At 38.1% G+C, this 72089-nt stretch overlaps 7 protein-coding genes across 7 annotated transcripts in view; 1 reads left to right on the top strand and 6 right to left on the bottom strand.

Moving 5' to 3' along the window:
• Nucleotides 1–15103: 15103 nt before the first annotated feature.
• On the bottom strand, nt 15104–16709 carry LOC131934572 (uncharacterized). Its single transcript, XM_059290631.1, has 2 exons — nt 16591–16709; nt 15104–16086 (listed from the first exon to the last, which is right to left on the bottom strand). The coding sequence occupies exons 1-2, from the start codon at nt 16640–16642 to the stop codon at nt 15104–15106; spliced, it is 1035 nt and encodes a 344-aa protein (XP_059146614.1). The 5' UTR covers nt 16643–16709.
• Nucleotides 16710–17755: 1046 nt separating this feature from the next.
• On the bottom strand, nt 17756–20087 carry LOC131934566 (uncharacterized). The gene is made up of 2 exons (XM_059290625.1): nt 19942–20087; nt 17756–18954 (listed from the first exon to the last, which is right to left on the bottom strand). The coding sequence occupies exons 1-2, from the start codon at nt 19991–19993 to the stop codon at nt 18032–18034; spliced, it is 975 nt and encodes a 324-aa protein (XP_059146608.1). The 5' UTR covers nt 19994–20087; the 3' UTR covers nt 17756–18031.
• A 6853-nt stretch (nt 20088–26940) lies between these two features.
• LOC131934582 (uncharacterized) lies at nt 26941–28059 on the bottom strand. Its single transcript, XM_059290642.1, has one exon. It carries the CDS (start codon nt 27960–27962, stop codon nt 27114–27116), a length of 849 nt encoding a protein of 282 aa, XP_059146625.1. The 5' UTR covers nt 27963–28059; the 3' UTR covers nt 26941–27113.
• A 1606-nt stretch (nt 28060–29665) lies between these two features.
• Nucleotides 29666–32771, bottom strand: LOC131934578 (uncharacterized). The gene is made up of 2 exons (XM_059290637.1): nt 32640–32771; nt 29666–31595 (listed from the first exon to the last, which is right to left on the bottom strand). Exons 1-2 carry the CDS (start codon nt 32689–32691, stop codon nt 30652–30654), a joined length of 996 nt encoding a protein of 331 aa, XP_059146620.1. The 5' UTR covers nt 32692–32771; the 3' UTR covers nt 29666–30651.
• Nucleotides 32772–45384: 12613 nt separating this feature from the next.
• Nucleotides 45385–46988, top strand: LOC131934580 (uncharacterized). Its single transcript, XM_059290640.1, has 2 exons — nt 45385–45503; nt 45623–46988. The coding sequence occupies exon 2, from the start codon at nt 45639–45641 to the stop codon at nt 46338–46340; it is 702 nt and encodes a 233-aa protein (XP_059146623.1). The 5' UTR covers nt 45385–45503; nt 45623–45638; the 3' UTR covers nt 46341–46988.
• Nucleotides 46989–47943: 955 nt separating this feature from the next.
• Nucleotides 47944–49667, bottom strand: LOC131934589 (uncharacterized). The gene is made up of 2 exons (XM_059290649.1): nt 49562–49667; nt 47944–48900 (listed from the first exon to the last, which is right to left on the bottom strand). Exons 1-2 carry the CDS (start codon nt 49608–49610, stop codon nt 47957–47959), a joined length of 993 nt encoding a protein of 330 aa, XP_059146632.1. The 5' UTR covers nt 49611–49667; the 3' UTR covers nt 47944–47956.
• A 22205-nt stretch (nt 49668–71872) lies between these two features.
• Nucleotides 71873–72089, bottom strand: part of LOC131934585 (uncharacterized) — a 4159-nt gene continuing 3942 nt past the window's right edge. Inside the window, exon 5 of the mRNA XM_059290645.1 lies at nt 71873–72089. This exon is cut by the window's right edge and continues 5 nt beyond it. Coding sequence (XP_059146628.1) covers nt 71967–72089 — 123 coding nt within the window. The 3' untranslated portion in view covers nt 71873–71966.

Below are 72089 nucleotides of genomic sequence, written 5' to 3'. Positions count from 1 at the left end.
CTAAACAGATTGACGACTGTCGACTGACGAGGAAGTGAGTTAAATTAAAGCTTGTAAAAAATGGCCTATTTTTGTTTAAATATTTGAAATTGTTCAAGTGAATAAAAGCAAATGAAGAAGCATTAAAAATAGTTTAATACGCTTTTAAAATTAAGTAAACAAATAACATCTGTTATAACTGGGTTCTATATGAGTACCACAGCTATGCAGTGAGGGTACAATACTATATTTCAATACCACTACCATTTCATATGTTCAGCTATTCAGTAATTCATCTTGAAGCACGGCGACACTAACGCACACAAATGATTCGACAGAAGGACACCGTTTGCTAACTCAATTTATTGTACTATAGAAATAAACATTGGACAGCCTGAACACACGATACCAAGACTGGACAACCTAACCCTAACATCACATGAACAAGACTAACTTCGATCTTCTTCCCCGGCAACAACGGAACTCCCCCTAAAACGTCACTTTCTTGCGTACAGCGTCACACACTCACTCGTTCAATATACGGCCGCACCATCAATCATGCGCACCCATTGCCCTAGTCAAACATGCATCATAACATTACCCCCCGCTCCCTTTAAGCTAATCACATTAGCTTTATTAATTACATCAATAATACAACATTCTTTTTTACCTAACAATAGCAACTATGGTAGCTTTCACACATAGACCTTAAAGGCTAAACAATTTTAACTAATTCTTGAAGTTCTAGTTCAGTTCATGTCTCCGCGCGCACAACCATATTTTGACGATTCTGCCAAGTAAACATCTCAGATCACCAGTTGGGTATACATCATACAATCACACTTCACGTAAAGGCCAGGATTCCATACAATGTCGACCCAAACATCACATCAGTTCTACTGAAAAGAAATTATTTCTAACGGAAAACAACATGTCACTACTAATCGGTTATCATTATCTAACATAGTCTCTCTAACCTAATGTATTAGGCTTAATCTAATGTAGTACCTCTTCTGTTAATTACGCTACATTCTTTATACAATAAATCACATCTCACGTGCTAAGTAATCAATAAGTAACCACATCAACCATAAATCACTTTATCACCTGCATATATTCATCTCATGTTACAATGACATGTACCAATAATAATCCCCGGACACTTAAATACATATCGAATTACTCGGCACACCATCGAGATACCTAAAAAATCAGGCCGTAGCATCATTATCCTCAACATCACTTAGTAGTAACCTAGTTAACATATGGTACTCGGCAAAACATCGAGATACCTAAAAAAATTCAGACTACAGCATCATAATCTTTAACATCACTTAGTAGTAACCAAGGTAAGATATGGTACTCGGCACACCATCGAGATACCAAAGAAAAACATCATACTGCATCATCAGTCTCGATAACACCTATAAAAATATCATGGTACTCACTCATCTTCGAGATACCCGTACAAAAAAATCTCATTATCCCCACAATATGTCTCACATGTATACCAGGTTTATCATCAACTTAAAGAAGAAAAACATCCATTTACAATAACTTATTGTATCATACTATACTCGAAACCCATAGAATCTCCACGTATGCTATCCCATATCAAAGCAGCTTCAACATCGTAACTTTAGTATAATTATCTCGTCATTACTTATCCGATCATAGTGTGACCCTCAAAATTTATTTCATTTTACCTCACATTGTATCATTTCATGTTTAATCATCAAAGTACCCTTCGTAAATACCTATCACTCAGATACAATAATCATATGCTTAGAAATCATTGCAACTGTGTTACCTAGAACCCCATTATATCACCGGGTATCCTAGTACATTATGCTAAGTCTTAGCGAAATCAATAATTAATTTCCAAAAAAAATTTTTTTTTACAATGACACAATTTCGAACATTTACACATTATTGTTCCAACATAAATCTCATTATGTTCTCTCCTGAGCGATTTGCCATCGGTGAACCACGAATCTGTATCAGTACACAGTTCAATAAATAGTGTAAGGCTCAATTCTTGGTAGAAGTTTCCGTAGTTATAGTTGAATCTTGAAGTCAAAATGTTCCCTTGAGCTTTATCATCACACGAACCTTGCTCCTTTTCAACGTCCGTAACTATACAGCTATTATTTAGGAAAATTACTTGATCAACTTGCCGTTACGACTAGGTCGAAAAACAATTGACCGCGACCATGCGTAAGGCTTCATTCCTCTGGTTAAGATGACAATTCAATTCGACGCGCTTCCTCTCGATGTGTTTCTGCTGACGTGACATTAACGACGTTCTTGATATGCGTTCCCAGGTCCCTGTAGATGTGTTATCACTCATTCTTAACATATTTGGAACCGTGGCTTCCCTTTGCAGATGAATTGAACGTTTTGCCGCTGGGTTCATTTCCGCTGGGCATCAGGGTGTGTAGCATTCACAAAGACAGCGTCGGATTCTGGGAAAACATGAACGAGCATGTCTCATTAGACATATGCCTGTTAAGCGTTTTTGTGTTCGTCTGACAAATAACCTTCCTCTTTGAAAAGAAACCCCCCAAATTTTGATATGCTGGTTATTTGTCCACGACACATTACATATCAACAATAATGGAATCTACATTATAATCATTTACAACTACATTACTATAACCATTTGTTACACAACTAACATTTAAAAGGATGAGATAAGATACAATAAAGAAAAGACATGTGTGTTATGTTGTGTCACATATCTGTAATTGCAGGAGCAGCTCTCTGCCTGTGACTGTAGACTGTACCTAATCATAATTTCTCAACCTTCTATGTCACTGTAATACTTTCTTCACTGTATGGCTATAATCGAGCAGCTCTCATTATACCACATGATGGCATAAACTTCCCTCTTTAACACCAGACTTGACCAATCGTTTCACGCCGATATTTCACGACGGCTTAAATTCACAACATTATATTTGGCTGTTCTATAATTTGACTTTCATCTCACTTCATCCTTGTGTAGTCATTGTTCAAAACCGTTCGTCAGGGAGTGGTCAGGGTGGAATTTCTACCTATTAAGGGATCAATGAACCGCAGAATGATTGTTTGGGTTTGGATAGTCAACTTGCGGTCTTTGTTTATGCCGGCGGTTACTACCTGATACAACTCCAGCGAGTTCTGACTTTCTGACGGGTGATATATATGCATCAGTACTATGTACCTCCTGTACTTGTTTTAGAGTTGTTTCCTTAGGCTCTGTGGTTTCCTGAACTTGTGGTATTAACTGACCAGGTGCTGACCAGGGATAACATTGTGCTTTCTCGCCGATTAAATTTTTCTGAACGTAATCTTCACCTTTATTGTTTACTTCTTTCTCTAACCTAGGTAATCTGTCACTAAGAACATCCTTTTGTTTTCTCAAATTGGGAACAATTGCGCCGGTTTCTGTATTATTATAACTATTTTCTTTAACTGAGCTCACATCTAATATTAATTTTTCTATCTTCTTCTTTGAGTCACACCTGTTTCTGTCCACTGTTTCGCTATATGAATGTGTTCTGGCCTGCTCGCTTTTTACTTGTGCTGTATGATTCATGACATTCTCAACTTGATATTGTTTGACGCCTCTGATGTTGCCCAGGATGAGGTCGTATGGACCATGTCTGAATACCGCAGCTTCTACCGTTCTTGTTGCTGCTGGCGCACTGACCCGGATCATAGCTGTTGGCCAAACATATGTCATGCCTCTTGAACTATGGACACGCTGTGTTCTACCCGTATATTGGTATCGACTAACAAAGGAGCTTCTAACCGCTATTGTTGAGCATCCAGTGTCTCTTATGGATCTCGCGAATCTGTTATTAATCTTTGAAATGAATGAGTCTTTCCTGCTGCTGGCTTCACTAAAGGATGTAATGTATGCGGTTCTATAGCTTGGACCACTGTATCGACGTCTACTATATTGTATGTTCTGCTGGAATCTATCAAAATTAAATTTCCTACAATTAACTTTTATGTGCCCTATTTTACTGCAGTAGTAGCACCTAACATTGAATTTTTTTTCTTTTTCGACAATAGTTCATCGGGGTTTTGTGTTCTGTTGTAATCTCTTCTTTAACTGTATGTGACGTATCACTGTTTGATGTCTGCCTGTTCTCTGTTTCACTAGATGATTCCTCGGGGTCATTAGAACATGCATAGGTACATACAAATATCTCTGCCTTATGTTGTAGCGTTGACTTATGTTGTTTTACTTGTGGTTCTTTCTCTAACTTTACCATGTTTTGAAGTAGTTTCTCCACTATGTCTGCTTTTTCACGTCCGAATTCTACTACTTTTTCTTTTCGCTCTATTTCAGTCAGTAGTGTCATTTTACTTATTTCATGATCAGATTTTTCCTTCACTTCAGCTATACGAGGTTCAGATTCTTTTTCTATCTCTTTACTACTCTCGACTATACAAAGTTCAGTTTCATTTTTTCTTTTTCCAATACCGTCGACTACACTAAGTTCAGTTCCTTTTTCTCTTTCTTTACTTTCTTCAACTATGCAAAGTTCAGTTTCTTTTTCATTTCTAGATACAGCTTTGAGAAGTCCCGAATATTCTAACCAAGCTCTACATAGAGCGGTTGTTTTTCGTTTTGCTTCTGCTTTAATTCTGCTTTCTTCTAAGGACATCTGGTAACGTATGTCCTGTACTGCATCATCTAAAAGCCTTTTCTGACATAACTCAAAAGCTCTATCTGCCTCAATAACCTTAGTTTTCTTTGCACTTGTTCTAGTTAACATTTCGTTTAATGTAGACATGTTCAATGTGGGTGATATTGAAAGAACCAGTTATAATAGTCTTATACCACCAAGGGATAACAGCACTGATAAACTGAAACCAAACACCTACAACAAACTGGTATAATACCCAGCACAGGGCCAAAAAAATCCCTAATATTTATAGATAATTAGAGGAAGGTACTTATCTGTTGTAACGAATAACACACACAGGTCCCGACACACAGTTCCGCCTTGCTTGTCCAATACGTCCAGACACACAAGTTCCCTTGTAATCTAGTTCTTGACAAAGTTTCGACGGTATCTCACGACGATGCAGGATTAAACGTTATGGGGCAATTTGACGAATCGACGAGTTTTAAACTTCTACTTGCCGGCGTCATGTTTTAAACTGTTCACGGTATGGTGACGACGATATCACATATACAATAGACTGGAGGTCATCAGAATATTCAGCTGCGATTCTTCATAGGACGGTCGTTGCACTATCTATCGTAGTTTAGCTAGCTCCACCATGTTATAACTGCTGAGTTCTGTATGTGTACCACAGCTATGCAGTGAGGGTACAATACTATATTTCAACACCACTATCATCCGATTATGTTCAGCTATTCAGTAATTCATCTTGAAGCACGGCGACACTAACGCACACAAATGATTCGACAGAAGGACACCGTTTGCTAACTCAATTTATTGTACTATAGAAATAAACATTGGACAGCCTGAACACACGATACCAAGACTGGACAACCTAACCCTAACATCACATGAACAAGACTAACTTCGATCTTCTTCCCCGGCAACAACGGAACTCCCCCTAAAACGTCACTTTCTTGCGTACAGCGTCACACACTCACTCGTTCAATATACGGCCGCACCATCAATCATGCGCACCCATTGCCCTAGTCAAACATGCATCATAACAACATCCACAAAGTAATTCTATTGATATTGCTTTGGTCACATAAATATAAATAGCTTGCTAGAATTATTTTCTGATCGCCGTAGGTAACTGTTCCGGCACTTTGTTCGGACCTACTGCGGCACCGTGTAGGGACCTACTCCGGCACTGTGTAGTTACCTACTTCAGCACCGTGTTGGGGCCTACTTCAGCACCGTGTACGGGACCTACTCTGGTACTGTGTAGTGATCTACTGCGGCACCTTGTATTGACCTATTATGGTACCGTGTAGTTACTTACTGCGGCACGGTGTAGGGACCTACTCCGGCACCGTGTAGTGACCTACTGCAGCACCGTGTAGTGACCTACTGTGGTACCGTGTAGTGACCTACTCTGGCACCGTATAGTGACCTACTGCGGTACCGTGTAGTGACCTACTTCGGCACCTTGTAGTGACCTACTATGGCACCGTGTAGTGACATACAGCGCCACCTTGTCGGGACCTACTCCGGCACAGTGTAGTGACCTACTGCAGCACCGTGTAGTGAACTACTGCAGCAGCGTGTAGTGACCTACTGCGGCACCGTGTAGTGACCTACTGCGGTACCTTAAGATAATTATTCATTATAAATCAATGAACAAAAAACGTTAGCTTTTTAAAGCCTTTATTTATCAAAGTAAGCTAGTTTCCATTTGCAATTTTAATTTTCAAAATTATACTTGAACACTTTTAACTCACAATTCCTTTAACGAGAAATAAGTCAAAATCGTCCTTTTAGAAACAAAGGTAGTGTATTAGTAAAGCATTTAGAAATGTTTTTAGATTTATGACTGAAGCATTAGTTAAAATTGTTTTTTTTCTACCCGAAATTTAAAAAAATGGACTAAATATAACGAATATATAAGCACTACACAATTAGTTACAACATTTTTATGGTTTGATTTTTGTTATCAGTAAAGTTGTATGTAATGTTTGTTAAACTGGCTTTTGGTCTGGCACCTCGCAAAGGTAAGTCAGCTTAAAAGAAAAATCACTATATGTATAAGAGCACGGACCCCTCGTCCGTTGCCCCGGTCAAAACCCAATAATATTCGGGATTGGAAAATGAAAAATCAGCAACAAAATCGAATTCTGAACTGGAATCGATTTCTACCAAGTAACCGTTGAAAAGTTCGCACATTGCCTGGGCATGTTTGTCTATGATGTCGTTGAGAAGGGGCGATAATAAGTAACGTCTGCCGTTGTATTTTTCAGAAACGTTAAAAATTGTGGTTTTTATCAGTTCAAATTTATCCTGCCTTAACTTGTCTTTACTGACAATGCCCTCCACTACCTTTGACAATTGCTCAAATTTTGTGGTCAAATTCTGGACTTGACCAATCGTCGCCTGGTCAACAGGAGCAGACGTTGACACTGACGTCATAGTGTTGATGATGACCGAATGCCCAGTGACGTCAACCCCGTTGCCCTCACTCATGTAATCACCGGATTTAGACGCGTCCGGGTTTTCCCACACCAGGCTTAAATACGACTCGTTGTGGGAGTTGATTTGACCGGAAACGGTGATGTTCTCCTTTGAGATGTCGTAGGGTTGACCGCTGTGGCTGAAGACGTTGATGGTGGCCAGTTCCTTGGGTGACGTGGCGTTGTCCAGTCTAGAGACGATCAGTGAGATCAGGCTGTGCATGCTGGAGTTACTGTCGATCAAGGTCGAACATTTGACCTCGAATTTCGTGGTTTGACCAATCACGATGGTCGCCGGATTGGGCTCTAGTTTTATGCCAAAAGCTGGAAGGTACATCGTAAAATTGAATATAAGCCTGATAAAGACATGATTGTACGTATGTGTCTTGGGACAAGACCTTACGCAGAAGTAATAAACACAAAACCACCAAAGGGGTTGTACATAAATGACGTCACACTCGTAGGGGGGAGGGGTGGGGTCGTCATTTTGTGTCGGTGTGTGATAATGAGGAGGGGGGGTGTTCAGATGGTGTGACGTCACTTTTTTGCATTATAAAAAGGCAATGTTAGAAAACGAGTTTTAGCCATTAATTCGCGTTTAAGAAAACGGTTTTAATAAATTGTGATAGGAATTTATCAAAATACTCTATTTTGACAAAGTTGTGACAAGATTTTGGAAAAATATCCATGTTTTAAGAAAAATTCAACAGCAGTTTTGAGAGGTCGTAGGCTGGGGTGTGACGTCATTTTAGGGGGGTCTGGCTTTTTGTGGCGACGTGTGACGGAAAGGAGGTAAAAATCGTCAAAAAAGCGTAACGTCATTTATGGAGACCCCAAAGGGTCAATCAAATAACTACCGAATTTTATTTTCAATTATTTTAATAAGTTAAATTATCTTTTGTACTTTTACATAATAACCAAGTTTTAAACATCCGTTTTCAAAATGTCATTTTTAGCGTTTGAATCCGAATTTAAAGGCTTCTATGTACTAAATTATTTTAGTGAGTATTTGTCTATGAATGAAATATTAAATGTATAATTTTTAAATCTATATTCTACAACCAATTTTTAAAAAATTCACTTGGACATTAATTATATACTATGATTTTTTTGCGGTTTGAAACTGTGAAAATAATAAATGAATAAATTTATTTCATTGTAAAAATAAATACAAACCAAAGCCCAATATAGATAGAGAAATGCACATAAAGGCAAACTGGGAAATCGCCATTTTGGTGTAGAGTTGAGACACGATACTTGCTTGATTGGGGAAGTCCTACACTGAGTTATCTCCTTTAACTAGAGTTGTGTTGGTTATCTCCCTGTTATGTGAGACTTATATTACTTCATAAAATACGTGACTTAATCAGGTCATGTTGAGAGAGACGAAACTGGTGACCATGTCCCGTCAAGGTCGATTGTGAACTTAAACTTTTGAATATCTATCTCTTTATACACGTAACATGTTAACATAACCTTTATTGTTGGTTGTTAACGGTAATGTTGGAATAGATTTCCTCCAACACAGTTAAGTATTTCATGTCAACATGTTACGCGTCATTTAATAATATGCTGTTAACTTCGATTTCAGTCTGCTTTTCTTTTCCTATTTGTCAGTCCAAGAACAAAGTTGTTTTATTTTATAGTCTGTCACCACCTCAGTAAACTGTAACACTATCTCATTAAACTAAATACCCCTAAGCTAACCTATCAGACACAATTAATGTTTGTTTTGTTATACCAATTTGATCTTAACTTAAGTGCTTGAAATGCATTTTCCTGTTTACGACTATAGTTTCCTGATGTGTGCTTGAAATTAAAACTTAGTTTTAGGGGTCTAGTTTAATAGTTTGTTGTAATGTGTCAACGATGTTTTTTGTGGTACAATTTAGAGACCCAGATACTGAATAACCTGTCCAAAATACAAGACCAAAATGTCATAATATTATTTTGTCCTACCTATCAGTGTATTTTGTAGCTTTCTCATCTAGATGGGTTGATGTCCCTTGCTATCGTTTTATTTTGAAGCTTCCTCTTCTAGATGGGTTGCTGTCCCTTGCTATCGTTTTATTTTGAAGCATTCTCTTCTAGATGGGTTGCCGTCCCTAGCTATCGAGAATCATTTGCTCGGGGGATCGAACTCGAGACTTTTCATAACCCTTTAATATTAATTTTTTAATTGTGTTTTCTCATATTGTAATATTTAACTTATTACGTGTATTTGTTTTCAGACATTCCTACTAGCTCGAACAGCAAATATAGTGAAATACCATTGGATGGTTGCGGTTTGAAAATTCAAGCTCAAACTCCGGAAAGCAATATGAGAAGTTACTGATCAGTAAACATTAATTAGAAACACTATAAAAAACCATTGTTACTTTTAATGATGTTTGTACTATGTCACATAAATAATTAAGATCAAGTGATTGAATAATTTTAACTATTATTGAGTAGCATTAACAAAAATTAGATTTTTTTTAGCTTTTATTTTAAATTGAAATGATAAAATATCTCTTTAACCCTGCAAACTTCTTTAAAATTCAGTTTGAACTGTCATCATAAGGATTTTAATATTATTCTTAATGTTTTTATTTTTTGTTTAAACGCTAAAATATTGATATTTGAAATACAAAGGAATCGAAATAATTGTTTTTTTTTTCTAAAATGAGGGTCATTAAAACATATTCGTAAATTTAAAAAAATGTTTTAAATTTAAATTCGCATTCATTTTAGTTGTAGTTTTAATTTTAAAGGAAGTTCTAGAATTTTATTTAAAAATTATTGAAAACAGAAACAGATAATCTCTACTTATTTTGTTCTAACAGTTGCCGTTGAACTTCTCTTTCATTCTGGCACTTCACAAAGGTAACCCAACAAAAAACTCGAGTCGGACGTGACGTTTGCGCATGCGCCTTTGTAGCTACTCAATCCGTTAAATGACATCCAGTCACACTTGTCATCTCCAAATGCCACCTTATTGAACAAAACATCCGGTACTAAAGTATTCCCAGACAGAAAGTTCCGGATGAACAATTCTTCTCCGTACGTATCCAGTGTAGCCAGATCTCCGCCTATAAGCTGACACATAGCGACAGCCTCCACGGCAATCAGGGAGTGGTGCGGTGCGGAAAGGTAGTACCGTCGGCCCTCAAAACTCTCCGAGACGTTAAAAAGTGTGTTTTTTATTTGATCCCGCTGTTTCCGGTAACCCTGGGTTTCGTTCACTAGACTGTTGAGTATAGTGTAGATGTGCTCAATGTGGTAGTTCAACTCTTTCATATGATCTAACACGTCATCGCTATTAGGGATGGCGTAGGTCACTCTCGACGTAACGTTCATCCCCACCGGATGTCCAACGCTGTTGACCTCGTTCGCCTCGCAGTTATAAACCCCAGATTTATCCGAATCGGGAAAATCCCAAACTATTTTTAGATACGACTCCCCCGCGTTGTCGATTTGACCGGAAACGGTGGGGTTCTCCATGGAGATGTCCTTGACCTGACTGTCGGTGTGGAAGACGTTGATGGAGGCGAGTTCCTTGTAGCTGGTCTGGTTGTTGGCGCGTGAGATGATGAGGGAGATGAGGCTCTCCATGCCGGACTCGCTGATGTTGGTCAGCCAGCACTTGACCTCCAGGTAACGCTGGAAGCCGATCTTGATGACCGTGGGGCTGGAATCTAGATGGATGCCGGATACTGGAGAGTAAAATGTTGAACAGATTTGTATACATTTCTTACAGGTGTGTTGTAAACATACCTGATGTAGGACAACTAATACGGGAATGTCTTTAATAGCACAGAAGTTAATAAAAAGATTCGTAATTTATTTTTTCTCAACTACAACATAACACACTAATATTGAGTTGAGGTTGTAAAATTAAGAGTATCTATATATATAATTCTCTTCTGGGAGACATTAGAAAACAAGCTGCAAGCGCGCCTTGAAGTCCCCTCTCTTTCTCTCTATCAATATCACTACCACCCCCACCCCACCCCCACATGGTCTGGTGAGCTGTGGTTACGCTAAATGTTTACAAATCGTAGAGCCGCGTTTAGTGACGGCTATTAGGGGCAGATAATTTAGTTTGAAACTATTTTAAACTTACAGGAGGTAACTAAGAGGAGGCTTCTTTCACGGGGGGGGGGGGGGGGGTAAGGTCGGGGTTAGGGGAAAGGGGGGGGTTAGTGTTTTAAAGCAAATATTTTACTGTCGAATTCACAAATTAGGAATTACTGAAAAGTAGAAAATAAAACAACTAAATAGCGGCGTATGGCGGCGTATGATACGGCGCGGGTCGGCTCGTTAATTTAAAATACCATCAGTATACTTGATAAACTTAACACTCTAAGAAATGTATCATGACGTCATAAACAATAGGAATACATTTAAACGACATAAAGCGTAATGTGTTTTTCTTACAACACAGTTTGATGATCTATGCCTTTTAATTCTAATGAACACAGCGCAAGTAGAACTGTATCGTCCAAGGTGTTTACTTAATTAATGTAAGATGAACGGGAAAAAGACAAATCGTATTAAAATTAATATTACCTTTTTAATCATGAGTTTACTCCCTATAGAATTAACTTAAGTATAATATTGACTTAAAAGGTTTGTACTCAAATAAATAGTAATTTGAGATAACGTAACATAACTTACCCACTGTAACAACTCCTAGTAAAGAGAGAAACTGTCGCCACATTTCTTGTGGTGATGAACGTGAACAATTAGTAGATGTTACAAGTTTCTAATTTCATATAACAAGTTGATATGTCTTCTCTTATTCTTCCATCTGCTAAATAGTTTTGTCTACAGTAGGAAAATTTGATAATGATAATCGGTTAAAAGATACAGATGTTAATCTTTTTTTAAAGATAACACTTATAATTTAATCATTTTTACTTATTCTTGTAACTACGATACTTTAAATGCTTTAAACAGTATATTTAGTCCTAGCTGTTTCACATTCATACTTTATTCAATACCTATTAGATATATAGCAATATAGAAACTGAAACAATGATTTGCCTGAAAGATAATCAAACTGGTTCAATAGATTACAGTTCGTTCTCTATCTGTGACTTAAAAGCGATTCAGGTCATAGATTACGTTAAATGAAACATATCGTGTGCAAATAGAAACTGATGTATGACATTAGAAACAACTTGGACGGCATAACATTGCCAAAACTGTATGTTATATCCAAATGTATATGCTTTTATTTTGTTATCGAAAATAAAAAAATGAACTACTAGTAAAATAACAGTTAATGTTTTAAAACACATTTTAAAATGTCATTTCAACGATATTATATATACATATCTTACATATAGAGCCCTAGCTCTAGATGTAAGAGGTTAAGTCTATGAGACCTTAATTAAGCAAGTCAGGCAAAGATATTGAAAAAATGTTTATAAAAATTGCTGATGATTATTTAGCTGCGAAGGCGTCCACTCTAAATCAAGATACCAATGATGCTGTACATGTCAGAAAAACACCCAAGAAACTTATGTGCTTCTTGTAGTAGTTGATAGCTGGTTTGATTTGTTGTTTTTAAAAATGTAAATTACTTAAGTACAGAGCTAACATGATGACTAAAGAGAAAGTCCCAAATACTGACAAGTTAAATCACCGGAACACTAGACTATGCAATGTGCAACTATGATCTACGGGTAGTGAAGTAGTTAAATGAAACTATTGACTTGCTTTAACAAATGATTAAATATTTAATTAGGAAAGCTTTGTTAACCAGCAAACAGATAAAGAACAGTACATAATAAAACACTTGTCTCACATTAAATTTCTGTAAAGGCTTCTGGACATAGAAATTGTGTAATAATAATTGTACAATTATAACTCTGTCACTTTAAAAGTGTAGTTCGATCACGCATTCAAAATAATATTAAATTAAAAAAAAATGCTTCATTTACAGATCCTAATGTACATGTTCCGTAAAAGTTCCCTGAATATTAGTATTATAATATAAAATGTATGTGTGAATTTATAATATAGGCTTTATATATATATATATATATATATATATATATATATATATATATATATATATATATATATATATATATATATATATATATATATATATATATATTATTTTAAGTATAATTAGATGTTCCAGCCACAGCTTTAGCTATTTCCAAGAGTTGTTTATTTTTTCTGTTTACCCAGTGGTTCTCCTGCTTTTTGTCTATGATGCCAATCAATGTTAAATTAATGCAGGGGTTGGGTGGATACAAATTGGCTAATTAATGTATTATAATTGTGTATGAATAGCACGATTAACAACCTTATTCACTTGGGTATTCGTCATTTTTACAAACTAAAATGAAATTTAATAATTCCTTACAATGAAAGTTTGTCACGTTTAAGCAATAATAAGGAATACTATTTCCAAAAAGAAATCCTCGATTTACTTGATAATAAAACAATTTTCTATCATTTTTTTTAAAATTACAATTAGTATCAAAATATATGTTATTTTTTACTTTGAATAAAGTAAATGTACAGTTAAAAAAAATAAGATAAGTCAATAAACAATTTATTTTATCTTTCCTTGTTTGCTCTAGTTAACTTTTAGTATGTCAAGCTAACAGTGCTAGTCCTGGTGTCTATTTAGGTTATGTTGATTGCATACGTTTAAATAAACAAATAACTCTAACGTTTGTTTGGCTCCACTTCAAAATAGCTGACAACAAAAACTTTAGACTTAAAGTTACGGAGATATAATTTGGCTACCCGTACCCCTGCACAAGTAACGCGTCCAGCTCCGTCAATGTCTCTCGCCGTTTCGACTTATTCATGTCGGCACCAGTTTAATAGTTCAGATTCAATTTCCGCACAAAATTAAAATTAAGCAAATCAGGATACCAAAAATGGCGTGATTCTTTACATATTTTATCTCAATTCACTAACAAGATTAATATTATAATGATTGTTATTAAGTTAGTATAACTAATAAAACAAATATAACAAAATTTATAACAGCAAGCTTTTAAACGAAATTTTAAAGAATAAAAAAAAATAATTTACTTTCTTTCATAAATGCTTTGAGCGCTCATGAGATATTTTACATAGTTTAGCGACCAAATCTAGATCTAAATAGGCTTCGACTAAAAATATGTGTCTTAAAACCCGATTACTACTCTAAAAGACAGTTGTCTGCCCCTTCTTCGTAGGCAACCGTGACAACAGTTGACCCTCTATGGGAGGTGATCTCGCGATCTCTAGCATTTAATCTTGTTATCTCCCCTTTTATTATTGACCAGTAGATTCCCCTTAAATACACTGTCCGCCTATTCCGATTGATCAACACTTGGGCAACTAACCGTTCCCAACCATATGAAGAGGTGGTTGACATTTTTTTTTTAAATTAAATTACTTGTTATTTGGAACTCATGATGATTTTTTAAATCTTGAAGCGAGGCCCAGAAACAAGCAGCCGCCATGCTGTTTGATCAACGAAATCGCTGCATTAGAAATTGGTCAAAATTAAGATTTGCAAAAAAAAACCACATACAACAAACAAACAAACAAACAATAAAAAATAAATAAACAAATGGACATTGCGAACTAAATAAAAGTTTGTAAAACAGTACACTGAAAGTTTCAAGATAATTATTCATTATAAATCAATGGGGAAAAAAACCTTGCATTTAAAACACTTTTTTAATCAAAGTACACTAATTTCCATTTGCAATTTTAATTTTCAAAATTATACTTGAACACTTTTAACTGAAAATTCCTTTAACGAGAAGTAAGTCAAAATCGTCCTTTTAGAAACAAATGTAGTGTATTAGTAAAGCATTTAGAAATGTTTTTAGATTTATGACTGAAGCATTAGTTAAAATTATTTTTTTTTCTACCCGAAATTTAAAAAATGGACTAAATATAACGAATATAAGCACTACACAATTAGTTACAACATTTTTATGGTTTAATTTTTATTAACAGTAAAGTTGTATGTAATGTTTGTTAAACTGGCTTTTGGTCTGGCACCTCGCAAAGGTAAGTCAGCTTAAAAGAATTATCGCTCATGGTAGCAGCGCACGGATCATCAATCATAAGCATTGTTGTGGAATATAATACAACACAATTTTGACTTTGCCCGCCGCTCGGTTCACCCGAATACCAATGTGTGTAATTAGCCACGGTCTTGCTGTGTCGATTTACCCAAACATTCTCCTGTAGCTCATCTGATAACCCGGTCATTGCAGCATTGAAAACAAGCTTGTTGTTTTCGTTTGTCAAAAAATTTATCAAAAATTGATGCTCGTCTCTAGAGTTGATCTCGACCAGGTAACCACCAAACAACTCACACAAAGCTTCTCCTGATTTTACATCGTATGTGTGAAGCCTGTTGGACAGTAAGTAATGATGACCATTATACGGAGGAGAAATTGAGAACATATTAGTTTTTATCAAATCCAAATTTGCTTTGAAAGTTTCAAACTCTAGCGACATGTTCTTAAATTCAAAGAGCACCTCACTCAAATCCAGATATTTTGTTTCACATGTATCTAGCTCTAGCGTCAGATTGTGAATTTCATTGACCAGTTGACCCGTTGCGGGGTTAGAAGAGTTAACTGAAATAGTTGAGGTCAGGGTCACCGGATGTCCAGTGTGACTCACACCGTGAGCTACACACGCGTAAATACCGCGCTTGTTAACATCGGGAAATCTCCACGCCAGATGGAGGTAGGACTCACCCATGTTGTCGATCTTACCGGAACCTGTCAGAGTTTCATTAGATACGTCAACCACGTGACCGCCTGGACTGAAGACGTTAATGGAGGCCAACTCCTTACTAGGGCCATGGCCTGACCGTGTAATGATCAAGGAAATCAGGCTCTCCATCTGTGTGCTGCTGTTGATAAAAGTGTGACATGTCACCTCCAAAGTTGTTGTTAGTCCAATAACCAATGTAGTAGGCGTTGCTTCGATCTGTAAACCGTAACCTGTTACATAATATAGATATATATAAATATATATATATATATATATATATATATATATATATATATATATATATATATATATATATATATATATATATATATATACATACAAAATGTTAATTGTGGAAGCGACAAAAAGGTTTATTTAAAATGTAAAATTAGACATTTTATAATTCGAAGCAGCCCGTAATTTGCACGAATAATTTAAATTTGATATAAAATATAAAAATGTTGTGTAAAAGGACAACTATTTAGTTAAAACCTTTTTTATTGTAATTGTAATAATACATTGTGTTGGTATAATTGTATTTCTATTTTTAATAGAGCGCTCGAGTAAAATATTGGTAAGGTAGAAATGGAATCTGCATTAATAATTTTGTGTAGGCTCTAAGGTGTCAGCATTATGCTTAGCCGCCCTTGTTTGCCTAAAACGGGCAAAGTACACATCGGAACTATATATGTGTAGTTTTAAAATATTTTTTCATAGATTACATATGTACTAACCTGTACCAACAGCGCATAGAAAACACAGCAGAAAAGTATATAAATACTTCATGTTCGTATACTGTTTATGCTTCAACACACACAAACCCGACAGTTGTCTCGTCCTAGGATAGCTTCTCACGAACTGATACAGCAACACTCGTGCAACTATTATCGACGTTTTATCATTATTGACGTCATCAGTGATAAGAGTTGTTGATTGTATAAAAAGCCTACCAATTGTTAAAGCTGATGATAAAATGATAAAATGATAGCATGATAACAGCAAACAATGAAAAACAAAATATAACGGACACGAGCTTATCTAAGGTTTATTAAAGTCAATGGTGAGTGGGGGAGGGGTATTGAAGTGCCATGTCACGACTGTACTTTGTAGACCCTCTCCCACACTGAACAGGACTCTGGTCCCTAATTCATTGGAAGCCGCGGCGCGATTGCCCAGGGGAGAGCTCCTACAGGATCACACCCCGAAGAGTCTTGTCCCTACAATCCATGACGGGCCCACACTTTTCATCACAGAGGGCCCTAGCTGGAAAAATTAGAATCAGCCCTGCGCCCCAAGTTTTTAACCTGTGATTTCCCTGTTTGTTTCCCCTATTCCAATCTCTCATCGTCAATATCTGGATAACGGAGACCTCCGCTAGTCAAACAGTAATGGCATTCAGAGATTCTGGAATCAGCTATAAGATGGGGATGACATTCGGCACACTTTACAAAAACCACAAAGCAAGCAAAGGAAATGACGTCAGAATAACCTCGGAAATTTAACTTGTGTGAGACACTTTGAAGTTGAGTTGCAGCCCAAATAATAACTTTAGACATATAACTACGGAGACGTGATGCGGCCCGTACTCATTCAGAAGTAACACGTTAAGTTCCTTCAACTAATCTTCATCTTTCTCATATAGGCACAAATTTAGCACCGATCCCATTTCTGCCGACCATTAGGCAAATCAGGATATATAAAATAGCGGATTTAAATTGTTAAAGATTTTAAAATGGTATCTCTTAATTCAGAAATAAGTTTATTGTGTTAAAAACAGATGTACTATTCTATGTCAATAAAAAAGACTATACAAATTACAAAGAAAGTATGAAGACAATGTTGCATTATAAAACAATGAAGTAAATATCTAGTTGTTAAAAATACTATTTTTTATTTTTATCAAAGTCAATTAAAATTATATTTTTAAATTTTACTTCAACACTTTCAACTCATTGTACATTAAATGCGCTGAAAGGCAGAACCCAACTTGGACGAAACAATGTAATGTATTAAAGAAAAAAATTTACATTTAATACCTATCATTTTCGTAACTAAATTAATCTTTTTCCACAGAAACAGAAATTAGATAATATATAAACTTGAATAATGTTTAAGATATATTTTTGTATCAACCAATCTGTGTGTATTGTTTATTTTATTGTTTTAGATTAGCTTTTAGTTCGGCACCTCGCATAGGTAAGTCAGCTTTAAAGCGAAATCGCTTCTTGTGATAGAACACGGTTCATCAACCATCAACCAAGATGGTTGGAACAACACCACACAGTTCTCACTTCTTCCACCGTCGGGGTTATTTGCAAGCCAATTTGTATACCTAGCCACGGTCTTGCTGTGTTTATGTACCCAAACATTCTCGTGTTGTTCGTCTGATAACCCCGTTAATGCAGTTATGATATCAACATTTGTTGATTCGGTAGTTAAAAAGTTTATCAGGAAAAGATGTTCGTCAGTGGAGTCGATCTCAACCAGGTAACCTCCAAACAACTCACACATGGTTTCAGCTGTTTCTACCTGGTACGTGTACAGCCTATTGGATAGTAAGTAATGATGACCGTTATACGGTTGAGAAACTGTAAACATGAACGTTTTAATCAAATCCAGCTTTGTTTTCAAGTTCGATGCACACTGTTCTTTTTCAAATTCAATTTCTAACGTCAGGTTCTGAATTTCATTGAGCAGGTCATCGGTTTCAGGATAAGTGTAGTTGACTGAAATTGTTGAGGTCAAGGTCACCGGATGTCCAGTGTGGCTAACGCCGAGAGCCTGACACACGTAAAGACCGCGGCTGTTGACGTCAGGGTTCCTCCAAGTCAGACGGAGGTAGGACTCTCCCAGGTTGTCGACCTTACCGGAAGCTGTCAGCGTTTCATTGGACGTGTCCACCACGTGACCTTCTGGGCTGAAAGCGTTAATGGAGGCCAACTCTTTATCTGGACCGTCACCTGACCTTGTAATGATCAGGGAAATCAGACTCTCCATCTGGGAGCTGATGTTGATAAACGTGTGACATTTGACCTCAAGCGTTGTTGTTAGCCCAATCACTACTGAGGTGGGCATTGCTTCAATCTGTAAACTGTAACCTGTAAGAATATATATATATATATATATATATATATATATATATATATATATATATATATATATATATATATATATATATATATATAAATGTATATATATGTATATATATATATATATATATATATATATATATATATATATATATATATATATATATATAAATGTATATATATATATATATATATATATATATATATATATATATATATATATATATATATAATAAAGTGAATTATTTAAACAATTGAAAGGTTTATTTATAAAAAAAAATTAAATATAATAAATCGAAGCAGGGAAAACTTCATACAAGTATTAATAAATCGTATTTAACGTTTAACACAAAAAAATAAAATGTTGAGTGAATGAAATAGTAATGAATTAAAATCCTTTTTTATGTAAACGAAACAATGATTTGGGACATTTGGTGCTATTCTTTGTAAGAGTGTGTTGAAAAAAAGGATAAAATATGTTGCTGGGGTACTGATCGGATCAGCATTCACACAAATGTGTAACCTCTAAAGTGTCGGCGCTTTCACAAGTCGACTTTACTTTCCCTAACATTCCGGTCACAACTTATGGCTTATGAAATGAAACTAACTCGTAGACTTCATCTTCACTAGAGCACATAAAAGGTATGTGCTAATACAAACCATACATTTCTTACATGTGAATCATTATCTTTTTTTCCGGTTCTTGCGAAAGATACATGGGGTAGATGAAGTAGAGTCCATCTGTTTGATTTAACTCAGTAGGTATATATGGGTGTAATATGATCAGCACTTTCCGCAGCCGCTTCAAACGAAATCAGGAACATATCGGAGCTTGGTTGACTCGGTGATGTCCTGTAGTCTTAAGGACGAGCTCAAAACTCAAGACTTTCGGGTCAGCAGTCGTGAGCTCAACCATACGACCACTCCGGCTTCTATTTTTTGCATTTTATTGCATTGCAACTATTTAAAGATTATAAAAATGCAATGTGAACTAACCTGCATCAACAGCGATCAGTAAACACAGCAGAAAAGTATGTAAATATTTCATGTTTATGTACTGTTATGCTTTTAACACACAATCTCGACAGTTCACTCAACCTAGAATATATTTAGACGAATAAAAGTTACACTACTTGTGTAGACAGTGATACGAGTTTATGATAAGATATAAAGCCTACCAATAGATAGTTCTAATGAAAACATCATAAAAATAGTGATAACTGGAAACTTAGTACGAGAATATTGTAGGCGATAGATCGATATAACCATGAAGATTTCAATAGAGACTATCTTAGCCCATAGTGGACCTTGGCTCAACTAGGACCTAGTTCTACAGTGGGGGTGGGGGCAGGGTGTCTTATTCCATGGGGGCCATTAACCCATCTCATGGGGTCCCTCATTCCATGGTTGTGAAGGTCCCTAATTACATGGGTCCCATTAATCGATCTTCCATATGGTCCCTCACTCCATGGTTGTGAAGGTCCCTAAATACATGGGCCCCATTAATCCATCTTCCATGGGGTCCCTCATTCCATCGGCCCCATTAATCGATCTTCCATAGGGTCCCTCATTAGATGGTTGTGAAGGTTCCTAATTACATGGGCCCCATTAATCGATCTTCCATAGGGTCCCTCATTCCATCGGCCCCATTAATCGATCTTCCATAGGGTCCCTCATTAGATGGTTGTGAAGGTTCCTAATTACATGGGCCCCATTAATCCATCTTCCATAGGGTCCCTCGTTCCATGATTGTGAAGGTCCCTAATTACATGGGCCCCATTAACCCATCTTAAATGGGGTCCCTAATTCAATGGTGTGAAGGCCCCTTAATATATGGATGCCCTGGTCCCTTATTCTATTAGATCGTCGTATCATCCCATAATCAGAAATATGTAATCATTTTAAGAAACGTCGATGTTCAAAAGTCTTCCATAACATAATGTAAGATATATGATATGGAAATAGGTCAGAAATCTCACAAAGATAATTCAGTGCAAATTTATTATTGCTTTATGTATATCAACACAGAAAATTATGCACAAATAAACTACAGACAGTTTATGTACCGTAATACATTTGAGAAATTACAAGGGTATCACCAGTTCATTTATTCTAGATAGCCACAGCTTGACTGAGCCTGTTTTCAAATCGACAATCCTATCAAGACTTCACTGATCTGATTGTAAATTGATTAGTTCTTTAAGAAACTGATCGAACATTGATGTTCGACTGAGGAACTGGTCTTGACGAGGATGTCAAAAGACAAACCAAACATTGTCGACTTCTGTATGGTGAAGTCTGTGGATAATAAGCCCCTTTAAAATCCCTTGATCTTTCGACCTACTCACAAAAGCTATAATTTACTAGTAAGGATAGTTGCGGAATTATAATATCCGATTATAATTAGACGAATCCTAATACATAAAATAGCGAATTTTTACTTTCAAAGATTTTAACATAATTATGTTAACTTAATTTGAGAAACCAGGTTAGTAAGTTTAACATAATTTGTTATGTTTTTAGTAAACATAGAAATGACTTTAAACAGTACACAGAAATTTTAAAGATGATTTTACTTTATAGTAATGAATAGGCCTACATCTTTTCTGAAAAAAAGGTTTTACTTAAAAAGCTATTTTAACTTTACGACTTAATTCAACTTGCATGTTTTTAAATTGTACATCAATATTTTAAACTCATTATTAATTCAGTGCATATAAATGAACAATAAAGTATTAACGAAAAAATTATTGGTATGGGGAAAAAAATAAAATGAAGTATTTTTATTTGTCAAGACTGAAGCATTCGCTTAAATAAATTTTGTTCTACCAGAAATAAAAATGTGATTAAAAATAACGTAGACTATATGAGAACTACACAATTATTTTTTAAGAATCTTAAGGTTTGATTATTGCAATTGTTAAAGTTGCTGCTGAAATTTGTTTTTTTTTAGATTGACAACTAGTACGGCACCTCGCAAAGATACGTCATCTTAAAAGCAAAATCACTTCTTGGCGAATAACAATAATCATCAATCATTAGCCAATCTGGGAAGTACAATACAATACAATTTTGACTTTGCCCGCCGTTCGGATCGGATTCGAGCCACTTTAAAAAAGTAGCAAGAGTATGGCTGTGTCTGTTCACCCACACATTCTCTTGCTGTTCGTCTGATATTCCGGTCAAAACAAAATAGATATCAATCTTTTTTGCTTCGTCAGTTAAAAAATTAGCTAAAAATTGATACTCGTCAGCCGTGTCGATCTCGACCAGGTAACCACCAAACTGCTCACAAGCTGATTCAGCTGAATCTACATTGTACGTGTAGAGCCTGTTTGACAGTAAGTAATGATGACCGTTATAAGGAGGAGAAACTGTAAACATGAACGTTTTGATTAAATCAAGTTTTGTTTTCAAGTTTGATGCACACTGTTCTTGTTCTATTTCGATCTCTAACGTGAGGTTGTTAATTTGATTGACAAGTTCATCCGAATTAGCATAGAATGGGAAACTGAAACTGTTGAAGTCAAGTTGACAGGATGTCCGGTGTGACTAATGCCGTGAGCCTCGCAGACGTAAATACCGCGGTTATTTATATCTGGGAACTTCCAAATCAGGCGGAGGAAGGATTCCCCGAGGTTGTCGATCTTGCCAGAAGCTGTGATAATTTCATTGGATACATCAACCACGTGACTATCTGGACTAAACACGTTAATGGAGGCCAACTCTTTATCTGGACCGTGGCCTGACTTTATAACGATCAGGGAAATCAGGCTCTCCATCTGGCTGCTGCTGTTGATAAAAGTGTGACACTTTATCTCTAGTGTTTGTGTTAGTCCAGTAATTACCGTGGTGGGCGTTGCATCGATCTGTAGATGTAGACCATCACCTGTCGAGATTATATAAATATGCATGTATATATATATATATATATATATATATATATATATATATATATATATATATATATATATATATATATATATATATATACAGTGGCGTAGCGAGGTCGGGTGTATTAATTTATCATTAATTTTTCTAATTACAATGTGTGTGCCTTGGTGTCGCCCCCTTAAATTGTGTCACCCGGTGCAATCCGCACACCCTGGCGACGCCTCTGCCATTCATAAGTTTAGTTATCAGAGCCCAAATGATCCAATACCAACATGCGTTTAAGTTAAATTATGTATTCAGTCTTTGCTAATTTAACATAGCACTACAAGGAAAAAGTTGAAATTTCTCAATCTTTGACTTTTTTTTTACTGTTCTACAAGTGTGAAGTCTAACATTTTTAACATTTGCAAATAATACTATTAATACTAATAGTTTCGCTGTCTGTTTATGTATCTATCTATCTAGAGAAAACACAAGCAATTTAAAAACATGGATAGTTAAACGATAACGAAACATGACGTCACATTGAAGCATATCTATCTATATATATATATATAATCCTCTTCTGGGAGACGCTAGAAAACAAGCTGTAAACGCGCTCCCTACCACCACCACCCCTACATGGTCTGGTGAGCTGTGGTTCACTCTAAATGTTTACAAACAGAGCCGGGTTTCGTGACGACTATTAGGGGCAGATAATTTAGTTTGAAACGATTTTAAACGTAGGGGGGGTAACTAAGTGGAGTTTACTTTAACGGAGGGGGGGAGGAGGGGGGGGGGTTATCGTCCTTAACGAGCTACTTATAATGTTTTAAAGAAATATTTTCAGTGGCAGCGTTGGTAGTGTCGAATTCACAAATTATGAATAACTGAAAAGTAGAAAAAACAACAACTAAATATCGGCGTATGATATGCCGCGGGTCGGCTCGTTCTATATAATAGTTTCGCTGTCTGTCTATGTATCTATATATCTATCTATCTATGTATATATCTATCTGTCTGACAAGAACGCTCTAGAGAAAAGACAAGCAATTTAAAAACATGCATAGTAATTCGAAAAACGAAATATGACGTTACATTTAGCATAGAGTAAAAAATAATCTCAAGCCGGAGAGTGCACACAGTAATATGACGTCATTGATTCTCGAGTAAGCATTGAATAAAAAGGCCATTTGTCTAATCTAAATGGTTTGCGTGAAGAGTTTCTTTCATACAATTCTTCGGGTAGGGGCGAAGAGGGATGGGGGTACTTGAAATTTTCGGGGGCGGGGGTAGAATTTTCTGGGAGGGGGCGGACACTGGAAAAAGTATATAATTATATTTCGTTGATATGTTTTGGAGTGTGTGTGTGGGGGGGGGGGGGGTGGGGGGGGGCTAAGCTCCCTCTTCTTAAGTAGAGTTGCCTGAAAGAAACTCTAAATGCGACTTTTGTCATGAATGAGATTAGGTGCATGGTTTAGGGATATGCCTATGACTATATTTTGTATAAATTAAAGTACCGAGAAAATAGACAGCACTATCAACCTAGCGCCCGTTGTATCCTTCCTCAACGGGCCATTTTTCTCGTTGTTCTAGATTTACACATGCATAGCTCTTTATTCTTTTCACAAACAAAAAACTTACCACTTCCTTGGGTCCATTTCGGTTATCGCAGTTTCCGTTGCCTAGCAACTGGGTTGAGACGGTGACGTTAAAGTCACGTGACTGGTATTGTGTCAGCGGTGTCCACTTGACAGCCAGGCTCGTGCTGTCAAGTGGGGTCACGGTGACATTACTCAACAGCTGGGCATCTATGAACAAAATGTCGTTCTGTTCCTTGGGACTTTTAATACTTATGCCGTGAGATTTTAGGCAAGTTTTTCCTCAACCCTCGCTATTATGACTTCACTGCGTTCCTCCCAATCCTTATAATTCTAATATAGATTCAATTAGTTTTTTTTTTACTCTTTTCGTTCTTAAAAAATAAAACGTATTTAACATCACATGACCTGACCCCCATCCCGTATCCATCGTTACAATTTGCAGCACTTCGTCGGAAAAGTAGCCTGTCCCGCCAAGTGTTTCTTTCAGACATTCTACTTAGTGTTAATTGAACCTTTCGTCTCACACCCCTTTTCGTATAACATCCTTGCAATAAATACCCATGACCAATATATATATATATATATATATATATATATATATATATATATATATATATATATATATATATATATGTAAATATATATATATATATATATATATATATATATATATATATATATATATATATATATATATATATATATATATATATATATATATATATATATATATATATATATATATATATATATATATATATATATATATATGTGTGTGTGTGTGTGTGTGTGTGTGTATGTGTATGTGTGTGTGTGTGTGTGTGTGTCGTTTTGTCATCGTTCACCAGTTTATCACATACCAGTTAAAAATACACTGTAAAGAGTGCGTTATTAAAATATAGTGAACAACAAACCCCGATCATGAGTTCTTTGATTGTTTAACTACAATATTAGTATACTCAAAAATATATTACAGACCAACCTGAAAACACAGTCGTTAAGAAAATAACACAGTATGATAGAAAGCTACACATCTTGTATAGATGTTCGCCTGACTGTAGTCATTAATGTAATGATTATGTATTTATCAATACGACTACATAACCAATAAACTTGGTACTGTATTTTATTGTATGATAAATAATTCAACTGTGCTAAAAACGTTGTTTTTATATGTGTAGTATCTGTAATCTAGCTATCAAGTCGCGTTTGGGTATCTCACCCAGTCTCAATTTTTTATCCTATCGTCACAGGTTTTTTTTTAAATTAATTAATTTATTTATTCTTGTTTTTTTGTTGTTGTTTTTTTTTTGCTTTTTTTTTGTTTTAATTAATTAATTAATTTATTGTTGTTGTTTTTGTTTTCTTTTTTGCGTTTCTCAAATTCTTTGAGTTGATGTTTATATAAAGAAATATTTATATACAGTTTTGTTGACTTCGTGACGTACGAGAACCTTTCTTTTTTTTCATCCACTGAACTTTTATCGGCATCCATTATGGAATAGATGCTATGCCATGATAAAATAAATATCTACAATACTGTTTTATTAAAACCCGATTCATTCTATACAAACATATTCAATACATATCAACATGAAATTAAACAATGCAATTTTAGTTGAATCATAGATCCACCTCCCAAATGTATGTCTCTATAAGATATCGTTTATCTTGCAGTCTCGTAGAGACAAAAATGGATATCACATCAAGCAAAATACAGTAGTACTGCAAAGAAATAGAAAGCTCAGAATGCTTAGCAAACAATGAAACAAATATAAAAACAGTTACAATAATACGTTTTTAAAGGCACTAAAATAAGAAAATTAATTTATGTTTTCATAAAAGCTTTGGTTCTTAGAATGTGTAAGGGATCTCATGAGCGACCAAAGCTCTTCTTTAAAAAAAGCACGTTTGTTTTGTTTTCTTTTTTTCATTGCATCGACGCGCAGACGAGAAACCAATCAGCCGACCGTGACAGTTATCGCTTAAGATTTGTTGCACATTTTAGAATTTTTAAAAATTAAAATGTCATAAATAATTGCCTATTTAATTAGATACAACACTTGATATTGATGAACTGTCATCGAAGAAGGAGATATCTAGACAGTTTGAACAAAATCGGTGGATTAGATGTTGGACAAAATGAAGTTACAGGATTTCCCACAAATCCACAAACAAAACGATGGACATTGTGACTAACTAAACCTAGTAAAAAAGGACTTTTTGTGAAAGCGTAATATATGTCAAGCTGTAGTGGGTTTTTTAAAACGAAAAACGTTTAAAAACACATGTGAAAAACTGTAAGCCGAGACAAGAATACTGATAAGTTGACATGTGTTTTAAAAATCTTCAGTAAATGTGACAAATACATACAACAAAGAAGCTTATACAGTAACCATCAGAACGAAAGTTACATTTTAAAGACTAAGACTTAACTAAAAGAGGAAGACTTAAATAAAAAAGACATTCTTCAGGAGTTACATTTTTAGATAAATAATAAGAACGTAGGAAATAAAAATAATGCGATATTAATTTTATTAAAAAAACTTTTTTTGGAAATTTTAGTTCAAATAACAATATCAAAGTATGTTTCAAGCTCGATTAGCATATTATGTTTCAGTCTTGATCATCAAAGTATGTTTTAAACTTGATAATTAAATTATACTTCAAACTTGATCATCAAAGTATGTTTCAAACTTGATCATCAAGCACCTCACACAAATACGCGCCGAGGAAATCATTCATTGCCATGTCGCACATCGCGTTATACATTTCCCAGTCAGAATGCCACAAGTAGACACAATTCGCTTTATCGCCCAACTTGGGGTAACCGTTAAACCAATGTAGATGCTGGGCCGTCGTGTTGCTGTGTCTGTTCATCCAAACATGGGATGTTCCTTCACTCATGATGCCCGTTAACACACGGTCAAAGGTAGCATTAGCAGTCAAAAACTGTGTAATGAATACATGTTCGTCGGCAGTATCAATCTCCACTAAATATCCCCCAAACAGCGCGCACATCGCTTCAGCGCTTTCTACTTGAAGTATTTTAAGATTGTAGGATAAGTAATATCGACGGCCTTCAAATGGAGTTGAAATCGTGAACAGCGATTTTTTTATAATCTCCAACCTCGACTTCAAGGTAATTCGAAATTCTTCTTCCTTTTTCTCATAGTTAACCAGCGCAGTTTTAAAGACCTCTGCCTCAAGTGTTAAGTTTCGTAGATGTCTAGCGAAAAGTTTCATCTCTGTATACGACAAAATGACTGAGGTAGACGAGTTAAGATAAACTGGATGCCCTGTATGACCGACACCGTGCGCCTCACAAATATACACACCGCCTAGGTAGTCTTCCGGGAATTCCCACACAAGCCGGATGAAAGATTCCCCAAAGTTGTCGATTTTCCCGAAAGCTGCGACACTTTCATTAGAGGAATCCACAACTTGACTATCTGGGCTAAAAGCGTTGATGGAGGCAAGTTCTTTAGTGTGGTCAGAGCCTTGTCTGACGATAATCAGGGAAATGAGACTCTCCATCATGGAGTTACTGACTCTAGAGGAGAGACACTCGATTTGGAGAGACCTGGAGACTCCTGTCACTAAAGTAGATGGGGTCGCGGTGATCTGAAGGCCATAGGCTGTAATAGTATGTAGTATATGTATGTAAATAAGTATACGTGAACTTAATATAAAATATAAGCATGGTACGTGTATATATATATATATATATATATATATATATATATATATATATATATATATATATATATATATATATATATACCATCCTAAAAAATACCCAAATATATTATGTACAAACCTGTGCACACCATTGTAGAGAAAACAACACAGTATGATAGAAAGCTACACATCGTGTATGGATGTTGATCTGACTGCAGTCATTGATGATGTAGTTATATTTTCATCAATAATGACTGTTTGACCAGATAACCTATAAAACCCGGCACTGTATTTTTCCATCGGATAGCCTGATATCTGCGTTCTAATGTAAGATATTTTAATAGATATCTAACATTGTATTTTTTATCTAACTGTCACTTTGTCAAGTAGACCTTATAATAATACCGTTTTTATTGACTTATTCTCGTCTTCAAATATTGAAAAAAATCGTATTACTTTACGTATTAGTATAATTAAATACGAAGTGCTAAAATAACCTAAGTCACTGTTTCAAAATTGAGATAGTTATCCGTAAAAGCTGACTTTAATCAGATTATAAACTCAAGGATCACGTATTCGCTCTATCCTGGGACCACACATGATTTTATAACAGTAATATAGAGTATACATTTGGAGCGCCAGACTGCTATCCCAAAAGTCTCGAGTTCGAATCCGGGTTCAAGATAGTTGAACCTACATGAGTCTACCCAGCTCTGATGGTTACCCTAACTCATGTTGGAGAAAGTAAAGGCGGCTGGGCAAAGTGCTGACCACACCTTTCCTTTATTGCAGAGATCAAGAAACATATGAACTCTACTTCTGCCCGATGGAGTGCTAGGTCTAGATAGGATTCTTACTTACATTTACAATTAGTGATGACGTTAGTAATATTTATTCTCTGCTACACTTACATGTTTTCCTGTTCGTTTCCCGACACCGATTTTAATGACAAGATTAAAACATAGGCAGTCGGGAGACGGGGTGGCCTTACGGAAAATTACGCACTGGCTAGCCCGAAATTTTCAAGACGTTGGTCTAAGACGACTGGACAAAGAAATCACTGTGGTAGGCTGCGCAATTGCTTGCCAGAAAGGCTCAAGACGATGGCCAAACTAATGACCATAAGATTGGGCAGCAAAGACAGTATGCAAAAGAGACAGCAAGACAGTAATAGGTTCTGTTTTTAGAATGACTACTGTTTACACTTTGTAGAAACTTTAAATGTTTTCTTTAAAAATATAGTTGGTAAGAGTTTCAAGTTAGAATTCATTTTATGGAAGTTTAGTTTTTAACTTTTTTTTTCTTTTTTTCAGAAGTAGGGGAGTGTTTTAAATATTTTTTCTTTCATTTTTTAGTCTGCTAAATAGGCATTCACTGTCCAGAAAAGTTATTATTTATATATTTAATTATGGTGTGATATTCGCTTTTTATTATGCAATAGCCTACAGTATTAAACAAAGTATCCGGTCAGGGGCTTCACAACACTTCACACTCATGTTTCGATGCACATGATTTATATATATCAAAACATTAACTACCAACAAAACACATTACATACAAAACAACAGTATTTATTAATTACACTGCTCAAGGTGATTTCTTAAACAAAGTACCGAGTTTTTATTTGTAATGTTTATATATATGTAATTAAACAAAAGACACAAGTAATTTAATATTTCAACTAAAATTAGTATCGACAAATAGAAGCTAATTTAAGGGAAGATCTATTGAACATGTATATTCATCCTGAAATTACACGTATACATGTAAATGTGTGTACAATTTTAGATTATTTTAGTTAGGCCTACTTCCCATCCTGTTATTAAATGTTTTCAGGGGACACAACAAAAACTACCCTAGATATAAAAATACAGTCAATTCAGCCTGAAACCAGTAACAATTAAAGGATTGTTTATTTATTGATAAAACAAAACTTTAATTAGTTAGATATGCAATAAGTTTAATCTTTAAAAATATATAAAATCTAATTATAACTTGACTCTAATTAAAAATCAAAACCATGAACTACATTAGATTTTTAATTAAAATAAATATAAGAAATTCTCTTATAATTCACTAGTTAGCATAATTGCAACAATTTATATATTTAAAAATAAATGAAATTAAAAATCCAGAACGCCGAGAAAAAAAATCCCTTGAATTATCATTTAATTACACATTTGCATTTACAGTTTCAGGTTGGTTTTTAATTTTTATTTTTTCTTTATATTTAGACGTTTTGTAATAGATCTATGTATAAGTAAACCATCTTAAATGAATGAAAGCAGGCTACAAGTAAGAAAGAAATATTACTATTGTAAATCTGTATCAGTCCTCACAAGCCGATGATGAAAACTGTAATACTAAAGCGAACACAAGAAGATAAAAAAAAAAGAAAAAAATTTAAAAACTCCAGAGTTATTAAATTTGTGTGTAGTAAAGGCCGACGAAAAAGATCTACTCGAGGATCACATTAGCACATTTAAATTACCAAACTGTGCAGAAAAAAGCAAGTCAAATTACCAATGTGGCAACTCGCATGTGTAGGTCACCGTGTATCTGGCAACTCGCACAGGTAGTTGAGCTGAAAGTCGTCGTTCCTAGAGAGGGAGCATGGATCATCAATCATCAACCAGGTGGGGTGAAACAACACAACACAGTTTTGGCCACGCCCACCGTCCGGATGTGTTGGCAGCCACCTGGTGTAGTTAGCCACCGTCTGACTGTGTCTGTTGACCCAAACATCTTCCTGCTGCTCATCAGATAACCCCGTCATGACCCCAACAATATTTACATTTTTGGATACATCAGTTAAAAAATCGATCAAAAATTGATGCTCGTGAGCGGAATCGATCTCGACTAAATATCCACCGAATAGCCCACACGTTGCAGCTGCGCTTTCCACTGACAAATCTTTGAGTCCGTACGACAACAAATAACTATGTCCTTCATACTCAGCAGATATCTTAAAAAGTAAACGTTGCATTTTTTCTAGCCTTTCACTCCAAATGCCCTGCTTTTTCTCAAGTTTAGACAAATTTTGTTTCAAATGGTCCATATCAATTGTAAGATTCTGGAGATGATTATCTAATATGCTAAGGTCAAGGTACACTTCTGACACGAGAATTGAAGCATTAAAGATAACCGGATGCCAGGTATGAGTGAAACCGTTCGCCTCGCATGTGTACACCCCGGCTATTTCTGCTTCAGGGAATTCCCACACCAGACGAATGTATGACTCCCCGTGCATGTCAATTTCTCCGAAAGCTGTCAGATTTTCGGTGGCGGAGACGATGACGTCTTTTCCGGGGCTTAAGGAGCTGATGGTCGCGAGTTCCTCGACGCGACCCGAGGATGTTCGTGTGATGATGAGAGAGATGAGTGACTCCATGGGGTGGCTGGTGTTGGCTGACACCTGACATGTCACCTCCAGGGTGGCAGTCAGCGCTGTCGTTATCTCGGTGGGCGTGGCAGAAATATGCAGACCGTGACCTGGATAATGTTTAAATTAGGGATATAAGTAAATCAAGAGCCCTTGTTTTTATCATAAAATACCTATATGTATCGTTTATACTCCGAACATCAAAGAAAGACAATGAACATATCGCATAGACGTTTCGTTTCTCCATGGCAATTTACATTGGACCGGATATTTTGTTAGAGTCTAGTTCTTTGTTATGGATAAGGCAAAACCTATGTCTCCAGTTAAATGCGAGTAGAATCGTTGTTAAAAGTTTGTGTTTATTGTATAGATACCGTTAAAATTTCGATACAGCCCGTTCTGATAATATATAAGTAGCCCACGTACATAGTTTTTATCTTTAACGTAGAATGAAATTTAAACGTTTGATGCGTATTACAGAACACATTAAAAACGTGGGGGTATACATTTATTCTATGTGAAAGAGTGGCCTAGCGGTAGAGCGATAAACTGCTTATCCGAAAGACTCGAGTTCGAATCCAAGTTTGATGGGAGCATTTCACGTTATGGAGAGTAAAGACGGCAGTGCATGGCACTTACTACATAATCCCTTTATATGCCGAGGTAGAGAAACATGAACGACTTTCTCTGCTCGATGGAGCGCTAGGAGTAAAGAGGACGAATCCTTACCAGTGTTTCTTACAGACATTTTTCTCCGGGGGGGCACTTGAAATTTTCGGGGGGGGGGGGGCGGTAAACTTTCTTCGGGGGGGCGGATACTGTTAAAAGTATATATTTTCTATATAAATTATATAAATTTCATTTCGTTCGGGGGGGCGGTAAAATTTTTTCGGGGGGCTTCGAGATGCCTGGAAGAAACTCTGATCCTTACAGATACTCATATTCTACTACAACTAGCAATTTCTAAAGACAGCTAGCTCTAGTACTATTTACTTCGTATGTATTAACTTACCTCACAACAAAAACTCCGAGATGAACACTTACTAACATTTTTAGTAGATTTGTGTGTGTTATTAAATCGTTCGCAAAAAGTAACATTTATTGCGTGTATTATTTACATTTAAAAAAAATTTCAAATTTAAAAAGTGACTTACCTATGGCAAAAGAGTTTAGAATAAACAGGAAAATAGTTCGTGGAGAGTACATGTTTTTATTTTGTTTATGCAGGGTACACGCCGTGTTTTTCTAACACACCTGCTGTCGTGCAAATAGCTATTGGTGTGCTGATATCGTATTGGATGTGAAAATAGAAACTTGTTTTGTGTTGGCGTGTTCAAAAGCAGAAATAGGTTGGGGCAGATAACACAAATGATAACAAAAATGATAACACTAATGATAACAATGGCGGTGGTGCAGAGAGGCAATCACGTGATTACAGATTGCATCAATACATTTCAGATATCATCAACTCGTGTGTGCTTTACAGTCCACGGAGGGATTGATTTAATCAACATCACAGTGGGCCCTAACTTAATCAGCCTAATGGAACTACAGCAAAGTAGGCCCTAATTTAATCTGGTAAATTAGAGCACAACAGCACAGTAGGCCCTAACTTAATCTGGTAGATTATAGCACAGTGGGCCCTAACTTAATACGTATGGTAGATCTACAACACAGTGGGCCCTAACTTAATCTGGTAGATCTACAGCACAGTGGGCCCTAACTTAATCCGTCTGGTAGATCTACAGCTCAGTGGGCCCTAACTTAATCTGGTAGATCTACAGCACAGTGGGCCCTAACTTAATCTGGTAGATCTACAGCACAGTGGGCCTTAACTTAATCCGTCTGGTAGATCTACAACACAGTGGGCCCTAACTTAATCTGGTAGATCTACAGCACAGTGGGCCCTAACTTAATCTGGTAGATCTACAGCACAGTGGGCCTTAACTTAATCCGTCTGGTAGATCTACAACACAGTGGGCCCTAACTTAATCTGGTAGATCTACAGCACAGTGGGCCCTAACTTAATCTGGTAGATCTACAACACAGTGGGCCCTAACTTAATCTGGTAGATCTACAGCACAGTGGGCCTTAACTTAATCCGTCTGGTAGATCTACAACACAGTGGGCCCTAACTTAATCTGGTAGATCTACAGCACAGTGGGCCCTAACTAAATCCGTCTGATAGATCTACAGTACAGTGGGCCCTAACTTAATCTGGTAGATCTACAGTACAGTGGGCCCTAACTTAATCTGGTAGATCTACATCACAGTGGGCCCTAACTTAATCTGGTAGATCTACAGCACAGTGAGCCCTAACTTAATCAGGTAGGTCTACATCACAGTGGGCCCTAACTTAATCCGTCTGGTACATCTACATCACAGTGGGCCCTAACTTAATCTGGTAGATCTACAGCACAGTGGGCCCTAACTTAATCCGTCTGGTAGATCTACAACACAGTGGGCCCTAACTTAATCCGTCTGGTACATCTACATCACAGTGGGCCCTAACTTAATCTGGTACATCTACATCACAGTGGGCCCTAACTTAATCTGGTAGATCTACAGCACAGTGGGCCCTAACTTAATCCGTCTGGTAGATCTACAACACAGTGGGCCCTAACTTAATCCGTCTGGTAGATCTACAGCACAGTGGGCCCTAACTTAATCTGGTAGATCTACATCACAGTGGGCCCTAACTTAATCTGGTAGATCTACAGCACAGTGGGCCCTAACTTAATCTGGTAGATCTACAGCACAGTGGGCCCTAACTTAATCTGGTAGATCTACAGTACAGTGGGCCCTAACTGAATCTAGTAGATCTATAGCACAGTGGGCCCTAACTTAATCTGGTAGATCTACAGCACAGTGGGCCCTAACTTAATCTGGTAGATCTACAGTACAGTGGGCCCTAACTGAATCTAGTAGATCTATAGCACAGTGGGCCCTAGCTTAATCTGGTAGATCTACAGCACAGTGGGCCCTAACTTAATCTGGTAGATCTACAGCACAGTGGGCCCTAACTTAATCTGGTAGATCTACAGTACAGTGGGCCCTAACTTAATCTGGTAGATCTACAGCACAGTGGGCCCTAACTTAATCTGGTAGATCTACAGCACAGTGGGCCCTAACTTAATCTGGTAGATCTACAGCACAGTGGGCCCTAACTTAATCTGGTAGATCTACAGCACAGTGGGCCCTAACTTAATCTGGTAGATCTACATCACAGTGGGCCCTAACTTAATCTGGTACATCTACAGCACAGTGAGCCCTAACTTAATCCGTCTGGTAGATCTACATCAAAGTGAGCCCTAACTTAAACTGGTAGATCTACAGCACAGTGGGCCCTAACTTAATCAGGTAGATCTACAGCACAGTGGGCCCTAACTTAATCTGGTAGATCTACAGCACAGTGGGCCCTAACTTAATCTGGTAGATCTACAGCACAGTGGGCCCTAACTTAATCTGAAAGGTCTACAGTACAGTGGGCCCTAACTTAATCTGGTAGATCTACAGCACAGTGGGCCCTAACTTAATCTGGTAGATCTACAGCACAGTGGGCCCTAACTTAATCTGGTAGATCTACAGCACAGTGGGCCCTAACTTAATCCGTCTGGTAGATCTACAGCACAGTGGGCCCTAACTTAATCCGTCTGGTAGATCTACAGCACAGTGGGCCCTAATTTAATCAGGTAGATCTACATCACAGTGGGCCCTAACTTAATCTGGTAGATCTCGTAACCCGTAACCTGCAACCTACATCTCGTAACCCGTAACCTGCAACCTACAACTCGTAACCCGAAACCAAAAGTATTAAACCTAAAACATTAAACCTAAAACATTAAACCTAAAACGGTTAATAAAATAAGTTGTAATTAGTCTTTTTGTATTATGTATAAGCAAACCATTTTAAATGATTAAAATTACATGTCAGAAAGAAGTATTACCAGCGGCGTCGCTAGGTTCAGTGTCACCCAGTGCGGCACTTCGTGGTTTCACTTCCCCCCCCCCCCCCCCGCCCAAACAAAAAATCAATATATATATATATATATATATATATATATATATATATATATATATATATATATATATATATATATATATATATGTGTGTGTGTGTGTGTGTGTGTGTGTATGAGTGTATGAGTGTATGAGTGCATATGCTTATAAGCTTTTTTCACTGCCGACTTGATAGTAACAATGTGTATCTATAGTATGTTAATAATACAGTTGGATGTAGCAATGTTTTCTCTATTGTTAGCACGTTGACGTCATGGTGTCACCCCCACCCTCATGTAATAATTGACGATTTGTACTTAAAAGACTATTTAACTTTAATTAATCATTAATGGAACTGGCAAAAAGCACTTTTCTTCTTACATTTTGCCATTTTTTGTCTTGGTGTCACCCCCCCCCCCCCCTAAATGGTGTCACTCGGTGCGGTCCTCAGCCCCCCCCCCCCCCCCCCCCCGCCCCGCCCTCGTATTAACTAAAACGTAAAATTCGACATCAGACTGAGTAATTTTTTTATTAAACGTTGAGTTACATTACTATACTATACATGTAAAGAACCGTTTAATTTTGCTATCATTAATAATTTCATTTTACTTTAATTTAATTGGATTATTGTGATTGACTCTGTTCTCAGAAATTATAGATACTTCAACAATGGGGAATTTCCGTCATTTTATCGACATCTAAAAATATAAATATTACGTGGAGGCGACATTGATTTGACATGCCGCAAGCTCGCTGATGCATTATTGCCATGGTAACAAGCAATTTCTAAACGATCTTTTTTGTGTTTTTCTTACTCAGGTAACACTTGAGTGAGGTTCGTGTAGTTTTTTTTTCTCCTATTAAGTGGGATCAGAATGTGTTAGGTATCTTAATACTGTCCTAGGAAACGAATCATAACTTAATTTTAAAAACAGTCTCACCAAGAATTTCTAAAGTTTCTGGTATGGCGGAGTGCGGCACAAGGTACAGAAAAGGGGATCACGGTGTACGGCTTCTCTACGATGAAAAGCCAGATTCTTGTGATAAAATTCGGGTGAGTTTGTATTCACATATTAACATGTGCTACACCAATACCAAACGTCGATTTGCCAGAAAAAATTACCAGTTTCTCTTCCACGGGACATCGAGAACTGCGGCTAAGGATATTCTTAAAAACGGGATCGATCTCAGCAAAGGGAGAGAAGGGCGACACTATTCAAGCGGTGGGGCATTTTATTCGTATTTCAATTTTAAGTCCGCTTTAAAGTGGGCTAAACACGAGTTTCCCACAGACTTTGCGATTGTTGTGTTTAGGGTACCTAAAGAGCTTTTGGATACAAGAAAATATAAAGGTCTTACCCTTGAACCAGAATATTGGAAAGAAGATATGAAACTGTGTGAAAAAATATTCTGGTACTGCATGACTGGGTATAGAAGGTACACACGTATTGGGCGTACTCTCAACCAATACAACTTCATTGTAGCGCCAACCTGCAAGAACATACGAGGAGTCATGGAAAACCACAAGAAACCACGTTTTTTCAAGGACAAACAACAATTGTGTATTAGAGAAAGTAGTTATGCTCGAAAAATTGATACTTATGTTTGTGAAATTATGTTCTATAGTCCATAACATGTTTGGGTAAAAACAAACAAGTTCTTTCCTATTATGAAGTAATTATAGAATTTTTTGTCCAAACATTTTCTAACACTTTTACTTTTACTATGATGTACAGGTAATTTAATGTTATGTTTATTTTCTTGTTTAGTGCATTTCAATGCTTCTAATGCAGAGCAGGACAGTTACCCCAACCTCACCCACCCCCCCACCGACATCACACGGCATTACCTCCCCCCCCCTTCCCCCCGCCCTGAAGATATTACTCCCCTGTCCATTACCCTCTGCCTTTAGGACATTATCCACCGGATATTAAATACACTACGGATAGATTAAGAATATGTTAGGGATAGGGTCAAGGTTCTTGGGGAGTGAGGAGGGTAATTACTCTGGGGGTAATGCAGGAGGGAAATGTCTGGGGGTATTTGATTGGGGTATTATAAAGGTTTTTTTAATAGGAAGTTGAGGTGCTGACATTGTTTTACAATAAAGTATGTATTATCTTACTAATTCTCTTTTTTTTTAAAGTTTACTAATGGAGAGATATAACGAAAAAAAATGCTCCGAAAAGGTTCTAAAAATACGTAGAACTAGAAATAAAATTACTAGTCTTTAAAATACTTGAAAAATTGTTTATCACGTTTTCAATCGACTAATTACATTGAGACTTACATTAAATATCCCCCCCCCCTTTTTTTTTTAACCAACCCCTTTGCCCCATATTAACTTACCAAGATAAGTTCAGAATATACAAAGGGAAATAAATCTTTTAAAATAACTCTCATTTTGTTACGTTTCATTACTGCCACTTAATCAGACATTTTCCACTTTAAAAATACCCTCATCGATTTCCCCCTTAGTAAGTGAGATATACAACGAAAAATAATGTTCCGAAAAGGTTGTAAAAATACTTAGAAAGTTAACAGTAATAAAATTAAAAACATTGATTCTCATTGTACAAGAAAATGTGTCTTTTATATACTTGAAAAAAAAAGACGTAAGAATTTAATTAAGTCATGCATGTTGTAAGGTTATTGATTTGTAATATTTATAATTCATGTATGCTGTAATTTTATTGCTTTGTAATATGTATAAGTCATGCATGTTGTAATTTTATTGATTTGTAATATTTATTGATCAATAACACTGAGATATACATTAAATAACACACCCCCTCTCCCTTTAACCCCTTCACCCGATAACCAAGTTTCAAGATACGTTAAGAACATATCAAGGGAAATAACTATATTAAATTACACTCATTTTGTTACGTAGCATTACGGCCACTTACTAATCAGACTCCAACACCCTGAGGAAAAATCTTCATTGATTTTACCGTTGGCATTTATTTTATTAAACTTTATCATTAAATTATTATCTAATTAACATCCGCTATCCAAATATGTTTACTATAAAACTGTATTAAATATTACTTAGTCTTTTGTATATTATGTATTAGTTTTTATCATTGGACACTCTTAAACAAAAGTAGTTTTAAATCACATTTTAGTCGAAATGTAATTTAGTTTGAAAATATTAGAATTATCTCACATACTTTGTCAACAATAACTAGATTTATTTGTTTTAATTGTAAATAAAAGTTTCAAAATCCAAACAATGTGTACAAGATGAGAAGTTTGAATGGTAACTGCTGTCGCTTCCTATCTCGATAATGTGCACCGTCTATGCCTGCACTCATCACATGGGTGGTACCACTTTTAAATCACTGGAAATATGGCAGCAAAAATGACGCTTTGTCTTATAGGACTGGTAAGTAGGACACCAACCAGTTCTACGGCTCAAAAAAACCTGCATGAGCCATAGAACTGGTTGGTGACCTACTTACCAGCCCTATAGGAGCACTTTACTTAGACCAGTCCGGATGGACGGTTATGTTAGTGAGGGGGGGGGGGGGTGCATGGGTATGGATTCGGAACATCTGGAGACAATGGAGAATCAGGAAATAGGCTACAAATCTTACGAAGTTAAAGGGGTCCGCGTGGACAAGCCGGTAAAGCTCATGGTTGCTAAATCTTAAAGACTCGAGTTCGACACCTCGGGCAGATGAGGCTCATTAGCTGGGGACGGCCACTCTTCTAGGAGAGACAACTCCAAAATCAAACAATTGCTGCCCTTTTGTTTGTTCTTGGTTGGACAAAGGCTATGAGAAGCAAATTCAAAATGAAAACAAGGCTGTAATCGGAGTCAATGGCCTCAATGGCGCATAACCGATTGACAAAAATACTTAATTGTGTTGGATGGGATCCCTTCCGACACTAACATTGAGAACGAATATGAAGAAGAAGAAAGGCTAAATCTTCCTTGTTGTATCCGCGATGTTGCTGATTGATTCTTGTAACAAAATGCTTCTTGTTGTTTTTTTTTCTTTTTCTTTTAAATAAGTTGATCTCATGAACTAATTCTTCATGTATTTTTTTCTTTAAATAAAAAAATGTTACGATTGAGTAAAACCAAAATAAATTACTAAAGAAACAAAAGAATAATCTTGAATGAATCCGCTTACATTAGGTTTTCCCAGTCACCATCTGTTCTAAAATTATACATTTACCTGTAACTTAATCTTTCCGAAAGTGAAACTACCCGACAAATCACGTGACTCTGGTGTTGTTAATACTGAAAACCTGAATAGAGTCCTTGCAAACAAGGGACCTAAATCACGTGATACCTACGCCCGCCGCCACAGTGGTGTACACCAGACGTAAACACAATCAGCTGCTCACCAGCGCTGGACGTGTTCACCAGCGCTGGACGTGTTCACTGTATGTAAAGAATCGCGCCCGCGGAAAAGGAAAAATATGTTAAAAAACTTGAACTCTTAGGAATTGAAGATCCTTATACAGTTATTGACAGTTTCGTGGATAATATAAATATGTGGCCGAAATTTCTAAATAAAAATACTGTTAGTAATACCGTTTGCGTTTAGAGTTTAAGTAGACGAATCTGATCAAATGCAGTAATATATTATAGGTTATCAACTGTAGCAAACGTGAGACCACTTAACTTCTACGAAACCCACACTTCAAAGACTAATATAATCCATGGGTAATAACCAATCTGGGTTGCATGTTATACAATTTAAGACCTTATAATCCAGCAGGGAAGTGATCAGACACATTAATACTGATGTTCAACCCTCATGATGGCTGCCCCCACCTGTATCTAGCCCACAATAAAACCAAAGAGGAGTCTGCCCTGCCCTCCCCTGAAAATGTCTCACCTCCGTGGTACCCAGCCCCACAGAGATAGTATTTCTTATATAATTTTGACCCTCAGGGCCCAGCAGGGAGAACAAAGGGGAAAGTCCCACTGCTCTCCCCTCAACATTTCTCACCTCGATGTCATGTTACACATGGCTTATCAGGGGAAAGCATTAAGGCATTAAGAATCTTAACTCTGGACAGCTACACACTAGTATACTAGCTACACACTAGGTGCCTACTGTAAACTACTAGACTGTAGGCCCTATGTAGACCTGCAATTGTATCAATTGTAGACTGGGTCCATTGTTATTATTCTAAACCATCTCACTTATAATGTTTCTAGCTTGATTTGTTTCTTTTATAAACAGTGGATTTTAAAAAAAAAATTAGCCTAATCATTAACCAAATAATAATAATGTGGTTATTTGTTGTTGGCTGGTATGATCTAGATTGTACTACTAGGCTACAAAAACTTAGTATACCAATTACTATATATGAATTTGAATTTAATTAAACTCAGTCCAGTATCAGATACATATTGCTGTAAAAAGACAACAAAGTAGGTAGGCCTTAGTAATTTATTAAAGCCTTCTACTACAGTAATATCAACTACATGCTTGTATAAAGTTTTTACAATTTAATTTAAGTAGCAGATTCTAGATCTAAGTTTAGTCATACAATCTATTTCAGTTTCAGAAAATTTCGTTTGATAAAAAATGATTAGATTATAGAGCGAGATTTTAGATCTTAGAGACAATTAAATGCTTTATTAGGCCTATTATGACTACTTTTGATTATTATGGGTGTATTTTGAATCGAATGTAGATCTAAATTTTGTAATTAAATTTAAGTAAAGAAGTAGATTCTAGATTCTATGTCTACCCAGCGGAGTCAGTCACCATAAATCCAGAATCTAGATCTGTGGTCCGAATTTTGTTTACGCCATGTTTAGAGCTAGATTCTAGATCTAGATATTAAAACACTATTATTAGGCCTACAGCCTACTATTAGATCTTATTCTTCTTATTATTACTTTTGACTTTGTCTTTTATTAATAGTTATCTTTTATAATTAAAATGAAGTTTATTATTTTACTGTCCTTACCTGAAACAAAGTATCGAGAACTGCATTTGATCAGATTCGTCTACTTAAACTCTAAACGCAAACAGTATTACTAACAGTATTTTTATTTATAAATTTTGGCCACATATTTATATTATCTACGAAACTGTCAATAACAGTATAAGGATCTTCAATTCCTTAGAGTTCAAGTTTTTTAACGTATTTTTCCTTTTCCGCGGGCGCGATTCTTTACATACAGTGAACACGTCCAGTGCTGGTGAACACGTCCAGCGCTGGTGAACAGCTGATTGTGTTTACGTCTGGTGTACACCACTGTGGCGGCGGGCGTAGGTATCACGAACGGACGTGACGTCATATGAAAGGACTCTATACATGTACGGTAGAATTTGAAAACAAAGCGTTATGACGGATATCTCGAACACGTCAGCATACAGCAGATAACGATTATTGTAAGTTGAATATCTCTGTATCCACTGTAGGTCTATTGATTGTGCTATTACGCTGTTTCTGTTCAAAAATAATTAAATTCGCTGTCTTTGTTTACAAATAAGCAACAATGTTATGTTAGTATTACAACAAAGATGTTCATGGCTCTTGTATGATACAAATAGAACGATTAAGTTGTCTAAGTTCATAATTAGAAATGCTTAAGAATTAGACTACTCTTCATTGGACTCACTCTCAGCAGTTCTCTTTTATTGGTCCTCTACGATCTACTTAACGATTTTTAGATCATTTTAATTATATATGACATGACTTTTAATCTACTTATTTCATATTTTTTTCCCTTGATGCAAATCTATACTTGCTATTTATTTTTAGAATGTTTAAAACAAACAGTTATATAAGTGTCAAAAGAAAAAAGAAGAATTGGGCGTGGGTGGGGTGGTGATCTATTATTTAGTCTAGTGATAGCTAAACACCCAGGTAAACATGAACACTAGACCCGACCTCACAATAGCTCAAAATACTAGCTCTATCACTAATATATATATATATATATATATATATATATATATATATATATATATATATATATATATATATATATATATATATATATATATATATATAACTCCCCTATTTTAGGAAGGTACCATTGTAAGTGATCTGTGAAATTATGCCCAAATACACATGGCACCAACTAAATAAAGCGTTTCCCTACTCTTATAAAGTGAGGCGCGATCTAGTTCTAAATGGATGTACAAAAGCTTTTACAGAAATTTAGGTTTCAAAATACACTTATAAATATTTGTTTATAATTAAAAGATTTAATAAGGAATAAACAAAATAATGTATAATACTACGATGTATTAAGAAGATAACACATATTGAAGCGTTGAAAATGGTTATTACGTTGAATTTTCAATTACTCTAGTTATTTCCCATGTTTAAAAATGAATTTACTAAAGGGATAAAAGCACTACGTACTTTCCAGAAATGTTATAGGAACATTTACACTCGTGGTAATCGAAAAATAATAGGAAACTTCATTAATATAAATATTTATAAAAGTAATGTAAAATTACGTATCAATTCAGTTGTGGCAAAAAATAAAAAAATAATTTTTAATTTAAAATTTAAGTTCGAATAAGAAACTTGCCCTGTATAAGAAACATAACTCGATGACTATCAAGAACTATCAAAATTAATTAATAAGAGACTTATTTTAAGGAGAGTTATGAGCCTATTTAAATCTAATCAATCGTAAATCAGGGTTTTATTCCGAATCAAATGGGTGTAGCTGTATTTGTTCTGTCCTATTGTTACAGGCTATTAATATTTCTACACGAGCATACCCGCGCGGTAAGCATACGCCTCTGTTTTATTTTCGTTTTATTTTATTTGCTGCGACTGTAAATATTTTGCTTTAAAACACTATCAGTAGCTGGTTAAGACGACTATCCTCACCCTCCCTCCCCGACACTCCCGCGAACTCCCTCCGTAAAAGCAGCCGTCCGTGACGACAGTTTACAGACGACAATGAATAGTTATGGCAGAAATTACTACCTCCCCTTTTTAAATCTCAATTATCTGCCCCTACCCCTAATAGCCGACCCGGCTCTACGATTGTAAACATTCGGGGTGAACCACAGCTCACCTAACAGGTGGCTAAGCTGCGTGATGTCTTCTATGGTTCCCATGAAGAGAATTATATATATATAGATTAATGTGAGTGTCAGTTTTGAAAGTAAAGTTAAGGTTAATTAATAGCCAGCCTAAATTAGCATAATGAATTCTTAAACAGCACTATAAAACAAAATGTGCTCAGATTTGAACGGTTGTTTTTTCTCTTCAGGTGATATTTTATTTAAATTGGTAAACTGGGGTGGGGACAGTTGAGTTACCTTAGGGAGGGGACCCCTATTCTATTGTGTTGTGTACCTGAATGTGTGATCGATTAATTGATTACTTTTAAAAAAATATATTCATGCTCGAAAATATATATTTATATTATTTTATTATTATAAGTAGAATATTGAAATGTAAATTAATTACTGCATGAAAAAAAATGTAAACCCGATTGGTAAGAAGTTGAATGGATCGAATCTCGAATTAGCAAGAAGCGAAAGCATGATTAATCCTATGCAATTCCACCTGACTCACGAGCATTGCCTGAGACGATAATTACCGTCATCGATAGATGACCGTCTCACTTAACCATCGACAGATAATCAAACCCAGCACAATCTGAGTATTAAATATATATATATATATATATATATATATATATATATATATATATATATATATATATATATATATATATATATATATTAACAAAAAATAACTCCTAATAATCCTTATTTGCTTGGGGTTCCCCTATGTATGACATCACCAGGTAGACCAACTCTTCACCTGTACAAAAATCAATCGAGATCTAGGTTAAAAGATTGCGTAGATCCAATAAAAATACCGTGGGGTTTTTTAACCTATATTTCATTATCTATTTTTAGACAACGATCTAATACAGTAAAAGTACAGAGCAGATAAGATTTTTTTTAAATATCACACGACACTAACAAAATATAAATACAAAAAAGGAAATGAAAGTGTAACTATACAATAATAAATACCTGCAAACAGATGACTATCTTGTGCAGACTAGAATTTCTATTTCTCTACAATAGTAAGGCTTTATTACATTAGAACTGTAAGGCTTGACTTTAAACGAAAGCTAAACTGAAAAAGAAACCTAATTATTTTGCTTTAAAATATTGTTTTATATACCTTGTATAACAAATACGGTGATACGGATACCAATGAAATAATTACAAATACGTATTTATGTAGTTTGATTACGTAGAACATATCAGATTGAATTTTATAATTATGTAAAATAATTATCAAAATGACGTCACACACGGGAAAGGTGTCAAAAAATGTTTGTTATGATATGTGAAGAAGAGGGATAGTGGTTTTATAATAATAAAGTAGCATTTTGTTTCATTAAGTAAGGAAGCGATCATTTTTTTTTAATCTGTATATTCTGTGAAACATGAGGGGTTGGTTGGAGTTGTGATATTAATCTTTTGGGAGTCGCTTCTTCGCCCAACTTGTTTTTTCAGGTAACGTGTCGTCCAGTCAATGACGTCACCCACGGGACAGGTGGCAAAACGTTTATGAATTTGTGTGAAGAAGAGGAGTAGGGGTTTTAAAATTAATAACGTACTATTTTCTTTCTTTAATTAAAGAAGCGATCATGTTTTCATCCGTACATTCGGTGAAACGTGAGGTGTTGGAGTTGTGACATTAATCTATTAAATATTTGCGTGACGTCATGTACTGATTACAGTTAGCACGGACACTAATTGATCAAAATGAATAACTATACACTATTACAAACAAAAAATATTTGAGCTTACTTATATTGAACGATTCGTAAAGAACGGGTTTTCCCGGTTTTTTTCTGTTCTAAAATTAGACATATTACGGCTAGGCTTATCTTTCCGAAACTGAAACAAGAATGAATAAGGCGTCTGACTAAACTGTTTAGAGGTATATAAGGCCTAACTTTTTCTTTAAGCTGAATTGTAAAACTTTTCGCAGTGATGGATTATTCTAACAAGCTAACTAGCTTCAGATAATATTTACTTGTAAGTTATATAATTGTGTGTGATTATTAAACTGTTATTAGTTTTACCCTAAAAAAATAAACTACCAATATTTTAATTATATTTTTCGATAGACTGAATTGAATTGATTTTGTTTACAGTGTACTACAAGAATCTATGCTCAAAACACCTATTGAAATGGACGGCTGGATACCTGTAAACATACGACGCCAGAGACATCAAGCACCAAGAGCCACTACTCAAGCCTCACACATACACCTACATTCAGCAGAAGGCATCGACATGGCGACCTACCACTTTGAGATTGAGCGTAAGTTCGCCAAGCCAAACCACCAACTGCTCTACCACGGAACTTCCCTAACATTCTCTGCGTCCATTCTTCATGAAGGCATCGACTTAACTCAAGGAAACCCACAACAAAACTATTCACACAACTACGGATTTTATTTATATTTTGATTTCCAACGCGCTTTAAGTTGGGCGAAAAAGCGATTCCCAAAAGATTATGTGGTTCTGATATTTCAAGTACCGAACATACTCTTAAATTCATCAATAAACAAGGGTCTACTTCTCAATGCCTGTGACGGGTTTATGGAAATGGCATTATGGAAGACCATTGTCCAGTACTGCCGTTCAGGCTATACTATCAATACCTGGGTAGAGATGGTTCTAGAAGACTTGAATTTCATACAAGGACCGGCGTGTTCCAATCTTGGGCCGTTTCTAAAACGAGGCAAGGAGCCAAAATTCTTTAAGACAGACGGTCACGTGTCTCAACAGATTTGCATCAGGAAAAATGACTACGCTAAAAAATTCGAGGCAATTTCGGATATTTGTGGAATTGTTGCCAAAACATAGCTTGGTGCATGCAGATATAAAATAGTTTTTCAAAGTGCTAAAATTTGGCATAATCATAAACAAACTAAAAGCAATCAACATGATATCAACTAAAACTTCAGATGGAGATTTTGATAAAACATAAAGAGTTGTTCAAATGATAATAAATGTATGTGCTATTTCTAACATGCGGATTAGGTCTACACCTAAACTTATGTATCTCAACTGAAAGAGTGACACGATTGTTTGCTCAAAGTCCCTATGATTTTCAATTGATAACAAAATGTATATAATCCTTATAATGCCTTATACGCGGATTAGGTCAAAATGGACTAAACACAAACCACTTAATCTCAACTTAAATTTTGACAGTACAATGAAATATGTATATAGTCTATTTTATTCATTCTCAATTTTATAGATACTGGCATTGCTGTACATACATATTTAAAGCTAGGAATATGCTGTGATAATGTTTTAGCTCAAATCTAAAAACTTATCACATGATGTTTTATTATGATTATGTGGCTTTTGTTCAAGTAAAATGAACTTTTAGTCACATACATGTTCATATTTATACTGATCATAATTCTATGTATGAGTCTTTTTCAAAGCAATTTAACATGATGCAAACATAATATATTTGTTGTATTGTTTATTGATGATGTATAAAATTATATTTAATTGATTTATTTAAAAGCAATTATGTATATTTTTACATACTTAGCATTATCAAAAACAAAGAAGCATTAAAATGAATTTATTTTGTTAATTGTTATTTGTGTTTTGTTAAAAGTTGTGTTTTACTGTCTTACAGAGAAAATAGTATCATGAATATATATAAATGGCTATTTTAAATTTGCCTCGGGGAAATATTTTATACACACACACTTAATCCACCCAGCTCTGATTGGTAACTAACTCACGTTAGGGAAAGTATAGGCGGCTGGGCATAGTTGTGAACACTATTTCCCTTCATATGCCGAGGTCACGGAAACAAGTGAGCTCTATTTCATTTGTCCAAACACCCTAAGGTTCGAATAGATATTTAAATTATTTTACCCAATACACATTGCTTTTCAATTAGAGCAAGACAAATATGATTAGAGCCAAACATTGATAAAGAAGAACAGGTAAACAAAAACGTCAATAAATTGTTTAATGTATAGCTATTTAAATGATCGGGTGTATAGTTAGTTCACGGTGCTTTTTTTTTTAAATGATTATTTACAAAACTTTAGGGGATCGGTGTTAGTGGAATCTATTTAGAGTTTATAGACATTAAATGACAATTTCACACTGATACTGCTTATAAAGTAGTGTATTAATATAATGATTTTACACACGTGTATATAGGGCTGGTAAGTAGGTCAGCAACCAGTTCTACGGCTCAATAAAACCTGCATGAGCCATAGAACTGGATGGAGACCTACTTACCAGCCCTATAGTCAGTGCGGTCAGATTAAGAATTCACACAAATTTCGCGTAAATAGTCAGTGCGGTCTGATTACGATTTCACACACATATGCCCTATATAGTCAGTTCAGTAAGATTGCGATTTTACACAGATTCCTCGTATATAGTCAGTGCAGTCAGTTTTCGACTCCACACGCATATCCCCTATATAGTCAGTGCAGTCAGATTACGATTTCACACATAAATCTCTTCGGCCATGTCTTGGGATCCATCATGCAATCAATGTCCGCCATTTTCCAGTCGTAGTAATCCCACAATGTTAAACAATTATCGCTTAATCTGTCCTGAGGCCTCCCTGGCGCCCAGTCAAAGAACTCTAAAGATTCATTACTGTGTCTGTAGACCCAGTTCCCTGGGGAACTAACTTGAGAACCCCCGATAAGAACAAAGTTAAACCCGGAGAAGTTCTTGACGAAACTCTGGACGAACGAGAGCTCTTCGTGGTCGCCGATTTCTGCAAGGTTTCCTCCGTATGCCTGGCAAGTTGCCTGTGCTACGGCTGGCACTACAGCTGGGTCATCCCGCGACAACAGGTAAACTGACCCGTTGGACACGGGGGATAGTTCAAACAGAGACTCCATCGTCTGGTTCATTCTTTGATTCCAGACATCAACAAAACCAGAAAAGTCATTTCGTAACGTTTGTAATTCCGAGGTTATTTGTAAAATCGTGTTTTTTAACTTCAAAATTTCAACGGCTAGGTCATTCACATCAGTAGTATTGATATATACATTCGCAGTTTGGGATATAACTAAGGGATGTCCAGTTAAATCCAATCCACTGGCGTCACATTTGTAAAATCCAGCTGTTGTGGATAATGGATACATCCAAGTCACACTGAGAAAAGATTCGCCAATAGCGTTAATCACACCCGATACGGTAATATTTTCCTCGGGAGCTTTGTTTAAGACACCACTAAAGGAGTCTATCAAAGCGATTTGTTTAAAGTTTGGATCACTTGTGTTCACGGCGCGCGACAGTGTCACGCTGACCAGAGACGCCATGTTGGATGAGCTCCCGGCCGGAAGTGTACAATTGATGGCCAGATTTTCAGTGATGCCAGGTTGTATATTGGCCGGTGTTACATGCAATGTCAGGCTGTTGACTAGGATAGACAAATACATCACTAGTTAGTCATGGCGAAAAGCCCAATCAATAAAACGAATATAGCTTTGACATATTTTTTTTCTTTTTTTTTTCTTTTGTATAACTCTTTTGTTTTTAGTAATTATAGAAGAAACTAACTGCCTTGTATTCAAATAAAAACGTTGTGAATAGGATAAACTTAGAAGAGTTTGAAAAATGGAAAAGAAACTTGAATATTTATATATATATATATATATATATATATATATATATATATATATATATATATATATATATATATATATATATATATATATATATATATATATATATATATATATATAAATATATATATATATATATATATATATATATATATATATATATATATATATATATTTATATATATATATATATATATATATATATATATATATATATATGTGTGTGTGTGGGTGTGTTTGTGTGGGTGTGGGCGTGTGTGTGTGTGGGGGGGTGTGTGGGGGGGTGTGGGGGTGGGTGTGTGTGTGTGTGTGTGTGTTTGTTTGTTAATGTGTTTTGTATTTAGAGATAAATCATGGTTTCTCCTAACATCCTAACATATTAAAACTAGTATTATTTATTAAACTTGTTTTTGAAAAAAACAGCAAATATGATAATGAGAAATATATCCTGGTTACCTGTGATTAGCGACAATGACAAGAGAAAGTTGACCGCTAGTAGCCTCATGTTTCCGTGTGTCAGCTGTCAGTACTAGTCTCCTGAAAGTTATCGAGACAAGACCTGTGGCACATGGAACAAACACCACGGGTCTATAAACTTGTCAGGGTGTAGATCTATTGTCCTTCTGTTAAGCAATATATTTTTTCCTCTCTATTTAGTCATATAAATTTTTCTTTCTGTTTTTAGCCATAGAGCTACTGCAGGTGTGTGTGTGTGGGGGGGGGGGGTTAAGTTACACCGACACAAGCTCAGAGTGACACATTTACAACCGTGTGTTACACTGTGTTATCAGGTGATATGTGGGGTCGTTTTGTTTTGTTTTATTAAACACAGAATAGACGACTTAGGAGGGTTTTTTTTTTCGAAAATGCTTACGGAAGGTAGAGATTCTGGTTAGGGGTGGTGGTGGGGGGGGGGGGGAGGGTTTAAACATTCTAGTTTTAGTCATATCTTAAACGTGTGTAAGTCCTAGATTAAATCATCTGGGTACGGCGTGGTTAGGTGGTAGACGCTCGACTGCGTGAACGTCCAGAGTTCGGGTCTCCAGGCTGGTCATAGAGCTGACTGTACTACCTTCCTATGCCGAGGTTTAGGAAATTTTTAAACTCTACTCTTCTCTCATCTTCTCTACGTATCGTTTGGTCTGAGACGCAAAAGTTTATTATAAAAGCATATAAATGTATCCGTCTAGGTCTAGACCCATGTAGTCCCGCTGCCCACATACACATATATGTACCACATATAGGACAGTTTACCCGGTGGGAATCATATTGTAATGGCTTTGTTCGTCTTAAAATCAATATGACGGATAGCTCCACCCACTCACAGAAATGCTCCACCCCCACACGTCTTACAAACAATCCACGCCAACAAACATGAATCCCCTCACCCCATCCGCATCCCCAATACCATCCCACTCCCCACCTACCTCCCCCCCCCCCACACACACACAATCAATACGTTTTACAAAATATAGATTTTTGCACCCCACACACACCCAAGTTCATACACCTAAACACACCCTCACACACACTCCACACACAAATCCCCCACACACTTTACACACACAGCCACACATCCCCAAACACACATCCCCAAACACACAAATATACACCCCGCACACTCCCCCCCCCCCCACACTAACCCACACGATTACCTGACACTATCACTACAACACCTTCCTTGTTCAGCCCATGCCTAGAACATTATCCACAAGCTTAACTCCCCCCCCCCCGACTTAATCAACCATTAGCTCGAGTTTACATTTTAGCTCAGTATGTTAAAATTGTGTTGTGTACGTGACTCGTAGATCGATCGCCAGATTTGTATCGATAATTTTATAATGGCTACCATTTATCTTTTGGAGTTTTAACAATATTGGTTTTATATTTAGGATAGAAAATTCCCGTTTTTTATTATTAACATACTCGAACATTTCCAAAATGTAGGCCTGAATACAAGATTTTTAACGATGACGTGTTAAGAATGCAATTTATCTCCTGGATTTTTTGAAAATATTACATTTTATTTTTAGGAAATCTCCGTTAAGTTTTAAGTTAACAAATTATGTCCTGAATACCCGATCAACTTTTTAAAAGTAACTCGGAAAAAATAATGAAATAAATATTAGAGGCTGAAAATTTCTAACTGAAAACCTAATTTTTAAACACGAAAATATGTTTGTTACAATTATTTATAGTTAGATAGATTAAATGATTATTCATGCTAGAATCATTTTTTTTTAATGTTTCACTACTGAAATGAGTGTGGTAGTAGTTATACAAAATACATAAATTACATGAAACCTACAAAATCCTCATATATCGAAACTAAACATATGGTAGGAGAATAGCTTGTTATTGGTTTCAAAATCAGAAAATTCTACCCGTGACAAAAATAAGGAATTCCCGATTCTGAACCAGCATTGAACATTCGATAAGCGCAACTATTTTTAGGCCAATGTACGTCACAGTTCATAGGTCAAGTCTAAAGTAACCTTTTATAGTTGCTGAATGTCGTAACACCCTATCGCATGTTTTGTTTACATCTCTCGGTGTAAAACTAAACTCGCTATTTTTTTTTATCCCAGCATGAATGAGACTTATGAGGCAACATACTGACCGCAGTAGTTATATCCTGAAAGTGATTAACCTTTACAGCTAGACTTGTGCGGGTGCGTTGGTTTTCATAGCTAGGAAGATATATCGTTTCCACCTAGACGGTTGTATTGGGTATCTTTTTCCTCTGCTGCTGTCTATGCGAGGCTCAGGGTTACAGTGTTTCTTTCAGGCATTTCATAGGGAGGGCATTGCCCTCTGAAAAAGTTGCCCCTTCCCTCGAACGCAATAGAGTTTATATAGGAAATAAATACTTTTACCAGTTTCAACCGACAACCCACTGAGAATTTAGCCCTCCCCCCCCCCCCCCCCACGTCCGAAGGTTTCAAAGTGCACCCCCCCCCATCCCCGCCCTGAGAAAACAGCCCGAAAGAAACACGGAAGAGTTAGGGATAGTGTTAAAGATTAGTGTGAAGGGTTGTGTTGAGGGGAAGTCTAGGTTAAGTTTAGGTGGATCTAAAGGGTAGCCAATGTTTCTTTCATTTTTTTTTGTAGGGGCAGGGGAGGACTTGAATATTTTGGGGGGGGGGGGGGGGGGGAGTTGTGTGAAGCGGACTGAATTTTCTAGGATTGAGGCGGGGTACTAGTAAAAGTATATTTTTTCTTTAAAATTACATTTCGTTAAGCGTTGTTATTTATGTTAGCGTTGCAATTTTTTATCATTGTTCAGTTTACTATCAATAACCTACCCCCCCCCCACTACCCCTGTTTTAGAAGGCGAAATTATTCTGGCACCATTGGACACTTATAACAATAATACTCCGAATTCTAGTTTAGAATAATCTTCGGCTCAATAAATATATCGAGTCTATCCAACTTTATAAGGAACTTGATGCTAATAAAGATAATAATATGATGAATTTTGCTTGGTGAATTATAGTAATACACAAATTTGCACTTTAATACCTATTTTATGACTCGTTCTGTTTTTTTTTTTTTTTTTTTTTTAATGGGAACAAATCGAAAGCGAGTTTCTATCAGAACTATAGGAAGGAACCGGAAGTAACTTTCTACCAATATTAAGCGACAAGGTCATTTCGTTGCGTGATTTAGCCCAAAACAAGTACAAAAATAGCAGACACGGGGTGAATATACCAGTGTCCACTAAACTTGATATGGACTATAGATTTTACCAAGCACATTCCATGGCAGACGATAACAAATAAATCCCCTCCGCGTCGGCACGTCGGTTAGGGTAGGAAATGAAGAGCGCGCATGAATCTGATGGCGCGGCTCTTGTTTCGTACGCGAGTACAACTCTGGGTATCGATACCAAAACAACGAGATGGGGGTGGCGTGTGGGTGAGGGTGGAGGGGGGGATCTTGGACGTGGTCTCAAGTTATGACGTGCGTGGGGTGTAAACACTGAAAATTCCCGGTCATAGTTCGGGGTTGTCTTTCCTGTCGGAGTAATTCATCAATGGGGAATTGTACTTTACATCGTTATATAGATGTTAAATATAGATAGTATTCTTGATTCAGTTTTTTTTACTCTAGAATTGAACAGTTATTTACTATGGGATAGTTCTTTAAACATGTAAATCTTTCGAATAGGAAGGTTAATATGTCAGATGAAGTAGTTCATCTATTTATGCGGGTTTCCAGTTCGAGACTTTCAGGTAGAGAACTGTACACTCGAACAACAAACAGTGACGTCACAAGGCCGGTGCGGGGCTGTGGTCCGCACAGGTTTAAACCTTTTAAGGGGGCGGAGGAGAAGGGGTTGTGACACGACGACAAAAAAAATAAAAAGTTATAGTCAAAACAAATTGTTTATCAAATTATGATTTTTTTTTAAATATAGTAGGGGGAGAGGGGTGACACCAAACTGAAAACAAAATTGTCTGACGAGGTTGGGATGACAATTGACACTCTTAATAACAGGATGAACCAACTGACCACAACATATGATTTACTAGGTTCTATTTAGTTTTTTATTTTTATTTTTATTTTATTTTTTGTGCACTAGTAAAATAAAAATTTTGGAGAAAACATTCAACAGGAGAACATTTTGTTTCTAACAATTTCCCAAAGTGGAATAGGCCTACTTAAGTTAATAAAGTTGCAGAAAAATCTCTAACCTATTAATTACTCTTATGGCTAAATATTTATATTTTCTGGAAGCAATCTCATTTGGGGAATATTATGTTTATGTTATACGTCACTAAGTCACCGGAAGTATGTTGTTTTTATTGTATGAGTGAAGTTAAAATAATTGGAATAGCAACATCAACTAATAGTAGTTCACGTGGAAATTATTTTGGATAGGAAATTATTTTTAATGGATAAAATTCTTTGTCGATAACATTTTAAAAGTGGGTGAGGGAGCGGGGATTATATTGAGAACTGAATTGTCTTTAATTCCAAAGTTTATAAAATATTATGTTGATAATTTTTTTTTTTACGAAATCAGCTTTTTTGTTTAACAAATAGATTGCTTTACTTTTAGCAACGCTATATAAAATAGTTAATTAACTAATTAATTACAGCTGTATAAATGTCGTCATAACTGACAATATTCTGTTTAAAAAAAAATGGCTTCTCCATCTATTCAACTCGTCAGTATGACAAGGTCTGTTATGTCTTTTATTATTAATTAATTAATTAATTAATTAAGTCCATCTGAGTTATTAGACACGAATGGCCGACTACACACAGACAGACAAAGCTTCATCTGGACAGCCTTAACACTTGGACACACATTTGATCGAAACGCTACGGCCATTGATCAGTGGTTCTAAAATAGTTTACATGGCGTCTACCCAACCTGTTTATTTAATTTTATTAAACTGTGTTGGAGATAAATCGATAAATAAAAGTAAGCAAAAAATCCTCTTTACACCTAGCGATCCATTGGACAAATGATGTAGGATTCATTTTTTCTTGACCTCGGCATATGAAGGGATAGTGTGGGCAGCAATGAGCCCAGCACCTTTACTATCTCCCATAAGTCAGATCTGGGTGGACTCATTGACGATCTACAGTCTGATCCAAGATCCGAACTCGAGACCCTCGCAGCCAAACGGATATAATAAAAAATCTAAATTGTATTTGTCCACGTATAGCTCAGACAATCGAGTGTTAAGTCTTGCAGACGGTATCTTCAAGCAGTGTTTCTTCCAGACTTTTCTCTCCGGGGAACCACTTGAAATTTTCGGGGGGGGGGGGGGGAGGAGAGGACAACAATTTCCGGATGGGGGCGGACAGTGTCAAAGGTATATACTTTCTATATAAATTCCATTTTGTTGGGGGGGGGGGGTTGCGGAAGAGATGCCTGGAAGAAAATCTGTCTTCAAGTATGATGACAGCGATTATTATATAAAGTTTGGACCAGCTTTATAGGGAATTCAATTCTAATGGTAATAAAATAGTCTCATACTCTTGACAAAAGTATTCGTGCTTCGTTTTATTAACAGAATGAGTTTTATATGTTGTGTGTTGAAGAAGGATTTGAACACAAGCACATCTAGTCGTGCACTCTACTACCATTTCATCATTTAAAGCTGGTCTGTACCACACCTGGGGTGACATCATTATAATATGTCACGCTGAGCTAACGAGGTAGTTTATGGAGATGATGTGATACACGAGGGGGTGGGGAGGGAGGGGGTGGTCACCGATGATTTTTAAACTTTACTTTTTTTTTTTTAAATGTTTATTATCTTTTAAATTGATGTGGATGGGTGTTGAACTGAGATCTAGTTTAGGTTCGGTTTTCCTGTCGCCCCTCCTGGGACATAGGCCGCTGACAAGAGCTTTCCATGCGAATCTTTCCAGGGCTAGTCTCTCCAACTGTCCCCAGGTATATCCAATCTTCTTGGTGTCTTCTTCCAGGTCAAGCCTCTATGTAGGCCTATTTCTTTGTCTTCCTCTTTTCCTTTTGGCCTGTGGTTTCCACGTGATTTAGTTTAAGATAGTTTTAAATGAGGAGTGTTGCTTTTTGTGACTAAGTATAACGATTGGGGTATAATTTATTACATTTATGACAACTCTTTAATAAATTGTTGACGTAAATAAAATATGAACTATCTCCCCAATACTCACAACACAGCTTGCTACCACTTTGGATAACTTTGAGAACCACTGCCCCATGCAGCTTAGAATCCTTTAGCCAGTTTTTTTCTTCAGATTTTTTTTACCCCTGAGACCAAGATGACCAGCATATGAAAGTTTGACGTCTACGCTACAACGGCGCGATGGACGCCCACAATGGAGAAACTTGGCCCCAATGTCTTCATTTCTATTCTTGTACGGCCCAACTTGAAAGTCTTGACGGCCATTCTTGCACGTGATGTGTGACGGCTATTTTTAGACGTGACGTGGGTTTGGGATGAGATACCCGCGACAAAGGAGATGGAAAATTGTGTTCCATAAAGAAAAAAATCTTGTTTCTTCTGTCTTGTATGGAAAGGCTATGTAGCAAAACATGCATGCTGTTAATTAGTTGATTAACTTGCGTCATACATTAATTTTAGTATGAATATTAGCTTCTACATACGGTTAAGTAAGCGTTATATGAGACGAATGTTGTATATATTTACGCACTGCTTTCAAACACCTTCCCCTCCCCCTCATCTCCTTGAAATCAACCGATTATAAATTTTTTATATTTAAGTAATTATTGGTAAATGAGACTTTGTCAAATTGACTATTTTTGTTGAACCTCTAAGATTTTTAGATCTTTAGAAGATACGAAAGAAAAGCCAAAGAAATATAGGCAGATGGCAGAAAACTATTATTTTGGAAACTTTTAAAAATTATCGTTTTGGCCAATTTAGGAACATATAATTTTAAAAGGGGAAAGAAACGTATGACCGACATTTCAACTCCGTGCTAGCAGCTTGTTAAATACAGCTTGATACGTCTTTTTTTATTATCAAAGGGGAATAACTCAAGAAATTATATTTCAGAATTAGTACAGCAACTAGTTAGTTTTCTTAAATGTATGTATATATATATATATATATATATATATATATATATATATATATATATATATATATATATATATATATATATGTATTGCATTTATAAGACGTGAATCATTTTTATTGTACTTATTTTCTATTTTTTATTGCAAATTGAAAATGGAAAAATTATAAGCCATATTGAATGTTACAATGTACAGTTGTGTTTTATCCCCCTTTATTTATTGGACCGCTCACTCACGAAGAAACGCTGATGATGGGACAACCGATAATGATGTATGTCAATATGTGTTTAGAGATCAGAAAATTAAAAGCTCAGATAGTTAAGATACCTATTTGGACAATTAACATACGCCACTGTAAACAAAGAACATACCGCTAGAGGTTGCAGGGTTATACTTTGAAAATTTCTAATAAAGATTAATTAAACTCGTTGACGCTAATAGGTGTCGGAGTGGTCAAATGGTAGAGATTACGACTGTTAACCAGTTAGTCTCGAGTTCAAATCACTGGCTCGAGTCTCTAGGATGTACCCGAGTACATCCAGCTCTGAAGAACAGCTGACACGCCTGAAACACAGGCGGCAAAGTGCTGACCACATTATCCTCCTGTATGCTAAGGTCATCGAAACATAAGAACTCTACTTCATCTGCTCCTATTTATCTTGTGACACTATAAAAACGAATTACTTAACGCTACATACTCATATATTGAGAACCTTAATAGATGTAATAGCCTAGTGAAGAAGTACCTATTATTAAAGACTTAACCTCGTAATAACTAGCATTCTAAGAGTACTTGTTGGTCCACGCGTAGGTATAGCATGTACAGTAGTAGCCATACCTATGATTGAGATCAAATACACCATTATAGGGAAGTCAAGCACCTAACTAATAGAGTACCAGTAACTATAGAGTCACTAGTGGGTAGGTCCTGTAAAGTATTAGAACCACCTTATGGATGAGATCCAATACAGCGATTAAAATTAGTGAGTTATTAACTTTTAGATTACTAGTAACGGAGTGACACATGGTCCACTAGAGGGTAGGCCCTGTATGGTACGAGAACGTTCGATGGCTGAAATCCAGTACAGTCCACAATCCATGTATGGTATGAGAACCGTTGATGGTTTGAGTTCCATTACTCTGATGGAGACCACAAGTCCTTGAAGTCATTTCTTGATTGTTATTAATGTGACGTGTGGGACATTAATGGAACCGGGCAGGGGGTTGTAAATTAGGAAGGTGATGGAGCCATGGGGATGGGGTGGTAAGTATGGGAGATGGGGAGGTGGGGGAGCTAGGGGGATGGGGTGGTAAATATGGGAGATGGGGGAGGTGGGGGAGCTATGGGGATGGGGTTTTAAATATGGGAGATGGGGGAGGTGGGGGAGCTATGGGGATGGGGTGGTAAATATGGGAGATGGGGGAGGTGGGGGAGCTAGGGGGATGGGGTGGTAAATAGGGGAGATGGGGGAGGTGGGGGAGCTATGGGGATGGGGTGGTAAATATGGGAGATGGGGGAGGTGGGGGAGCTATGGGGATGGGGTGGTAAATATGGGAGATGGGGGAGGTGGGGGAGCTAAGGGGATGGGGTGGTAAGTATGGGAGATGGGGGAGGTGGGGGAGCTAGGGGGATGGGTTGGTAAATATGGGAGATGGGGGAGGTGGGGGAGCTAGGGGGATGGGGTGGTAAGTATGGGAGATGGGGGAGGTGGGGGAGCTATGGGGATGGGGTGGTAAATATGGGAGATGGGGGAGGTGGGGGAGCTATGGGGATGGGGTGGTAAATATGGGAGATGGGGGAGGTGGGGGAGCTAGGGGGATGGGGTGGTAAGTATGGGAGATGGGGGAGGTGGGGGAGCTATGGGGATGGGGTGGTAAATATGGGAGATGGGGGAGGTGGGGGAGCTATGGGGATGGGGTGGTAAATATGGGAGATGGGGGAGGTGGGGGAGCTAGGGGGATGGGGTTTTAAATATGGGAGATGGGGGAGGTGGGGGAGCTATGGGGATGGGGTGGTAAATATGGGAGATGGGGGAGGTGGGGGAGCTATGGGGATGGGGTGGTAAATATGGGAGATGGGGGAGGTGGGGGAGCTAAGGGGATGGGGTGGTAAGTATGAGAGATGGGGGAGGTGGGGGAGCTAGGGGGATGGGGTGGTAAATATGGGAGATGGGGGAGGTGGGGGAGCTAGGGGGATGGGGTGGTAAGTATGGGAGATGGGGGAGGTGGGGGAGCTAGGGGGATGGGGTGGTAAATATGGGAGATGGGGGAGGTGGGGGAGCTATGGGGATGGGGTGGTAAATATGGGAGATGGGGGAGGTGGGGGAGCTATGGGGATGGGGTGGTAAATATGGGAGATGGGGGAGGTGGGGGAGCTAAGGGGATGGGGTGGTAAGTATGGGAGATGGGGGAGGTGGGGGAGCTAGGGGGATGGGGTGGTAAATATGGGAGATGGGGGGGTGGGGGAGCTAGGGGGATGGGGTGGTAAGTATGGGAGATGGGGGAGGTGGGGGAGCTAGGGGGATGGGGTGGTAAATATGGGAGATGGGGGAGGTGGGGGAGCTATGGGGATGGGGTGGTAAATATGGGAGATGGGGGAGGTGGGGGAGCTATGGGGATGGGGTGGTAAATATGGGAGATGGGGGAAGTGGGGGAGCTAAGGGGATGGGGTGGTAAGTATGGGAGATGGGGGAGGTGGGGGAGCTAGGGGGATGGGGTGGTAAATATGGGAGATGGGGGAGGTGGGGGAGCTAGGGGGATGGGGTGGTAAGTATGGGAGATGGGGGAGGTGGGGGAGCTAGGGGGATGGGGTGGTAAATATGGGAGATGGAGCTAGGGGGAGGGGTTGAAATTATAGGAGGTGGGGGAGCTAGAAGGAGGGGGTAGTATATATGGGAGGTGGGGCAGTTAGGGGGAGGGATAGAAATTATGGGAGGTGGGGGAGTTAGGGTGAGGGGTAGTAAATATTCGAGGTGGGGGGACTGAGGGAGAAAGGGTAGTTTCAGAACTAAAATAAATTAGAGCATGCGAGAACGAAAGGCTAAAAAGATATATCGATTTTAAGATGAATTTTGTTTTGGTTTTAAAAGTCAAGAGCAATACAAATTACATAGTACATAGATGTCTTATCACAAGTGAAAAAATATTCTCTGAACTCAATTGAAATAATGTTTCTAACGTATTCACTTTATATGCATATAAATATTTGAATTTTTTGAAAATTGACGTTATGATGCTGTTTTAAAAACCAAAATCCCAAAAAAAGGTAGGCCTATGTATTTTAAAATCTTTGAATTTACAATGAAAAAGGTAAATCACCTCTAATCTCTCTTAATTTTTTAAATTTTACCATAAAGCTGTCTCTAAGATAGTTAGGTTTCAAATTTATCATTACGTCCCTTGTATTGCTTTTTTCATCGTGCGTCAGGAAAAGTATGGGAGGCCTTTTCCCCACTGTTTATAAATAGAAATATTCCTTATTCAGCAGCTAAATTTGGATGCGGGTTTTATTGTAGATGGAGCTACGTGCTTAAGTCACGTGCCGAGTCTTGAAGAGTTATTTCAGGCTGCGTGGGCCACTGCCAAAGTCAGGTAATCGATTTCAAGAGAAATGGCAGCTTCCTACATACAAACATAAATATTTAATTTTTTATTTTTTTAATACAAATATTCGGGGTTTTTTTTATGGACGGCGTGGTGGGACGATAGAGATTGTGAATACTAACACAAATGCCTCGAGTTCAGATCTCAATCTCAAGTTCGTTGGACGTTTCTGATTCTACCATCTGGGTAAATTGCTTATCACGGTATCCCTTTATAAAGTATATTATTATCTAAAGTACATTAGAAAACATAGTTATTATTTTAGTGTAACATTATAGGGATCCAATGAGTTTGAAAATGACCCACACGAGAGCGTCAAACGATGGCCCACATCTACCACAAGTAAACAAAATACTCTCTGAACCCTAAACCTACTCGGGAAGATGTGCAAGCCTATATTGAATGGACACAAAAGTTGATGACGCAACTGCTAATGAAGCTAAAAATAAACTGATGGTGTGAAAATTATGCCGACACAAAAATGTGTAACGTAAATAATGAGAGTATTATTGAAAAATAGCTCAACTTTAAAGCGAGTCGAAAGTTCAGTAAGTCAATTTAAAATAGGCCTATCTTTCGCCGGCGTTTCAAGCACGTTTTAAAACTTCCCTCTAGAATATATTTTATCTTTGTTTACAAATAGGTTTTTAAAAAAAAAAACATAAACATGTTATTGAATTAGTTTAGACGTTCGTGTTAAAATGTTTTCGGTATTTTATTTTAAAATGATGCTACACTCCCCACCCTCTCCCCCCACTTCATCTCACACAAGACCAACTGCATCTAAGTAAAAAACCTTATTCTCCACCCCCACACCAGCCCTACACCACTACCACACCCAGCCTACAAGGTCTAATTAAAAAAACAACATAAGAGTGTTTACTATTATGGTCCCACTTTAGCCATTTATTAACAATAACCTCAAAATAGGAAACGTGTTATTTAGAGTCACTACGAAGACATTAATGAGTTATTCGATTGTTCGCCCCCCAGTCTCAAGACCCCGGATTCATCACAATCAGTTAACTAGTGTTTATATGTGTTCGATGAAAATTTATAAGAAAAAAGTCATTTATTTTTTCTCGACCTATATTATGGTAGTATTATTGACTTATCGGCGACTCAGCTCTGATGGGTACCCAACTCACGTAGGGAAAACAAAGGGAAAACGTAAATTTTACTCAAGTAATTCTTTGTTGATCAGAGTTTCTTCCAGGCATGCCCCTCGAAAAAAATTTACCGCCCCACCCCCCCCCCCCCCCGAACGAAATGAAATTTATATAATTTATATAGAAAATATATACTTTTAACAGTGTCCTCCCCCCCCCCCCCCCCGAAGAAAGTCTACCGCCCCCGCATCCCCCCCCCCCCGAAAATTTCAAGTGCTCCCCCTTCCCCCCCCCCCCCGGAGAAAAAAGTCTGGACAAAACACTGTTTTCGATAGCAACGTACAACGTAACGTATAGATTTTTTTCTACTTTTTATATGATTTATTTATCTAATGAAGCTGTCGAATGAAAAATAATACATTTTAACAAAAGTAACATGAAAAATAAAAAAATCAAATAATTTCATTTACCTCATTTAATAAAATCTCATAAAAAAAAACAATTTCAATACTCCAAATTAATGGAGTCCAACAATGATGCAATTGCTAGAATTTTTTGGCCTTTCTCAAAGATACCCCCAAGAAATAAACACCAAAGAATCTGTTCGGAAATTCCCGATCCCCAAATTAACTCGATTAGGTCAAACACATTGAGTCGATCATTGTTTTCAGTCATGCGCGTCGTTGCTTTCATTATGTCGACAGCTTTAAGTAATCACGCATGTGCATTGACTCTTCAGGCTAGACTCGTAAGTTGTTTAAACTAGGTTATTTTTGTTTCCCCTGAGCTATTCCGTTTTAAGTTTTTTTAATCGACATATTGATACAAATCAAACTTTTTGTTTTCTCTAATCAATACTGAACTGTGATTTGTCTTTATAGCCGTGGATTGAACAATGGAAACTTGAGCTTCAATGAAAATTTGTTTCATCAGAAAAAAGAAAAGTTGGAGGAAATTGTTCTGGGAGTGTGTAGATTGGCATACACTCTTCAGAGAGCTCATACTCACACCATCACCCATCCCCTCCGAGAATATTCGGTAAGGTCAAGAGGTTAAAACCGTTTAATTTATATATTTTATAACCAAAGTCGTGAAAAAAGAAAACACTGTAAGGTGGAGTCAATGACTTGCAAAATAAGTCTTAGCGACTGGGGGTGAGGGGGGGGGATAAAAAAAATGACGTCAAGCTTTTAAAATATTGTTACCTTTTCCTTACCCATCGTTAGACATCATCACTAAAGCCAGAGACCCCCCCCCCCCGCCCCTAACATGACGTCACACCTCAGCCTACAATCCCCGTCAATACCTCAACGTTTTGAGATTTTAGACACATAAATGTCTTTCTAAAATCTAGTTTTAGATTTTTAAACACAAGGGAACTTTACTTGTACAATATAGTTCAACGAATCGCACCATAAAACACACGAGTAAGGCATATACACTCAACACTTAAAAGAACATCACATTTAAATTTCACACAAACACACCCAAAGGCTATTCGATTAACCATCACGCCAAAACAAACATGCTAGATGCAATCAAAAACACACACACACAAAAAAACAAAGATTAATACACACTGAATCACATAACAGGCATACATGTTTTTAGTGTGTTACTAGTATGTTAACAGCCAAAACCAGTTCATATATAAACAGAAAGAACTGACCGACCTTTTGAACCTCACCTACACCCCCCCCCCCCAATACTCCTCCAGCCCACCAAAAAACCACTTTATAACACTGCCTAAAAAGATTTGCTATTTCTATACTTATACAATAGTGCTCACTGAATTAGATTGATTTTTTTTTCACTCCATCCCCCACCCCTCCCCCCTTGCTTTTATCGTGATTGCTGTTGGTTGTCGGTGGCCTCTGTAAGACCAAATATAAAAGGCGAATCCGGGACAATAACCGCGCATGCGCAAATTGACTTCCTTTTTTTATCTAATCACTTCCCCGGGTCGGGCCAACTTATGAGACCTCTCGGCAGACGTCCCGGGGGGTGGTTCCTCCTGTAGCTCCGGTCGTCTGCTGTCAATACCCGCCTGTACTACTTATGTGTTGAGTGCTTCCATTAGTTCCCCCCCCACCGTCACCCACTCCTACCCAGGCCGTCACGGTTTGTGATTGGTCAGTATCGACCTGCGTAAGGTCTTGTGTGTTTTCAAATGTTTGGTGTGGCCTTAACAATCCCTGTCTCACCTCACCCACCTGTGTGGTGTGGCCTTAACAATCCCTGACCCACCTGTTTGGTGTGGCCTTAACAATCCCTGACCCACCTGTGTGGTGTGGCCTTAACAATCCCTGGCCCACCTGATTGGTGTGGCCTTAACAATCCCTGACCCAACCACCTGTGTGGTGTGGCCTTAACAATCCCTGACCCACCCACCTGTGTGGTGTGGCCTTAACAATCCCTGACCCACCTGTTTGGTGTGGCCTTAACAATCCCTGACCCACCCACCTGTATGGTGTGGCTTTAACAATCCCTGACTCACCCACCTGTTTGGTGTGGCCTTAACAATCCCTGACCCACCCACCTGTTTGGTGTGGCCTTAACAATCCCTGACCCACCTGTTTGGTGTGGCCTTAACAATCCCTGACCCACCCACCTGTGTGGTGTGGCTTTAACAATCCCTGACCCACCCACCTGTGTGGTGTGGCCTTAACAATCCCTGACCCACCCACCTGTTTGGTGTGGCCTTAACAATCCCTGACCCACCCACCTGTTTTGGTGTGACCTTAACAATCCCTGACCCACCTGTTTGGTGTGGCCTTAACAATCCCTGACCCACCCACCTGTGTGGTGTGGCTTTAACAATCCCTGACCCACCCACCTGTTTGGTGTGGCCTTAACAATCCCTGACCCACCCACCTGTGTGGTGTGGCCTTAACAATCCCTGACCCACCTGTTTGGTGTGGCCTTAACAATCCCTGACCCACCCACCTGTGTGGTGTGGCTTTAACAATCCCTGACCCACCCACCTGTTTGGTGTGGCCTTAACAATCCCTGACCCACCCACCTGTGTGGTGTGGCCTTAACAATCCCTGGCCCACCTGTTTGGTGTGGCCTTAACAATCCCTGACCCACCCACCTGTTTTGGTGTGACCTTAACAATCCCTGTCTCACCTCACCCACCTGTGTGGTGTGGCTTTAACAATCCCTGACCCACCCACCTGTGTGGTGTGGCCTTAACAATCCCTGACCCACCTGTTTGGTGTGGCCTTAACAATCCCTGACCCACCTGTGTGGTGTGGCCTTAACAATCCCTGACCCACCCACCTGGGTAAAACCTTAGTTTAGCGTCGGAAATTATCGGCTAATGTTTGTTGAGTTTCGGTAACTAGAGTTACGGTAAACCATGGTTTATTTGACCATTGAAATATAAATAAATTGAAAGTCGATTGTAGTAAATTAATGTTTTATTTTTTTAAGTTTAATCGACAAAAGGAAACAAGAATAAATATAATAGTAGATTTAAATTAGTAGATCTAAAAATAAAAAAAAACAACAACATATAGGCCTATTAATATAAATATAAATAATGAAGTCAAATGTAATATTTTAATGTTTTTGGCTTGCAGCGGATTTGCGACCATTAATTAATTAGATCTAGCTAGATATCTAGCTGCTAGGCCAAGTTAAAAAAATCTAGATTACGAAAATAATAAAAATGATTTAAAAATGTAAATATGATTACAAAAATAAATCTATCCAAATTTTAAACATTCTGTATAAAAATAAAAGATGACGCCAAATAAAGTATGGTTTACAGTACGTCCGGTGAATTCCGGAAGTGTGTGACAGACTTTGGCATTGTTTTACTGTTTTTTTACTGCTATACGATTCCGGAATAATAACCGACGCTAAACTAAGGTTTTACCCCCACCTGTTTTGGTGTGACCTTAACAATCCCTGACCCAACCACCTGTGTGGTGTGGCCTTAACAATCCCTGACCCACCTGTTAGGTGTGGCCTTAACAATCCCTGACCCACCTGTGTGGTGTGGCCTTAACAATCCCTGACCCACCCACCTGTTTGGTGTGGCCTTAACAATCCCTGACCCACCTGTGTGGTGTGGCCTTAACAATCCCTGGCCCACCTGTTTGGTGTGACCTTAACAATCCCTGACCCACTTGTTAGGTGTGGCCTTAACAATCCCTGACCCACCTGTTTGGTGTGGCCTTAACAATCCCTGACCCACCCACTTGTTAGGTGTGGCCTTAACAATCCCTGACCCACCCACCTGATAGGTGTGGCCTTAACAATCCCTGACCCACATGTTTGGTGTGGCCTTAACAATCCCTGACCCACCTGTTTTGGTGTGACCTTAACAATCCCTGACCCACCCACCTGTTTGGTGTGACCTTAACAATCCCTGACCCACCTGTTTGGTGTGGCCTTAACTATCCCTGCCTCACAAATCTGTTTGGTGTGGCCTTAACAATCCCTGACCCACCCATCTGTTTGGTGTGGCCTTAACAATCCCTGACCCACCCACCTGTGTGGTGTGCCCTTAACAATCCCTGACCCACCCACCTGTTTGGTGTGCCCTTAACAATCCCTGACCCACCTGTGTGGTGTGGCTTTAACAATCCCTGACCCACCTGCTTGGTGTGGCCTTAACAATCCCTGACCCACCCACCTGCTTGGTGTGGCCTTAACAATCCCTGACCCACCCACCTGCTTGGTGTGGCCTTAACAATCCCTGACCCACCCACCTGTTTGGTGTGGCCTTAACAATCCCTGACCCACCTGTGTGGTGTGGCCTTAACAATCGCTGACCTACCTGTTTGGTGTGGCCTTAACAATCCCTGACCCACCCACCTGTTTGGTGTGGCTTTAACAATCCCTGACCCACCCACCTGTGTGGTGTGGCCTTAACAATCCCTGACTCACCCACCTGTTTGGTGTGGCCTTAACAATCCCTGACCCACCCACCTGTTTGGTGTGGCCTTAACAATCCCTGGCCCACCTGTTTGGTGTGGCCTTAACAATCCCTGACCCACCCACCTGTGTGGTGTGGCCTTAACAATCCCTGGCCCACCCACCTGTTTGGTGTAGCCTTAACAATCCCTGTCTCACCTCACCCACCTGTGTGGTGTGGCTTTAACAATCCCTGACCCACCCACCTGTTTGGTGTGGCCTTAACAATCCCTGACCCACCTGTTTGGTGTGGCCTTAACAATCCCTGACCCACCTGTTTGGTGTGGCCTTAACAATCCCTGACCCACCCACCTGTTTGGTGTGGCCTTAACAATCGCTGACCTACCTGTTTGGTGTGGCCTTAACAATCCCTGACCCACCCACCTGTGTGGTGTGGCTTTAACAATCCCTGACCCACCCACCTGTGTGGTGTGGCTTTAACAATCCCTGACCCACCCACCTGTTTGGTGTGGCCTTAACAACCCCTGTCTCACCTCACCCACCTGTGTGGTGTGGCTTTAACAATCCCTGACCCACCCACCTGTGTGGTGTGGCCTTAACAATCCCTGACCCACCTACCTGTGTGGTGTGGCTTTAACAATCCCTGACCCACCCACCTGTGTGGTGTGGCCTTAACAATCCCTGACCCACCCACCTGTGTGGTGTGGCCTTAACAATCCCTGACCCACCCACCTGTGTGGTGTGGCCTTAACAATCCCTGACCCACCTGTTTGGTGTGGCCTTAACAATCCCTGACCCACCCACCTGTGTGGTGTGGCTTTAACAATCCCTGACTCACCCACCTGTTTGGTGTGGCCTTAACAATCCCTGACCCACCCACCTGTTTGGTGTGGCCTTAACAATCCCTGACCCACCTGTGTGGTGTGGCCTTAACAATCCCTGACCCACCCACCTGTGTGGTGTGGCCTTAACAATCCCTGACCCACCCACCTGTGTGGTGTGGCTTTAACAATCCCTGACCCACCCACCTGTGTGGTGTGGCCTTAACAATCCCTGACCCACCCACCTGTTTGGTGTGGCCTTAACAATCCCTGACCCACCTGTTTGGTGTGGCCTTAACAATCCCTGACCCACCCACCTGTGTGGTGTGGCTTTAACAATCCCTGACCCACCCACCTGTGTTGTGTGGCCTTAACAATCCCTGACCCACCCACCTGTGTGGTGTGGCCTTAACAATCCCTGGCCCACCTGTGTGGTGTCGCCTTAACAATCCCTGGCCCACCTGTTTGGTGTGGCCTTAACAATCCCTGACCCACCCACCTGTGTGGTGTGGCCTTAACAATCCCTGACCCACCCACCTGTGTGGTGTGGCCTTAACAATCCCTGGCCCACCTGTTTGGTGTGGCCTTAACAATCCCTGACCCACCCACCTGTTTTGGTGTGACCTTAACAATCCCTGTCTCACCTCACCCACCTGTGTGGTGTGGCTTTAACAATCCCTGACCCACCCACCTGTGTGGTGTGGCCTTAACAATCCCTGACCCACCTGTTTGGTGTGGCCTTAACAATCCCTGACCCACCTGTGTGGTGTGGCCTTAACAATCCCTGACCCACCCACCTGGGTAAAACCTTAGTTTAGCGTCGGAAATTATCGGCTAATGTTTGTTGAGTTTCGGTAACTAGAGTTACGGTAAACCATGGTTTATTTGACCATTGAAATATAAATAAATTGAAAGTCGATTGTAGTAAATTAATGTTTTATTTTTTTAAGTTTAATCGACAAAAGGAAACAAGAATAAATATAATAGTAGATTTAAATTAGTAGATCTAAAAATAAAAAAAAACAACAACATATAGGCCTATTAATATAAATATAAATAATGAAGTCAAATGTAATATTTTAATGTTTTTGGCTTGCAGCGGATTTGCGACCATTAATTAATTAGATCTAGCTAGATATCTAGCTGCTAGGCCAAGTTAAAAAAATCTAGATTACGAAAATAATAAAAATGATTTAAAAATGTAAATATGATTACAAAAATAAATCTATCCAAATTTTAAACATTCTGTATAAAAATAAAAGATGACGCCAAATAAAGTATGGTTTACAGTACGTCCGGTGAATTCCGGAAGTGTGTGACAGACTTTGGCATTGTTTTACTGTTTTTTTACTGCTATACGATTCCGGAATAATAACCGACGCTAAACTAAGGTTTTACCCCCACCTGTTTTGGTGTGACCTTAACAATCCCTGACCCAACCACCTGTGTGGTGTGGCCTTAACAATCCCTGACCCACCTGTTAGGTGTGGCCTTAACAATCCCTGACCCACCTGTGTGGTGTGGCCTTAACAATCCCTGACCCACCCACCTGTTTGGTGTGGCCTTAACAATCCCTGACCCACCTGTGTGGTGTGGCCTTAACAATCCCTGGCCCACCTGTTTGGTGTGACCTTAACAATCCCTGACCCACTTGTTAGGTGTGGCCTTAACAATCCCTGACCCACCTGTTTGGTGTGGCCTTAACAATCCCTGACCCACCCACTTGTTAGGTGTGGCCTTAACAATCCCTGACCCACCCACCTGATAGGTGTGGCCTTAACAATCCCTGACCCACATGTTTGGTGTGGCCTTAACAATCCCTGACCCACCCACCTGATAGGTGTGGCCTTAACAATCCCTGACCCACATGTTTGGTGTGGCCTTAACAATCCCTGACCCACCCACCTGCTTGGTGTGGCCTTAACAATCCCTGACCCACCCACCTGTTTTGGTGTGACCTTAACAATCCCTGACCCACCCACCTGTTTGGTGTGACCTTAACAATCCCTGACCCACCTGTTTGGTGTGGCCTTAACTATCCCTGCCTCACAAATCTGTTTGGTGTGGCCTTAACAATCCCTGACCCACCCATCTGTTTGGTGTGGCCTTAACAATCCCTGACCCACCTGTGTGGTGTGACCTTAACAATCCCTGACCCACCCACCTGTTTGGTGTGCCCTTAACAATCCCTGACCCACCTGTGTGGTGTGGCTTTAACAATCCCTGACCCACCTGCTTGGTGTGGCCTTAACAATCCCTGACCCACCCACCTGCTTGGTGTGGCCTTAACAATCCCTGACCCACCCACCTGCTTGGTGTGGCCTTAACAATCCCTGACCCACCCACCTGTTTGGTGTGGCCTTAACAATCCCTGACCCACCTGTGTGGTGTGGCCTTAACAATCGCTGACCTACCTGTTTGGTGTGGCCTTAACAATCCCTGACCCACCCACCTGTTTGGTGTGGCTTTAACAATCCCTGACCCACCCACCTGTGTGGTGTGGCTTTAACTATCCATGACCCACCCACCTGTGTGGTGTGACTTTAACAATCCCTGACCCACCTGTGTGGTGTGGCCTTAACAATCCCTGACCCACCTGTTTGGTGTGGCCTTAACAATCCCTGACCCACCCACCTGTTTGGTGTGGCCTTAACAATCCCTGATCCACCTGTTTGGTGTGGCCTTAACAATCCCTGACCCACCTGTATGGTGTGGCCTTAACAATCCCTGACCCACCCACCTGTTTGGTGTGGCCTTAACAATCCCTGACCCACCTGTTTGGTGTGGCCTAAACAATCCCTGACCCACCTGTTTGGTGTGGCCTTAACAATCCCTGTCTCACCTCACCCACCTGTGTGGTGTGGCTTTAACAATCCCTGACCCACCCACCTGTGTGGTGTGGCTTTAACAATCCCTGACTCACCCACCTGTGTGGTGTGGCCTTAACAATCCCTGACCCACCCACCTGTGTGGTGTGGCTTTAACAATCCCTGACCCACCTGTGTGGTGTGGCCTTAACAATCCCTGACCCACCTGTTTGGTGTGGCCTTAACAATCCCTGACCCACCCACCTGTTTGGTGTGGCCATAACAATCCCTGTATCTCTATTATTTTTCTTTTGGGTGGCCTAATATATCCCTATTTCATATAGCCAGCATAGTTGGTGTGGATTCAACAATCCCTGTATCTCTATTATTTTTCTTTTGGGTGGCCTAATCTATCCCTCTTCCATATAGCCAGCATAGTTGGTGTGGGTTCAACAATCCTGTATCTCTCAACTAACGCTTTTGTGTATCCTTTGTAATCCCTGATTAACTCAGCTGTTGTGTGTAGTTAATCCGCAAATCTCTAGTTCGTATCATGGACTCAAGTCGGTAGAACGTCCCTGACTTCGCCCGGCATTGAAGGGTACCCGACTCATGAAGGTAAGGGCAGCTGGGCTTAGAAGTTATCACCGTCCATTCAAATAGACAGGACACCGTTTTGTGTGGATTATGGTCCATCTACCTCATGCACCACATGGTCCGAATGGGGGCTTTCTCGATTGTATCTTTCTCGCAATGTAGTTGCCAATGATTCACAAGTAAAGAATGGCAATAGATCTACACATGAGCCTTGCATACAATGTCAATACATCTACTAACTGGCCGTGTCTGCAACACGTCAAGTATAACTTCACCCCCTTTTAGTCTTCTCCCTCAACCCCAAGTAGTCATCAAAATACATATAATCAAACACCACAAGATATTAAGACTTAGCATCATTAATTTTCTTCCAACACCTATCGATGTAAACCAACTATAAAACTTAAGCCTCGACACTTTCTTTCAATTTTCCATTACCATACAATCATCAAACCACAACCTCGTCCCAAACAAACTTTAGACACAAAAAACGACGATAGAGACACCAACTATAAAACATAAGCTTCGCCACCATCTTTCAATACCTGCTACAGATACCTCGGCTAAAACCAAAACATAAGCTTCGCCACCTTCTTTCAATACCTACACTCATAAAACCACAATCATGGTGCTACAGACGTCACAAACACGACGAGCAAGAAACCAAGGGGAACACGTTAAAAGGGAGCGCACCACTTTTAGCCATCACAGGAAGTCCTGCATCTACACGAGCAGTTTGGTGGTGAGTGTATGAATAGAAGGTGGGGCGGAATAGTAGAGCTCGCAACTGCTAGCCCGAAAGTCTAGAGTTCGGATCAAGGCTCTAGTCTGTAGGGCTTTCCTGAGTCCACCCAGCTCTTATGGGTACCTGACGCAAGTTAGGGAAACGACAGCGGCTGGAATGCTGCTGAAAATATTCTTCTCCTGTATGCTGGGGTCATTGAAACAGATGAATTCTACCCAATCTGCACATTGTATCTTGGGGATAAAACGGCAAAAGATGATATGAATAGATTTTTTTTTATTTCTGTCAAATGGTAGTTACTATGTTTTGATCCTCGGTTCGACCAGAAAAAAACCTCACGACTTTGGACGATTGTTCGTCCTGAACTCCCTACCCTCGCTGATCTTCACAAAAGGTAGACACCCACCCCTCTACATGACGTCACACTTCAGCCTAGAACCCTCTTCAAAACTGCGGTTTTTGTTTTTAAAACATCGACTTTACACTTTCTGAATTCCCACCTTCATAAGAATGTGACGTTATTTATTAACAACTCCCAACTATGTGTTGTTTTTTATGAAGATACAAAAGCTATCTAAATAGTTGGTTATGTCACTAATTTTCTTCTTTAAACAAATATTAAATAAAAAAAGAAATCTCATTATCAGGAGACGAAACAATTTTATTTCAACACTTCCGAATCACATTTTTTGTTTTGTAATGCTTAGAACACGTACAGAACAAATCATTTGGTCCATTGAGCATTAACGGCAGTGTACATTTACGGCGTTACCTTGAAGCACACAAGAACAGTTTTTGTAAGCGACACCGTTGAATGAGGAAGGGAAGACTTCGCCGACCTTGTGGCATTTTTTACCGCTGTCGGA

The sequence above is a fragment of the Physella acuta genome, unplaced genomic scaffold (genome assembly GCF_028476545.2).
Source record: "Physella acuta isolate Inbredline_101_S28 unplaced genomic scaffold, ASM2847654v3 ptg000112l, whole genome shotgun sequence".
Lineage (NCBI taxonomy): Eukaryota > Metazoa > Mollusca > Gastropoda > Physidae > Physella > Physella acuta.
The sequence above is the reverse complement of the archived record's forward strand: the minus strand, read 5'-3'. Positions and strand labels throughout refer to the sequence as shown.

What these genes read in the sequence shown, in the direction of transcription:
- LOC131934572 (XM_059290631.1), bottom strand. Translation starts at nt 16,642, where the DNA reads ATGAAGTATTTATATACTTTTCTGCTGTGTTTTCTATGCGCTGTTGGT. An exon ending in TCTATGCGCTGTTGGTACAG is followed by an intron (nt 16,087 to 16,590) that starts GTTAGTACATAT and finishes ATTATGTAACAG; the next exon opens with GTTACGGTTTACAGATCGAA.
- LOC131934566 (XM_059290625.1), bottom strand. Translation starts at nt 19,993, where the DNA reads ATGAAATATTTACATACTTTTCTGCTGTGTTTACTGATCGCTGTTGAT. An exon ending in ACTGATCGCTGTTGATGCAG is followed by an intron (nt 18,955 to 19,941) that starts GTTAGTTCACAT and finishes ATATTCTTACAG; the next exon opens with GTTACAGTTTACAGATTGAA.
- LOC131934582 (XM_059290642.1), bottom strand. Translation starts at nt 27,962, where the DNA reads ATGATGGAGAGTCTCATTTCCCTGATTATCGTCAGACAAGGCTCTGAC.
- LOC131934578 (XM_059290637.1), bottom strand. Translation starts at nt 32,691, where the DNA reads ATGTACTCTCCACGAACTATTTTCCTGTTTATTCTAAACTCTTTTGCC. An exon ending in TCTAAACTCTTTTGCCATAG is followed by an intron (nt 31,596 to 32,639) that starts GTAAGTCACTTT and finishes AACATTATCCAG; the next exon opens with GTCACGGTCTGCATATTTCT.
- LOC131934580 (XM_059290640.1), top strand. Translation starts at nt 45,639, where the DNA reads ATGCTCAAAACACCTATTGAAATGGACGGCTGGATACCTGTAAACATA.
- LOC131934589 (XM_059290649.1), bottom strand. Translation starts at nt 49,610, where the DNA reads ATGAGGCTACTAGCGGTCAACTTTCTCTTGTCATTGTCGCTAATCACA. An exon ending in GTCATTGTCGCTAATCACAG is followed by an intron (nt 48,901 to 49,561) that starts GTAACCAGGATA and finishes TGTCTATCCTAG; the next exon opens with TCAACAGCCTGACATTGCAT.